The sequence below is a fragment of the Pithys albifrons genome, chromosome 1, assembly GCF_047495875.1.
Source record: "Pithys albifrons albifrons isolate INPA30051 chromosome 1, PitAlb_v1, whole genome shotgun sequence".
Classification (NCBI taxonomy): domain Eukaryota; kingdom Metazoa; phylum Chordata; class Aves; order Passeriformes; family Thamnophilidae; genus Pithys; species Pithys albifrons.
Window position 1 is genome coordinate 97,691,298 of NC_092458.1, and position 72,089 is coordinate 97,763,386.

The window sequence follows — 72,089 nt, forward strand, 5'->3', positions numbered from 1 at the left end:
TGTATGGTTAATGAAGTTTTCTTTCCTAATGGAGTTTTCAAAACTTCAATAAAACCCTTTAATTCTGCAATTCTGATAATTCTTTTTTTGTTGGTGTTGTTGCTGACCTTTCTAAGCAATACCTCTGTTATGCAGAAAGGCCACCCAACTGCATGGATTGTGTAGAGATCTGGCAGTCATGCCCACAATTCACCTCACGTAACAGAATACAGAAAACACAGAAAACACAGCAACTATTCTATTTTTTATTCCTCTGGTCTTCCCAGAGACCAGATAATGTCTACAAATCTTCCCTGTGGTTGAGTAATAAAAACTTTATTTCAGTAACAGGTTAAAATAGGTATAATTCATCTGATGATGTGTAATTGCAACAGAATTTACAAGGCTGTACTTAGACATGAGCTGACCAGTTTCAGTAAGGCACATCTACTACACAACTGAAAACCAAAGAATCCCAGGAATTTTAAAAGCTAGCCACTGCAAATTAGATACAAATAAAGGCAATAATGCTACAGAAGATTTTTCTTTCCCTCTGGTAATTCTACCAAAATACAAATATTAACAAAATAGTTTTATCAACTGCTAAAAGACATGTCATTCATGTCACATGTAAATTAAGGTCAGGAAAGTGTTCTGCCACTCAAAAACATGCATCAAATCCTAGTTCTAGTCTTTCATATGAAAGTACATTTTTAAAAAGAAAACAAAATTATTTGAATAGTTACACTATGAACAACATGTGAAACCCAGTTGATGGTCAGCAGAAAATGACAATGCTGATAATAGCTAGCACATACCAGAGAGGATTGCCAAAAAAGTTAAGGACTTTTTAAAAAACCAAGTGTTGTAGGGTTGGGAAAGTATTATTACCTTGTATTTAAGAAATATTTGTACATTCATGCAATGCATTTTCTCATGCTTTCCTAAATTGGTACTGCTTGGTAAAAGATCATTCCCATGTGGTGTACTACTTGCTCAAATTCATATCTGCTCATTATTAGAAAAGCCTCCACATTTTTGCTACTTGAGGCACCTGGACCAATAGGCTGATAAATAGAGCTTTCAATGTAACATGTTCTAATTGATAGAATTCATTTTATTTTTATGTTTGTACCTTTGACATCAAAAAGCAACACTGCACAGTTAATAATAGTATCCAGGAGAGTCGCAATTAACAAGATTACATTATAGAAGTGCTTAACTTATGAAGCATGCTGCTTGCCAGACAGCCAAAAGAATATATAGACAAAAAAAAGTTGTCAGTGACTTCTATGTGCTTTATGTGTCCCTATATATTTATATTTATTCACTGGCAGATGTTGCATTTAGCTCCCAAAACAGATGCTAATAGTTCAACCAAGACCTATAGCTCCTTTTTTAAGACCAAAGTTTCCACAGTTGCTACAATTTATTCTTAATTGATAGGTTACTTTAACTTTAGATAGTTTAAAAATCAGATCTAAAAATCTTTACATATATTCATACATATTTATAAAACACTAAAATTCTAAAAAAACAGCCCTACAAACTGAGGTTCACTGCTTCGGCACTTAACTTGCCACCACTTAGACTGTGAATCATTGCAATCATATTGGAGTGTTTGTTCAATTCTTCCTTCTGTAGTTTCACAAGTGCTTCTTTTTCTTCCAAGCGTCCTTCCAACTGGGATTTTTGAACTTCCAGAGAAGATGCCTGCAGAAACAAACAAAATGTTATCATTTCGTCCAATATCAACTGAAAAACACACATAATACAGAGAAAGCTGAGTGGCCTGGTGGTGAATTTAAGTAAGAAATTAAAAAGCAGTTTTAAAATTACAAGCTTATCTCAGAAATCTCTCTCAGCTGTACATTTGGTGCACAGCTACTGCCACACTGCAAAATGTTAGATACTATGGGAAAGCACCAAATCCCATGTTATCATTGTCCCATCTAAGCGGCAGAAGTGCTCACAGTTAAGTCATCTACCTTTCATTTCAACACCCAAACCAGTAAATATTTACTGAGAACAAGGGAAATATTTGCTATATACTGGATAATATTGCCTGGAGAGATTAGGCTTTTGCTTCCAGGAAATGGAAAAACAACAAATGTGTTTACCAGACTGCCCACTTTGCATTTGCTGCTCAGTTTGCATGTAAACCAAATCTTTGCCTTGTGAGCTTACATGGAGCCTTACCTATGACAAGGACATACAGGCTGCACTGAAGTTTGGGAGATTTGGTTGTTTGTTTCTTTTTTTTCAAACATTAGCTGGCAAACTTGGTATAGCCAAACTGGTTTGTTTTGTAAAAAAGACTTTTTCTTAGAGACAAAAACACTTTTTGTCAGAATTTCAAAGATTAAGAAAAAAAATCAGCTGCATTTTGGTGCATGGATCTGTACCTTAATTCAGTATGTGAGAAAGCGGGGGGGAAAGGAAGCTGATCCACATTTTACATTAGTCAAAACTACTGAAGAGGAATGTGTTACACTCTCTTATTTAACATTATGCCACAGGTTTGGTCAATTTTTTTTCCCCTTCCAAACATTATGTACTCACACATCATGTCTTATATAGCCTCTCTAGAACTTGATACTGACTTAAAACTCAATAGCCATACCATTAAAATCGAGAGAATGTCCTCTTGTCCACTACTGCACAGACTACTCTAGTGTATTTAGCTCTTCTACCACCAAAACATCCATTTACCAACTCCATCAGTTAAATAGATACCTAAAAATCCAGCCTCTAGAATGCAAGTGCAAATAATTTCTTACCTTGATACTCAGTTCTTTTCTTGCTTGCTCTGTTTTACTTAATTCCTTTCTAAGAATATCAATAGTTTGTTCCATATCTGTTTTTTCTTTCTGTTGAGTTTTCACTTTATCTTCTAGAACTTTTGTATTTTGTTGCAAGGCTTAAGAAAATGAACACATAAAAAGATTGGTTGCTCAGCTTAGAAAACAGATACTACAATGGCCTAGGAAACAAGGTGTTCTTTTAATTAATTTTTTTTTAGACTCCACAGGGCTGCTAATTGAATTACTGAGTAGTGCCATCTACTGCTGTATTTTAGTGGTTGCTTCCAGTCATTTGCAGAAGAGTTAAATTAAGCTTTTCTAGTTTGCTTTTCCTACAGACAATAATTCTAACGGACATGCTGTAAGAAGATACTGAAAGGAACATATGATGCTGTGCAGAGATTCAGTGAAGTCTGGGAAATCAATTTCATGCATCCTTTTGAAACAATGAAAATCTGTATCTGTTTAATTCAACTATTAAATGATGTATCCGCGGCCATCTAAGATTTACGAGTTGCTTAACAAGATACAGCTGCATATCTAGAGCCCATAATAACAACATCTAGTTAATGTGGTTAACTCTCTAGCTTCAGTGACCTTCAGGTAAGTGACTTACTTGCTATTTTGCCATCTCTCTCCTGTAGCTGTTGCTGTAATTCTTTTCTGTGATCTTCACTTTCGACCAACTGTGCAGCAGTCCTAAAAGTGAAGAGAAATAAATTTTAATGATCAAAGTGAGATATGCCACCATTTCCAGGTCCTAAGAAGCTAGAATGATTTTTGTATGACTTCCAATTGCTATCAAGAGTTTCAAATAATCAAAGCCATGAATGTGCAGGATATGAGTATGGATAGATCTTATTTCCTTCCCCTCACCCTCCTTGAAACAGTCACTGACCTTCTCTGATCATGGTAGAAACAACTGAAAAGGTTCATATCTGGAGCTCAAAATGGTTGCCTTTGGTTATAGCCTGAAAACACTGACAGAAGTGAAAATTTCATTCAACAAGAGTCAAAATTCACTGCCATTAGTGCTTAAGGATGCTGGGGTATTAGCTCTTAATATGCTCCTCAATAGCTAATACCATTAGCAAAACTTGTTTCAGGTATTGTCTATGCAAGGACATCTATGCATAAAAAACTACATCTCAATTGTCACACAACACTCAAGCCTGACCATTCCGTAAGATACTGCCATAGCCTGTACATAGATTTGCCTCAGACTTCCCCAGTTAGAGCAATATTTAGTTTCCACACCCATTTAATATATATGTACTGTCACCTACCAGCAGCATGGCTGTGATCTGAGTGCTTTATATACTTTTTCCATGACCAGCTAGCCTAATTTCTAAGGCATATTCTACTTGTCTCTTGCCTTGCCTAGATGATCTTTGCTGTCACTCTTGTTTACTTGTTATTCACTTTTTGTCTACCAGTTTCTACCCTGCAGCCTCCAGCAAGAAGGAGGGAAATATATTTCTGTGGTTTCCATTTTATTTGTAGCAGTTCAAGAATCCCTCTATACTAACTGCTCCTCTGACTTGCCTTTAACAAGGGTCAGCTTTAGTCAGAACTGTTCCCCAATTACAGTGAGTTGCATATTGCACCATTGAATGTGAGTGGCCACATTTATTCAGTAGTAAACTAACACATCAGTATGAAATTTTTTCATTTGAATCAGAACTCAAGGCAGTGATTTGGACTGCTCTGATTACTGACAAGGCAAGAGCCTGGAAGGATGAAGTGAACTTTGCAAGGAAAACCAAGGACAGCATTTATTTCTAAACTGAATACAAGGCTTGTCTATAAGCATGCTTTAAAGATACTTTCTGAAAATAAATTAATGTATTAAATAAAATCTATCGAAGAGAAGCCCTATATTCTTAGTTACATTGGTGAAAGATATATCAGACCTCTATTTTAAGCCATCAAAAAGGAAAAATTATAATTAGTTCTCAAGAAGATGTAAGTAATACTAGTTTTATGGTTAGAGAATGATGGTTTATTCCACAGACAGAATACCAACCATCAGAATCATCAGCTGTTCAGATGTTCAAATATGTTAGTTTAGAAGGGTGGGGGTTTTTTTTCAGATCTGACAACATTAAGAGAAAACTTGCAGGCTAAAAGGGAATACATGAAAATCTTTGTGTGATAAAAGCAGTTAAAAATTCAACAGCAACCAAAACAACACCTCCCCACCCCTCCAAATGCACCCAAGAATTAGGTCATCTTCTTTCTCTTCCTACTGTTGCTGAAGTCTGTGGGTATTCCCTCACCACCTTCAACTAAAAAATGAGCAAACAAAAAAACCCCACCTAAGTCACTCACTACTACAGACTCTCATCTAACATAAACATAAAAAACAATCCTGACTGAACTTACCTGTCATTCTGCTGCTTGAGTGATTCATTTAGTTTCTTCATTGCTTCCATTTGTTTATTTAGTGAACTGTATGTAATCTGTAGATCTTTATACTGGCTTTCAGTTGTTTCATACCTACAAATGAAGTATAATTGCTTCTGAAGAGGTTTTACTTTAATAGTTTGCAAAAAAACCCCAACTTGACATCATCTGTGCAATCATCCCACTCAAGCTAGAAACAAGGTGTTATGGGAAGGGAGGGTATTCAGCTCATGACATTTTTGGTGGCAGTTAGCTGTTTGTGTGTTAGAGTTTTTGGTTTTTGCTTTTATTTTTAATCGTACCTAGAATCATACAATCATTGAGGTTGGAAAAGACCCTTAAGTTCATTGAATCAAACCATTAACCCAGCATTGGCAAGACCATCACTAAACCCAGTCCCTAAATACCATACCTACATGTCTTTTAGATATCTCCAGGGATGGTGACTCAACCACTTCCCTGGGCAGCCTGTTCCAGTGCTTGACTTGGAAGGAGAAAACAAAGAAACAAGCAAGGCAAGCTTCAGGGGATTCCTTAGATATCCTTCATTATTAATGATTAGGAAGCAACCTTCTTCCAGTAGAAAATTTAGGCACTGATGACACATACAAACACCTTTAGAAATTTACAAAGAGCTACTCTATGACAGTTTGTGCATGTCAGTCACCTTTTAAAGGACCCTGAGAGTCAGTTTATGACTTCTAGTTATCTAGTGATCCTAAAAACTGGATGTACTGAAAGCAATGCAGTGTGCATTTAGCAGGCTTATGAGGCAGAGCTCATACTCTAAGCAAACATTTTCCTACTTTCTTACCAAAAAAGCAAATTCCCTCCCCTGATGTCAGTTATCTGATTGTGTTTAAGGAACAGTGTATTTGAAGTATACAGATTGTTTAGAAAGCAAGTTTTTGTTTTGTAAATACATTGTGAGGATAAAAAAGCTTTTATTCCTACTTGGGAGAATTTAAAGCCTCAGATTGAGGCTGATTTATTTCACATGACTTAGTCAAATATATATTCACAAAGTGTATGGCTGCATACAATTCAAGGAAAAATGGAGGCACTTCCACAATGACCAGACTAGACACTTATTAAAGAAGAGTTTTACACATTTTCCTCCCTCAATGACTCCTTTTTGGCAAGAATATGCCTTCGAAGTTGCCTAATATAATGTCTGCTACTGTTTGTTAAGGAAGAAACTTGCTCTCAGTTTCATCAGCTTCTTTACCTTGCTGACACCTAGTGATGAGACCAGCTCATGTGAGCTGAAGAGTCAAAGCTCTTTTATGCCTTTATTCTTCCAAAGTACATTCTATTTTCACAAATAGTTTCTATCTTTATGTGAACTGTGTCTCACATGTCCTTTTTTAGCTTAAGATCCTAAAGAAATAATAGTTATAAATAATTCAGGACACCCAAGGTGCCTCCTTCCTCCCTACATCACTTATACATAATTTCAGTCAAATTAGCTACAGAACTGATCAAAGACCCAAAGTCCTTATGCAGACATACTGCTATTGGCTACTTCTCCAGAATATTTGCAGCATATAATCCAGACAGCATATAAAATCAAAGACAGAAACCAAGAGCATACTATAATGCTAACAGAAACTAAGGCATTGTTCATTCCATTTCTTAAAGAACAGTGCTGTCCTGTCTTTTATATAAATTTCATGCTATTTCCTTGACTTGGACCCTCAACATCTACAACTTCAGTTCTCATTCCATTGAGAGCTGAATGTTAAACTATGTTAAATTTAATATAATAATGACTTAAGTTCACCTCATTGACAAGCATATAGGAGAAAAAAAAAGAACTTTTCACTAAAAAACATGACTTACCATGTAATGTTGCTCTTCTAATGTGCTTAACTCAATAAAGAACGTCTTTATGTCACTCTTTAAACACAAAGTATTTGTTTAGAGATCTTACGTGCCTTACCTCTGAAGAAGATCAACAGAGGACTTTTTCAGTATTTCATGCTCTTCAGCAACTGTCTGCAGCTTCCTGTTGTGTTGAAAGAGCTGCTCAATATCAGTCTGTGCTCTTTCAGATTCTTCCTGCTGAGCTTTCAGCAAATCATTAAGTTCCTCATTTTTTCGTTCTGCATCCTTTAACATTGCAGCCAGAGTTCTTGCCTTTGAGTGGAAAGACATGCCCGCCCCAAATGAAAAAAAAGGAAACAAAACCCCACATACACCATTACCAATTCTTTTTCAGCAGTCACTTTGTAATAGACATGTTTGAGGCCATAGATGTAACACTAAAATGTCATAATCTACTTTAAGAGAACAAATTCTCTGACCTAATCTTAGCTACAAATCAATTTGTTCACTAAATTCCTTCAGCTCCTTTAGCAGTTATAGGCCATTGGAAGGGCAAAGTAAAAGATGACAGATTTTAGCTATGAATTTAGTCATGTGAGGCCCAATCTTTACTATAACCTTTAAAGAGTAGAAATTATTCTGTTTTCAATGCACAGCTCAAATACATACTGTACAGAAGTAAGCTTTATTTGAAAGTTCATCTCTGACCAGTGATTAAAAGGCATAATCAGGAAACAGTTCTTCATATACCAGCAAATTCTACAGAGAATTCTAGTACGTGGCTTTATTAATAGGCAAGATTATTACCACTAAATTAACACTAATGGGTAACAAACGATAATCAGTAAAGGGGTCAGATTTGTTGACTTCCTATAAGGAAAAGGATATTGAAGAAAACTGGGCCAAAGAATAATTCAGAGGAAAACAGGATGTTTATGATGAAAATTCAGACTGCCCTAACTTGCAAGCCAAGCTTACAGATAAGCAGCATAGTTTTCACATGCAATCACAGTTAAAGTTACCCAGACAGTTACTAGTCAAACCTCAGAGTCCCAGAAGGAAGCTCCTGATGCTTACCTCAGACTCAGCCTGGGCTCTCTGACATCGGTACTGAGCCATCAGCCTATCAGCCTGAGCCAGAGCTACTGCCTTGGCATCCAAAAGGTCTTGCAGCCTGGTTTCTTTAGACTGTAAGTAGGAAGAGCATTTTTCATTAGTGTTTTCTGAATGTACAAACGGCACAGTATCCACACTTATTAGGGTGTACTCACTGCTAATGCCGACAGCTTCTGCTCGTAGACGTCCATTATGTCAGATATTCTCATATCAGGAAACGGCTCCTTCATCTGTGGAAATGTTTTCCAATTACTGCTACTGGAAATTTGTATGTAGGTATTTTTGTGGCTTGGTGTTTTTTTTGTTGGTTTTACTTTATTTTTACCTTTCCTCACAGCTCAAGGCAGTCATGCCTCCCAAAAAAATGAAAGCTGTTGCTCCTGTTACCAATAGAGGGGTGTTAATACAGACAGAACCCTCTAAAAAGGATGCAGCCACTCAGGCCTCTGGCTGCATAGACTGTTTGAGCCTGGAACTGCTACCAGAGGACAGTGTGAGAAGCACCTGCATACTATGTGAGCAGGTGAATGATTTGCTGTGTCTGGTGGCAGTGCTAAAGGAAGAGGTAGAAAGGCTCAGAAACATAAGGGAGAGTGAAAGGGAAATTGACTGGTGGAGTCACACCCTTTTGACCCCTAAGGAAGCCCAGCAGGAGGTGGTGAAGCCCAGCCCCTCCTGCCATCAGGCAGATAGAGTGGATCATATGGATGGGGACGAATGGAAACAGATGCCTGGTCGTAGAGGCAAAAACACCCCCTCTCGACCCCTTTCACCTGCCAGGGTGCCCCTAAAAAACAGGTATATGGCCCTGGACTCACAAAGTCTGATGGAGGACAGTCAGGAAGAAGACCTGTCTACAAGGTCTTCTGGTTACCCCCAGTCTACCAGACGGGTTACAACTACAAGTAAGAGGAAAAAGAGAAGGGTTGTTGTAATCGGTGACTCCCTTTTGAGGGGAACTGAGGACCCTCTATGTCAGCCAGACCCATCCCACAGGGAAGTTTGCTGCCTTCCCGGGGCCAGGGTGAGGGATATTACGAAAAGACTTGCTAAGCTTATTCAACCCTCAGGCTATAACCCGCTATTGGTTGTACAGGTTGGAAGTGATGACATTAATAAAAGGAGTACCAGGGTAATTAAAAAAGGTTTTAAGGCTCTGACCTGATCACTTCATGGGACAGGAGCACAGGTAGTAATTGCCTCAGGTCCTGTGCCAGCTGGGATGAATGAGGAGATAAATGAGGAGAGGTTTAGGAAAGCCCAGCTTACCAATAGGTGGCATAGGGGATGGTGCTATCCTCAAAATTTTGGGGTTTTTGATCATGGGGCAAACTCCGTGTTGCCCAGTCTCATCAAACCAGATGGGCTTCATTTATCTAGGAAGGGCAAAAGAGCTGTAGCCCATAAGTTGGCAGGGTTGGTTAGGAGGGCTTTAAACTAGGTTTGAAGGGGGAAGGGGACAGCAACTGGGCTCTCCAGAGATAGGCCTAAGGGCATAGAGCCCGAGTTGAGAATGAAATCAATGGCCCAGCTGAAGTGCATGTACACCAATGCACACAGTATGGGAAACAAACAAGAGGAGCTGGAAGCCATAGTGCAGCAGGAAAACTATGACATAGTTGCTGTCACAGAAATGTGGTGGGATGACTCACATAACTGGAGTGCTGCTATGGGGGGCTACAAGCTCTTCAGAAAGGACAGGCAGGGAAGGAGAGGTGGAGGGGTGGCTTTATATGTTAGAGAGTCTCTTGACTCTGTTGAAGTTGAGGTCAGCAGTGACAAGGTTGAGTGCCTGTGGGCCAGAATCAGGGGCAAGGCCAACAAGGCTGACACCCTTGTGGGCATCTGTTACAGACTGCCCAACCAGGATGATGAAGGAGATGAATTATTCTACAAGCAGCTGGCAGATGTCTCAAAATCTCCAGCCCTTGTTCTTGTGGGTGACTTTAACCTGCCAGATATCTGCTGGGAGCTTCATACTGCAGAGAAGAGGCAGTCAAGGAGGTTCCTGGAGTGTATAGAGGACAATTTCCTTCATCAACTGGTAAATGAGCCTACCAGGGGTAAGGCCCCGCTAGACCTACTGTTTACAAACAGAGAGGGGCTGGTGGATGATGTAGTGGTTGGAGGCCACCTGGAGCATAGTGACCATGAAATAACAGAATTTTCAATCCTCAGGGATGTAAGGAGAGCCACCATTAAAACCTCTACACTGGACTCCCAATCCACAAAAAGGGCTGCAAGCAGGGCTCTGGCAACTACAGGCCTGTCAGCCTGACCTCCATGCCTGGCAGGGTTATGGAGCAGATCATCCTGAGTGCAATCACACAGCACCTTCAGGGTGGACAAGGGATTAGACCCAGCCAGCATGGGTTTAGGAGGGGCACGTCCTGTCTGACCAACCTGATCTCTTTTTACAATGAGGTGACTCACCTGGTGGATGAGGGAAAGGCTGTGGATGTGGTCTATCTGGACTTCAGCAAGGCCTTTGACACTGTTGCCCATAATATACTCCTGGAAAAGCTGGTAGCCCATGGCTTGGGCAAGTGTACCCTCTCCTGGATTAGGAGCTGGCTGGAGGGTCGGGCCCAGAGAGTGCTGGTGAATGGAGCTGCATCCAGCTGGTGGCTGGTCAGCAGTGGTGTTCCCCACGGGTCTGTGTTGGGCCCAGTCCTGTTTAACATCTTTATTGATGATTTAGATGAGGGGATTGAGTCCATCATCAGCAAATTTGCTGATGACACCAAGTTGGGAGGGAGTGTCGACCTGCTGGAGGGCAGGAGGACTTTGCAGAGGGATCTGGATAGACTTGAGAGATGGTCTGATTGCAATGGGATGAAGATCAACAAGGCCAAGTGCCGGGTCCTGCACTTTGGCCACAACAACCCCCTGCAGCGCTACAGGCTGGGCACAGAGTGGCTGGAGAGCAGCCAGGCGGAAAGGGACCTTGGGGTACTAATTGACAGGAAGCTCAACATGAGCCAACAGTGTGGCCAGGTGGCCAAGAAAGCCAATGGGATCCTGTCCTGTATCAAAAATAGTGCGGCCAGCAGGACCAGGGAAGTGATCCTTCCCCTGTACTCTGGGTTGGTGAGGCCACACCTTGAGTACTGTGTTCAGTTCTGGGCCCCTCAGTTCAGAAAGGATATTGAGGTGCTGGAGTGGGTCCAGAGAAGAGCAACAAGGCTGGTGAAGGGACTGGAGCATAAGTCCTATGGGGAGAGGCTGAGGGAGCTGGGGGTTATTTAGCCTGGAGAAGAAGAGGCTCAGAGGTGACCTCATCACTGTCTATAACTACCTGAAGGGAAGTTCTAGCCAGGTGGGGGTTGGTCTCTTCTCCCAGGCAGTCAGTAATAGGACAAGGGGGCACGGGCTTAAGCTCTGCAAGGGGAAATTTAAGTTGGATATCAGAAAAAAATTCTTTCCGGAGCGAGTAATCAGGCATTGGAATGGGCTGCCCAGAGAGGTGGTGGATTCACCATCCCTGGAGAGTTTTAAACGCAGATTGGACTTGGCACTGAGTGCCATGATCTAGTAAATGAACTAGAGTTGGACCAAGGTTTGGACTCGATGATCTTGGAGGTCTTTTCCAACCCAATCGATTCTATGATTCTATGATTCTACTTAGGTAATGCATGCTGAAAGAGCTCAATAGCTTTGTGAACTCCATCTGTCTGCTCCAATACATAAACCTGACTCTTGTGGAAAGTTTGAGAGTAATTGAACTAGTTAGACTTAATAGGAGTCATCTGCAGTAGACTATCAGTCCAGCACTATAAAAAGGTAAAATCATCACTAAAATTGCTCCCTTTGGTTTAATCTTTGCTGGAGAATTAGCAGTCCCCTCAGAGGATGCCTAAAGTAATGTGCCCTAATATTCACAGCACAAATGCATATGGCTAAAACTCCTTGATCATACTCCATGTCTTTCTCATAACACAGATTGACAGAAAAGGCCCAGGAAAGTTGTTCTGACAGGATAACAGACATGGTACAACAAGTCCCAAGTGTTCATTAAAATATATGCCCGAGTCAAGTGAGAATGCTACTTCATGATTTTGGGATATTTTACCTTAGGCAGTACTACAATAACACCACTTTTGAGCAGCTGTTCATATATGCTGATGTATGACCAAGTGCAAACTATGTCACCTGTTCATACACTGAACTCTACTGAAAAGCTGCCACCTCTGCACCATTCTGAACCATTACATAACAATTTTTTACATATTAAAAGGAACCACCAGGTAGCTCTGGTTCTCAGATCTGTCCCTAAAGTATGAAACATGTAGTTTGTTTTCCTATTTGCAAACTTGAAATACCTAAAAGGGACATAGGGATGACTACTATAAGAAAAGTTTCTCTAAGTTCCCTTCATTCTCTCTATACAGCAATACAATGAAAAGTGTTTCCTCAGTTATGTTTTTACACTCATTTCAGCTTCACACAACACACAGAACACACAGAAATTAAGTACTGAATATTTAAAGTGAATGTGTATATTGATTTTTAAAGCAAAGTTTACTAATTAGAAGGTCTAAGAAAAGAGTCACTCAACAATTCATCAACAACTTACCCGCCTCTGTCAAAAAAAAATAATTGAAGCAACTTTACAGTCTGTCACGATACTGGAAGCTGCTGCACTAGTGCTGTTGAGGCACCTATGGCTGCTTTGATTTACATTGATATAAACACAGAGCTGCACCTATAGACTGTCACGTGCAGTCCTGAAAAGGCCAATCATTGGGAACATCCAGTGGAAGAGAAGACTCACTTGACCTTTTTCATTATTATTCTGGAAGCTGGCTGGAACTGGTAGCTCACTGAGTTCCACTTTGATCAGTTACAACAAAAGAGATGAGAGTTGCAAAGCTAAGGCTGGAGGCAATCCCACTAATACAGATACCAAGCTGTTATCAAGAAACTTTCTACTCATTTTCGTAATTTGCATCTTGTTCTTTCAAGCCACAGGAAAATAGAATCAACAATCCATCACTCAGTCTGAAGCAGCTACAAAGAAGCGAACTTGTTTTGAACTGAAAAGAGGAGATATATTCAGTATCTGACATTATGGCCCACAGAGCAGCACGGGGTATGTGGTGCTTGTTTGAGTGTCCCACTCACAATGCATGCTGCTGCAGAGGGAAGCAAAATCTGTCTTCTGAAATAATAACAGTGCCTTTCTAAGAAGAGCACAAAAATTGAACTGCGAATGCTACAGTCAGCTACAGCCATCAACAGGAAAATACTGGTAGATGTGCTTAAGCTTACAAGAGCTGCACCACATTTTTGTAAAACAGCATAGTATCTCTATTTTATTACAGGCTATTTCACAGGAAGCAGGAGGAGGGAGGGAGTCCTTGTATGTGTCCCAGCAAGTCAGGCAGTTGAATGATACCTCACTCCTGCCTCCATATCTGACAGCTAAGAAGAGTGTGGGCAACCCCACGGGAGAAAGGGACCTCAGTAAGGAGCCCTCGCTTCTGATGTAGCTCAAAGTAACATCACTGAATTCTGCTCAGAAGCTCAGTAAAAGGAGCACATTCTAAGCACGTAACAATCTAAACCAAATTCAACTGATACACGCATGGTAAAGAGACATTTTGATTTTAATTTCCATTCCTTTCAGTAAAATAGTGCCAAATATTTAACAAGGGTATATAAATTCTACAAACCTCTAGTCCAGAATGAAGTTTTTGTATTAATTCCTGAATATTTGAAGCTATGGATTCATTACTTGAAGGATGGGATGAAGAACACCTCACTGAAGTAATGTTGGTCAAAGGTGTCTGCATTTGGATTCTTTTTGCTGCATGCTCTGTTTCTTGTTGTCTGTAGGCATTATTTGCTGCAATGCTTTCACCAAGCCTGTAAAACATAAAGGTTATTAATGACACAATCTGCTTCAAGTATCACTGCAAGGACTGAAGAGGAGAACAATTTCATAACAAAATTAACTTTTTTGTGGAAAACAGATTAGAGTCACATTTGCATTATCACAGAACGTTAAGATGTGTATCAGACATGTGCCCAAACTGTCCAAAGATAAGAGAGAGTGGGGGGGGGGGAAAGTATCATGGCTGACTTTTAGAAACAGATACAGAATTTCATGGTGCTCAGCTCTTTATGAGCAGAGCAGATCATGCCTCTAATGAGCCTGTGAAATAGGTTATTTCACCTGTTATTATTCAACTTAATTAGCCACTGTTTGTCTTAATGAAGATTGAGAAGTTATTTAGTAAGAATTTTTATTGGCCATAACAATAATAATACTGAATCATGGAGAAGCAGAACGTTGCCAATAAACCTTGGTTTTCCCTTGTCTGTTATTCTGTTATTCTGTTTTACAATACTATATTGCATACAGCATATTTAATTTTCCAAGTTTTGAGCAGAATTTAAGTATGTAGATAAAAGTGCAGTCTGTTAAAATTTGTATAGGGAAGAGATCTCAAAAGCTGAGATCAAAGTAATTACAGTACCTGCATTTCAGTGTCTGTATGCAATTTGTGGGTGGTATTTTCAAGGCAGCTACTAATGACATGTTTCAAATAAGAAACAATGACAAATCAAAAGAGCTGATTTTAGAGGCACCAGATAAATTTTTTCCTCTTGATAAATTTCTTAGTTACTAAGCTATCCAAACCACTTCAGTGAAGTGGTGTCTCAATTGCTTCCTAAGTGAACAAAGCCTATTTTTAACTTGCATTTATAGACATATTATTTGGCTATTCCATTGTACAACTCCAGACATATTTGATTGTAGAGATCCTTCATTCTTCCAGCCAGACTCTTTGTTACTGGCCATTACAAAAATGTCCACAAAATCGTGTAATTATAGAATAATTAAGATTGAAAGGGACCCATCTATGGGCCTAGTTTCAACTCTCCTGCTCTAAGCAGATTGCACAGGACTATGGTAATCATAAAAACAGCATTAATGTTTTCAGGGTGAACACAATTTTAGACCCTTCTTACTGTGTTCTTATCACTGGTCTATTTCTGGGTTGTGATGGAAACAGTAGGATTTCCTGGGGTGTGTGTGTTATTTTTGTTTGTTTTCTAAAGTTCCTGTACATGACACTATCTTCACAAACTTTCTCAAAACCAACCAAAAAACCACAGCAAGGCAAATTGCCATGATTTGGTCGGGTCACCTTCCTTTCCTTTCCCCCCCATATAAATAGTAATTCAATCACTATTCCAAGATAAGATGCTTATGTTACAAATCTTTCACTTGAGAAAAGCAGTTCCAACGCCAAAAAGGCACCTGATCTGGAATTTCTTTCAATCAATTTCTCTTTTTGTTTTTAAAAAGCTCTACTAAAAGAGAAAGGAAGTTTCAGATTGGTTTTCCAGGTTGCAAAGACTGTGACAGACTACAAAGACTACAGAAGTAAGGACTCCATCAGAGTTTCTTAATATTTTTCCCTTATTTAGGCCACTTCAAATACTTAAATACCTGAACTACCATCTGCCTGCCTCTTATCCTAATCTGCTCTTTTTTGGAAGCTGCTGCAAAAGGGTAAGCAAAGCTTTAGGAACTGAAGAATGACATGTTTGACAAAGTTCAGTAGAGAGAGAAATGTGACAGTCAGAATATTAGATACATCCTAAGTATTTACATTCAGACAAATAAATGCAGAGGGACAGGACTGAGCCACTGTGATGCTCTCTAGGATCTGACATAAAATGAATGCCATCAGCATTTGGACTGCTTCCTCTGGCCTCCAAGATCACTACTGTGTCATAACTGCACATAAAAAAGAAACAAGACAATTTTTCTGAAGTTTCTGTCTCTGATAAACTCAAAACAGTACTTCAAAAAACATGAATATCACTAAGCCCATAAAAATGTCAAATCTAACCAGCCTCTCACAAAAATAGACTTACACTATGGCAGGAAAATCTGGTAAAGGTGCAGCCTCAAACAGTATTCTAAGTCCCACTTGGACTTGCTCTCTATGGTTTGATGTTAAAGCAAATGTCAAAGGCGTAATCAAGCGTTGATCCTAAAAAAGTCATTAATCTGGTCAAAACAAGATATAGCAGTCAACAACAACAAAAATTGCCCCACCAAACACAGACTACTAAAACATCACAATCATAAGCACAGAAACGTTTCATTCAATACTTAAGCTACGTTCTTAAAGTTTGCCCTTCTAACTTTCTGAGCCTGAAGTCAATGGAAGACGCGTGATTTTTAAAATAGTTTACACTTCTGAGTACTTAAAAACATGTTTTCCCATTAAAGCCAATACAACAGTTAAAGAGACTACTTAATTCCCTAAAGTCTTCAAGTGCTTGATTTTCAACATAAAGGGTCACAAGCTAAAGTTTTATAAATATTTATTGAGGATGGTGAAACTCATTGTTCCCCATTAAATTATACAATTCTCACTCTTGAAAGAAAAGTCTCCAAAACAGCAACAAGTGTTTAACTCTCTGGATTGCTTTTCCATCTACAAAGTAAATTATTAAGGTATCATGTGATCAACAGGTACCAGAAACTGTTTTGATCATGCAAAGTTTCAAATTAATGTATATATTTAATAATAGCCAAACCCACAAATGATTATATTGTGGTAAGTTTTTTCTCCTTTGCTATCTTTAAACTGCACTCCTAATGCAGTCTTAAAAGGATAATTCCTATCAGGCAGCTGAAGTATAATTTCACATGCTGAAATAAATGAAGTAGGAGCCAACTGCTCTGATTTTATAAGAATTAACAGTGAAACAACCTCTGTGAACAGGAGTTCACAAGATTTTCCTAGAAATTTCACCACTTCAGAGATAAGCATGCAAAACATTCAGAACTAAAACTTACTGTAGTGCAGTGACACATTTCTTCACAGATACATTTCACAGGACATTTTAAAATCATACCTGTAAAATTTTGTAGAAGCTGACTTCCATACCAGGTACATCCTGCTTCAATCTGCTCATGAGGTCAAGTGTTTTCAAAATAATATCTGCAGCAAGTTTGCTTTTAAAACATCCAAGTAGCAAAGCAAATTTGGTGGGATAAAAAAAAGGAGTGAGATTTGTCAGATCAGCACTGACAAATAAATTCAGTCGGTTTAAAAAAAATTAATAAACACCTTCACAAAGACATTAAATATGTTTAGCAATGCAACAACACCAAAACCAAAGAGATCACGTTCAGTTGCTTGGATGTGCTACTAAACTTCTCCAGCATAACAAGGATGGCAACAGTGAAGACAAAAAAAATATCACAAGTTCAAAGTGAAGAGAGTTTAACTGTAGGTCCAATTATATTTCACTGGGCTTTGGCTGTGTATGTATGTATGGCCAGGCTTTGCAAAGGAAGATTTTGGAAGGGCTCTACCCATGTGGGCGTGTCCTTCGAGCCTGCCCAGTGGATATTTTAGGTGAAGCACAGCAGAACTGGCCCCACCCTTTAACTCCTGAGGTTCAGCTGCCACATCCAAGCAAGCTTGGACAGTGACAGCGAAGTCCTCAGGACTAGAACCGACAGCCCCTGCTATTCCCATGAGGTCTCCCATCCAAGTTCTAACCAGGCCTGACCCTGCTGAGCTTTTGGGATCTGACAGGATCGGGTGTCAGGGTGGCATTTTGGCTGTGTACTTCTTAGTTATATTGACATTCAGGTTAATGACACTAAGCTGAGGGAAAGTGTATTTCATTTTCAGCACAATAATTCCCTCCAATAGTGACGTGAGATATTTTTGAACTCTGCATAATGAGAAACTGGGTGATATGAGCTAGTTCTGGTAAGCTTCAACTTGGATAAGCTTGAACTAGTGCATGAAGTTTAAGGTCACTGTTCCACATAAGTGGATCTCTAGCTCATGCCAAAACCACTGAATGTTTAAGCCAGGTTTTACTCACTGAACTGACCAGCAACATTATCTTCCCACAAAAATACTAAGTTTGGTTTAATTCCAGTATTGATTTATATTCATTTTAAATGATACTTTCAAATACCATACACTTTCCACTGATATCACAAATCTCATACAAGTCATGCTATATTAGACTTTAGAAAAATATGTGTGCTCACCACATTTTAGAGTCCACGACTTTTGTCCCAAAGCCAGTATCAATCCCACTGTAAGTAAATTGGTGTTCTATTAGACACATGCATTGGCTGCCAGTCAGTACCTTCGAGACATGCATTTTCAGTGTGTCATCTCTACAGAGCAGTAGACCAAGTTAAGAATAAATTCAATATACCTATGCTTAGGTATTAGCACCAAAAGGCACTATTTTCTAATAATAAAGGATACAAAAGCTAATGCATCAAAGCACAAGAGCCTCTAAAAATTCTTTTAAAACCCAACTATACAAGTCACTTGAATCACGCTTAACTCACAACGCAAGTAAGCTATGTTTTTAATTATACACAGAAACAGACAGCTAAGGGAAACCACAATAAAATGGATGGCATAAAGAAATACAGAAGACAAAACACTGACCAGGCAGTTCCTAAAAGTGAGCAGGTATAGATTTCTTCACAGAACTCAGCTTAGATGCAAGACTACATCCAGCAGTCATATCCTCCTTCCTAAACTTACTGTGAACACTAAGGACTCAAAGAGGAGCGTGAAACTATCATTCCACATTATTTTTCCTTGTTTCATTATCTAAATTTACAGCATATTTGGCTGGGAGCTACACTTGACTTAGCCAGGCAACAGTGCTATAATGATCAAGATAGCCACCCAAATTCCCCTTGTAATTCCAACAGAACACACTCATATTTAGTTAAGCTCTGTAAAGTGCTCTGTACTGTAGAATAACTACAACATTTTATCCTGCACCACTGTACTACAAAATAATTTCCCAGCAATTAGAAATCTATTCAAGATCTACCAAAATGACAGTCCAAAGTAAAATTAAGGCAGTTATTGTCATTAGAAGCTATTAAAGTGACCCAAGGAGGACATGTCTTCTAACACCTTAGAGCACACCATGGTGGAGGGATAATAAATTAGCTGCTCATAGACACATAAAAAGGATATTTGTCAGGACATTAATAGCCTTGACCATTCTTTCACATTTCTTCTTCACTAATAGCTCATCCACAATCTGTTCTGGCATCTGAAGATGATCAAGAAGAACAGGCAGCAAAAGATCCACAAAGTGTTCAGCTGAGATGCTGTTCCCAGTGTTAATAACATCCTGTAACAGAAACAATTTATTTTGTGTCAATATTTAAAAGTACAGCACAAGAAAGCAAAGCTACCCTACCCCTTCCTCCACCAGCCTATGTTCCAGCTTTCCCAGCCTCTTGCTATTTCAGGTTTAAGATGGCTGATAAATATCATATTGGAGGAGGAAATTTAAAAAAGAGCACAGAAACAGCAGACACTTCCTAGAAAGCAATTCTGATAACTTGCCATCTACCTCACTACTTCATGAACTGCCACATCTTGCACTTGCAACCTAGACATATTGCTAAAATACATCATGGCTTTGAAAGAACAGTGGTTTTTCAAAGTATGTTCATTCCAACACAACCTCTTTACAAAGAAGTTTATTTCAGGTGTTTTTTACATGCTATTTTCCAAGTTAAATTGCAATAGTTGCTTAAAGTAATTTAAAAATAGAACTTCTGAGAAACTCTTTAAACTCAATGATCAGTCTTGGTACCTCAAAAATCTCTTTGAATAGTTGCAATGCTAGAGGTGAACATTCTTCAGAGCCTTCCAATGGCTGGTTTGACAAGTGCACCAATGCAACAGATGGTTCAAAAGTCTTGGAGCGAGTCACAAATCTGGTGTTTCCAGAGACTGGCAAGCCAGATGGTTCCAGTATTGCCTGCTGCAGGGTATGACGCAGTTCTGCCACAGAGCAGAAGGCAAGCAGCAGCTCCAAGATCTGTGTGAAGTGAGTAAGAGTTCAAATGCTTTTAAGTCAAGAACTTACACAGAAATTGTGACTCCCATAGCACAAGTCTAAAGAGATATGTAAGTTCTGTGCAACTCCTTTTAGCACTTTACAGTTGTCTCAGGAATAGTTTTCCTTCCTTGAAGCCAAGTCAGCAGCAGAAACACAGTTTATTGTATTGGGGAAGGCTTGCACAGTATTCAGTGTATTGCTTTACCTTCCTTTATAAAGGGCATGACTAATTGCTAGTGATTTGGTAAGCAGTAGAAATGTGTCTGCTCTCAGAATGAAGCAAGCTAGGGAAGTGAAAGCATTCTGACACATGAACAGATACATATGTCACTGAGCATGCACAAAGAACCTTGGAAAGCTTCTTCTCTAAATAAACCAAATAAACACAGAGAGGGATATTAGCATTTATTATTAACTACAATCTGTAAAACATTCATAAATAAAAGCTTAAGATATGTTTCACAGATGTTTTTAGCCCAAAAATTTTCACATTTTAGTCTTTAGCAACAGAGCCAATGGTTCATTTATGTAAGGTGACAAAGTTGAATGTAACAGTTCACTGCTTAAACAGATGTGGAATCAATTTGTTCAACTAAGGTGAGAATGTTTATTCTTAAATCCTCAAAATTAGCATCAGGGTTCCTTGATCATCAGTTGAAGTCTAAATAGTTGTCCTAGTTCAGCAGGTGGGACCAGTTGTCACTGTGTGGGGGTGATCAAAGCTGTGTATTCTACCCCCTCTATTCCTTTCCCAAGGACAATGGACCATTAGCAGCAGCTGCCCAGGGAGTCATTAGCACCTTCACACCCAGCCTGGGGGGACATGGCTGCTAATGGGCCATCAGCAGCTCAGGGATACCCCATGACTCCCAGAGTTAATCACTCATTGTGTGAGTCCCCCGCCCTGGGGGAGGGACTGGGTGCTCCCTGAGGGTACATAAGTGGTGGGTAAGAAGACCTCGGGAACAACTCGTCCAGAGGATTCAGAGGAGCAGCAGGACCTCAACAGGAGGAGACCACCACTCTCAACCAGACTACAGTGATCACCTGCACCAACAGTTCTCTCACTTCCTTTTGGCTTTGGACTTGGGGGAACCACGTGGGTCTCAGCACAAGTGCTAACAAATCCCTTTGGGTTTATGCCCCAGGACACTGGGTTATACTGCTGGGTTTTGTGAGTTGAAAGCAATTTCTCTTTGTGTCAGTGTATTTATTGTAAAATCTTTCATTAAATTGTAACTCTGACTTATAATCTCTCTTGTGGTGAGTCCATTTTTCCTGCCAGTTTACCTTTAGACCAGCACAGTAGTATAGTTGAAGTTTTAGACAGCAAACTGGGTACACACTGCATTTCTAGTAGATCCTTAAATTTCTCATTAGCTGAAGCACAAAAGTTGTTTATATTGGCTTTTTGCCTTTAAGTCTGTTGCCTGAAGGCAGACACGTGTAATCTGGCAAAAAAACAACCATTACAAATTCAATCTGACAGCCTTCTGGATAACTGAAATTGGTGGGTACTCTAGGTTACTTAAGAGTTCTGAAGTCAATGTATTTCATTATCAACTCTTGTACACAAGCAACATACTTATGACAACAAAAGAGGAACTAGATTAGGAATTGTACCCTCTTAGCCTTTAACTGAAAACCATAAATACCTTAGATGATGAATCAGGATCCTTTCCATGAAGAAGATCTAATACTTGACCAAGGCAAGAGGTAAAGTGCTCATATCTACACCATACATAGAGGAGAAAAAATATAAAAACAATACTGAAATTTTACCACGCAGATATTTATACTGAGTGATGAATGAGAGTGCCCTGTTCTTTTTCTTACCCCCAAACACTTCAAGTACAGTGACAGTTTTGATAATGTAATTTCTATTTGAAATAGAATAAGCTTTAAAAATATTCTAAGAATGAAAGCAAATTCCTTAAACTAAGTCAGGATTTTCCAGCTATTTTTGCTGCTTGATTTAGATTGAAAATCAGCAACTAAATTCTGCTAGCTGAATCTCAGTACCACTAACCAAGCCCTCCACAGAACTGCTCTGTAATGCTCCCCCAGGAAAATTATTACTTCTTACAACTGCTACCATACTATTCCACTTCAAGATGATATAGCATTGTAAAAGACAAGATACCCACTCATCAAGTTGTCTCTCTACCAATAGTTGATAGACAAAGAATTAGGGAACACGCTATTCAATATTCCTTCAGTGACAATAAAAAAATATATTTTGATTCACACTTCTGTGTGAAATGAGTAACCCAGCAACCCTGTAGGTTGAGATACAGCAGTTATAATCAACTAGCAACATTGAAAAAGCACCTAGGAATTTTTTTTTGCCCAATGTTTGGTTCAGAATTCAAATAGCTTACAGCAAAGAAACTGAACTGAACTTAGGAAAAATACCTTATACTTTTAGGAAATGAAGACATACCTGGTAAGATAATCTGCAACTTTGGGATTCTTTATAAGATCCATAAGCAGATCAACTGAGTATTTTCTTGTCAGAGTACCATCTCCATTTACAACAATATTGAAGATTAACTGAAATGTCTGATGGATATTTCGAGCATGAAAGAGCTGAAAGGAAGAAGACGGCACATACTTTTCAGAGTCTCTTGCTTATTAAAACTAGCTGGAATTAGAATTTTATTTGGCCAGTTTGACAATTAGTTTTAATTACAATTTAAGGATAGAACAGACTTCAAAGTATCACTTACTTTTTCTCCCACTTCTTCATTTAGGGTAAGGCTTGATAATACTGAAAGTGCAAACACAACCATAGTCAAACTGCTATGGGCCAGGAAACTTATTAGGGTACGATAGAAACTCTTCACGTTATTCTAAAGCAAAAAGGAGAAACATAGGTATTATAAACCCTCCAAATTTACAGATTTTACATATTTATAAATAAGTCATACAAATCATGAATAGCACAGCAAGTAGATTAGCATGATAACAGCTCCCTAGAAAATTTTTTTTATTGTTTACTGCACAATACTGCCATTGAGGTGAATGACAAAATCTCTGTTGAACTTCTTTAAGAAAAGATGGAAAAAAAACCAACAAAGAACCAATCAAGGAAGAAATTCCATCACTACTTTAAAGACAGATGAGAAAGTAATTTTGCTAAAGTCTGTAATAAAAAATAATCGAGAAAATCGACTCCCATCTCTTCTCTGTTCAGTGATCAGATCTGACAACTGTTTCTCCTTTGGTTTTGCCCCCTGCCTCTCTTTCAAGGTAAACAGTACATTTCTTGCCATGTAGATGAATTTCTATTTCTGAATTGATATAATAAATTACGTCTGGACAGATTTATGAAGACACAAGAACGAAGTAGTTCACATATGTATGTGTATTTGAGGATTCAAGGGCCTAGACATCAAGATCAGTGGTATTTGATTTATATTTAAAAGACAAAACTCTTTCTTGGCCAAAGTTAATGCAACTTACCAAAATCCAACTACAGTCTTTATGTTTTAACATCATTTAATTTTTCTAAGGAAGAACGCTCAAATTTTAAATTTGCCTTTCAGCTGCAGAGAACAGTTGCAAAAAACCAAATGCATAACACAAGCCAGGGTAACAACACAGCAACGAAGCAAAGGAAAGAGAATACCCAGCTTCCTGTTCTACTGGTTATTTTGTCCAACATGGGAGAAACAACCAACAACTCTGCAGAATAAGAAGAAGAGAAGTGCTTAAGGTAATTCTCTAGAGTCAAGTGACTCTTGCCCTTAAGCCAGAGAATTTTGACACAAAAGTAAAACTCTTACCAACGATTTTATCTGACTTTGAATAGTCAAGTTGTGACGACAGAGATTTGCCAGGAGTCCTAAGCATGGTATCGTTAACTCATCCTCAGTGGATTGACTTAAAAGAAAAGTCCAAAAGATGTTTTCATTAAACCAACTAGAATTTATTTACAAGAAATTGTAGAGTGGGAGATAAGGGGGCTGGGTGCTTGGGGGACTTTTAATTTCGTTTTTTGGTTTTGGTGGAAGCTTGTTTTTTAATTAGACACCATTCCACCAAGCAAAGCAAAATTCAGATTGTAATCCCTTCAGTGTGGGCAGCTTTTAACAGGGTACATCTGAAAACGCCAAAGTATCAAAGGATCACTGCTATCAAAGGTCATTTATTGCATATACTTCTAATACTCATGAGACTTCTTACAAGGACATTTGAATAAAGTTTTTATTAAGCTAACAAGTCTGCTCCTAGTGGCAAGCATGAGTTTTCTTTCAGCTCTTCTCTTTGTTAGCTCCCTGCTCCCAGAGGTGTGGGGGTGGGCTAAGAGACCAATTAATCACCCAGTCCCACAATGACTGCATTTAAAAATCGGTAACAACACAGTTTTCAGAGAAAAGTCTCTGTTAACTTCAGAGAAAGAAATGCCACATCTCACTCTGGAGACCAGGTTAGTACAATATGCTACATGTCTTCAAAAAGTTTAGGAACTTAGCATGCTATTTCCCATAAGAAAACACAACCGAGTACACACTTACACATGATGTATTAGAAATGAAATTAATTCATCGATGTTGGTGCCAGCACAAAAGACTGGAACGTTGTAGGTAAGCCTCTGCAGCAACTGAATACCCTGAGGAAATAAAAAGCTATTAACATGTCTTTCCTAAAGCATCTCACTGAGGAATGTTACGAGGTACAAAAGCTAAAACTGAAAGAGCAAATAACAAGACACCGAAACTGAATTAATTTTCAGACTATGATGTTATAATAACAATTAGACAAGCTGCTGCAAGCACATTGAGTAATGTCCTCCTACACTGATGTACTTATTAAAAACCCAAAGAAATTAGTAAGGGTTTATTTTGATAGAGGAGTTACCTTTTAGACCATCCAATTTGCCCCTTTGCTTCACCAGCAAGTTCTCCATTCTGTCAGTGAGAAAGGGGTTTTGTTCTATTGAAAGGTCTAGAAGTCTTATCCAAATCCCAAAAGCACTTTGTAACCTCTTGCAGAAAAGATGCTTATGGGATGCTGGAAAGACTGCCAACAGATCTAATGGTAGCAAAGTCCTTCATATAGCACTCTTTGGGCACATAAGTGAATTAATGGAAGTTACCATATTCAGATATGAAAAAAATTGCAGAACAGGTTAGCAGCTGAAATAAAATCTCACCATGTAAAGATCTAAGTGTTTCAAAGTCTTATGGGACCTATTTGGTGACTGCAGTATCTCTCCTACTGATGGGCCAATGACTTGGATCCCCAAGTCTTGTGATATTCCTAGTCATTTGAGAAATATGGAATATGTCCTTTGCTGGATGCAAATGCATTTTCCACAGAACATACGTGACAGAACTACCAGAAAATTAATATTTTGCTTTTCCTCTCCACAGGCAAACAGCTAGTACTTACTGAAAGCTCAGAACCACACATGAGAAAATCTGTGCATATTAAAAAAAAACTTTAAGAAGAGGTTAAAATAGGTGAGGTCAAACTGGGAGATGTCAGATGTTCACTGCAAGCTTCTGTAAGTACAGGCCCTGGCATTCCCTGCCAGATGGCACTGACCAGAAGGAAGGAGGGCAGACACGACCTGCAAAACTTCCATGAAAACAGCCAGCCACAGCTTTTCTTTTTACTCCCTCACAGTTACCTGTCAAAGTATTAGACAAAACAATCTCCAGGCTTTTTTAATGAACATTAGGAGAAATCATATACCTCAACTGGAAAAAGACCTTCTCAGCTCTCAAGAAGTAACTTCTTGAAATTGTTAAAAAAAATTCAACAAAACAAAGTGGTTTTTGTTTGGTTGCTTTTGATTTGTGTTTTTTGTGGAGTTTTTTTGTTCTTTTAAGATCAACTTTCTCTCAACATGTTATTTCAGGTAGAGATTTTGAAGGGTTACTGTATGCATACAACTTAATATATATTATGCAACAGTAGCCAAACATTACTAAGCATTAGTTCCTGTTACCTGTAACAAGACTGGGTCGCTGAGGTTGGTAGAACTTCGATGAACCACTCTAGCCAGCACACTGGTCAGATTGTAGGTGTCCTGAAGAGCTTCTCTAGTCTCATTGTCTGAAGCTAGAATTTGAGAATTATTAGCAAAACCCCCTATCTAATAGCAAAAGCAACTGCTGCATTAGCTACTAATCTAAGTAGAAGCCAAAGTCTCTGACAAGATTTTCATGCATATTTTAAAAAACTACAAGATAAATCACAGCTCCCATGCATTTGCCTTTCTACCTTATTTCTGAACATACAGTTAATTAAAACACTTATCACACTTTCTTTAAGATGTTTGGGCTCTGAAGGAATGGCCTATCTCCTACCCACGAAGTTTTAGTTCTGTTTGAGATCTTGAAATCTGCACTTCAAAGACTTTAAATTTTAATACTTTCATCTTCTTGCTTCATGCAATGGTGGGCAAGTAGACTGAAATGGATAATTGATAGGGTTATCTAGCAACAGTTAAAACAAAATAAAAAAGGCAGTTGTACTTGGGAACTGGAAAATATGTAGCAAACAAGGATGACATGTCAAACTATAGATCAGTTTGGAGGTGAACTAATTCTTAAAATTTTCCAGACCCAACTTAAACAAATACAATTTTACAGTAACTGTTTCAAAAACATAAAAGAAAGCTCAGACAGGATAAAACTCCATGAATCAGAGACGATAAACAAGTCATTATCCTAAAGGACTCAAGTCTTAAGTAACTATTCATACCTGATGAGAAACTAAGCAGCAAAGAGATAATCTTTCCCCATATATGTTCAGTGTGCTTTAAGCACAGAGCTCCTAGGACAGGGAAGTCCTCCTTCTGTGAAATGGAGGGGGAAAAGCAAACAAAAAAAAGGCATCTCTAAAGACAAGAGACAGTAGAACCTATTTTGCAATTGGGAAATTTGATGCACACAGGCCTAAGCTATAGGAGAACCCAAACTGCCACCCTACAAACACTCCAGTGGGAGAAGTAAACTGAGGTGACAACAGTTGTTGATGTAACACAGCTTATCACTAGCTTTGCACCCAGGCAGGTTTCTCACTTCTTTAAAATGTTAAGTCTTTTCAGACCCCAAAAAGAAAAGACAAGAGAATAATTTATCATCCCTGACCTGTGGTGAAACAAATTCTGGCAAGCACAATCATTGTAATTTCACAGTGATGACTTCAAATCTGCTTCTCATAGAGATTTAACATCTTAACAGGTGACTCAGTCAAGCACTCGACCACAATGAAAAATACTTCATCTTTCATACCTAATGCTTCTTCCAAGAAATTCATCATCCACACCACAGAATCAGCACCTCTATTATCTTCCCTTGGCCAGACAAAAGAAAAAAAGTTCAGATGCAAACCTTACCCAGTTGTGATAGCAAAGTAATCACAGACAAGGTCAGAGATGGGTTTATATTAGTGTCCTCAAGGAGCTCCACAAGGCAACTGAGACATTCACTTGGTAGAATCTGGTTAGAAGCAAATAACCGTGTAAGCTTCAGTCCAGAGATAACCTGGAGATGAAAGGAGAAAAAAACCTTAATCACACAACTGCACCAAAATAATTCACACAGAAGTCAAGGCAAAAAGTTGTGTTACATAGGTTTTGTCCTATGTGACAAACTGAGAATATAACTGCCACTGTAACGGAGCATCTGTATTTACATCTGCTGAAAAAACAATGTCTTGAAAATATGTGTTTTCCGTTCCTGTCAATGTGTTCCCTTTACTCTTCAAAAGGTTTATTTACTTTGAAAGAATAACTCAAAAGATTGCTCAACACAGACATTTAACAATCAGCCTTCAGCTGAGCCCAACATCCTGCTTTCTGGAGATGTGGACAGGATCCCAGAGGTATTGCTACACAGGAAGATAAGCAGCAGCAGTCAGTGCTGTTTTGGGAACACTCTGCCTAAAATGAAAAAATGGAACCTGAGTGCAGGGAACCCCATATAAGATAAGAAGATGCTGAAAAAGATACACCTGCACAACAAGACATGCAGGCTTGATTAATGTTTTGCATAATAGAGACACATAATGTTGGGTTTGCGTATTCCCTGTACATCTTTTAACAAGGGATACAAACAAGAAAGCAGAGCAAAATATGAACTCTCACATGTTTCAGTGATTAAAAAAATAATTCTGTATTTAAACGAGGTACCTTGGAGATTAAGTAACTCAGTCAATGGCGAGCACAGGGATGTACACACAGATTGTACACACAGGGCTGTACACACAGGCTGTACACACAGATTGTACACACAGGGCTGTACACACAGGCTGTACACACAGACTGTACACACAGGGCTGTACACACAGGCTGTACACGCAGGCTGTACACACGGGCTGTACACACGGGCTGTACACACAGGGCTGTACACGCAGACTGTACACGCAGGGCTGCACACAAAAAGACAGTACACACAGACTGTACACACAGGGCTGTACACACAGACTGTACACGCAGGGCTGTACACAAAAAGACAGTACACACAGACTGTACACACAGGGCTGTACACACAGACTGTACACGCAGGGCTGTACACACAGGGCTGTACACACACAGACTCTACACACAGGCTGTACACGCAGGACTGTACACACAGACTGTACATGACGGACTGTACACAGACTGTACACGACGGACTGTACACACAGACTGTACACACAGGGCTGTACACACAGACTGTACACGCAGGGCTGTACACACAGACTGTACACACACAGACTCTACACACAGGCTATACATGCAGGACTGTACACACAGGGCTGTACACGCAGGGCTGTACACACGCAGACTGTACACACAGACTGTACACACAGGGCTGTACACACAGGGCTGTACACAAAGGCTGCACACACAGGGCTGTACACAAAAGGGCTGTACACACAGGCTGTACACAAGGGTTACAGAGGAGGGGCTGTACCTGGTGGTCAGGGAAACTCATTGGCCTACGCCCTTAGCAAAAAACACACTGGAATGCGAGTTGCGTGGAACTGGCAAAACCCAGATACAAAACCAGTTTATCATTCAAACCCTGTTTATTAAGACGTGAAAATAAATGACCCTTGTGGGTGAGATTTCTGGGCAGAGGAAAAAAAAATCCCTCGTAACAGACGCTCTATGCTTGCCCTGAGTGCTTATAAGCATACCGCACACATTTGTAAACACATAAACACACCGCAGCACACTGTAACACAGGACACCACTGTCACCCCACGCCCCGCTCCCTCCGCGCCGCGGAACGAGCGCCGCTCCCACCTGCAGGCTGCGCTGCAGGAGTTGTGCGTTGTGCGGGGTGCTGGCGGCGCGGAACTGCGAGGCCGCGACCAGCAGCGTCTTCATGCAGCCCGCGGCCTCCATGGCGCCGCTCGCCTTTCCCGCCGCCGCCGCCATCTTGGCGCAGCCGCCAATGAGCGACAGCGGCACCGGCGCCGCGCGGCACCACGGGAGACACTGCCGCCGCCATCTTGCTTAAGGGAGATAGAGGCGGGCAGGAGGCGGTGGGGACTATCCAGGGAATGTAGCTGCTTGTGGTGATGGCAACCGTTTCAGGGCTTATATGCAGCTAAGGCGATGCAGAGAGAGACTGTTCCTTAGCGGAGCTTTATGTGGTTGGGGTGAGTTGTCTTCCAGCCCTCCAGGCTCTGGAGGGCAGGTTCGGGATCGCACCTGCCGCCGGTTCCCCCTGCTACCCCAGCACTGCTGCGCCCTGCCTGCCTTCATTGTCGCATCGGCTTGTCCTCTCCCACTGCGGGGCTTGAGTCCTGCCAGCGCCCAGGAGCCCCTCCTGCCTGCAGCTCCCTGGCCTCTCCCGCGGGAAGGGGAGCCCGCGGTGGGTGCGGGCGGGGGGGATCGAACCCGGGCCCGCCTCCCGCGCGGGCAAAGTCCTGAGCCCGCCCCGCGCCTGGCGCCGCATCCGCGACGGGACCTGAATCCTTCCGGCTGTCCAGATACTGCAGGGCCTTCCCCCTCAGTGCTCAGCCTGCCCCGGACAGGGACGGACACGCAGACACACAGACAGATACACAGACACACACGGACACACACAGAGGCACACACACACACACCATAGACACACAGACACACATGGACACACAGACACATAGGCAGACACACACAACATAGACACACAGACACAGACACACAGACACATAGGCAGACACACTGACATGCAGACAGGCGCACACACACATAGACACACACACAGACAGACAGGCACACACACAGACAGACAGGCACACACACAGATAGATGCACACAGACACACAGAAACACACACAGACACTGACAACACACTCCCCTTAGGGATGCTGGAAAGTAGAAGCTGCTGTGTGAAGCTTTTGAACATGTTTTCTCTACTCATGCGCAGGTTGTTTTCTAGTATATTAAGCCTGACAATGTGTGTCAAAATGTGTATATTGTCCTCATTTTTTTCTACTGTTAAAATTATAAACATAGTGCCATACATCAATAAAGTGGTGGTGAGTAATATAAATGTAAGGTCAATCATAATGTAAATTTCTTTTCATTCTGTGTCTCTTTTTCCTCCTTTAAGTCCTTTCTCCTTATGCTCTGTGCTTCACCTGGACTGCCTTGGAGGTAATGCCTGAGAGGGGACCAGAACGTGGGTTTGGAGCCAACCTCAGTTCTAGATGCAGCACCCGGAACAGCAGCCATCACTGGTTGTAAATCCAAGTCCAAAACACGGCTGCCAACAACTGCCTAAGAGGCACCACATCCCAGCCCCTTGTCCTCTCTTCAGCCAGCAGGAATCACACAGTGCCATGAGGCACAGGCTCGGAATCCTCGTCACTTGGCCTTTTCCCAATACTGAACATCAGTGAGAATGACTGAGCATGTGGGGAACTGCCAAGAAAAACTACAGCATTGTGTTCTGCTAAAGGCCAGGCTGCTGGAGGTGGTGTGTCTCAGCACAGCAGTTGCTCAGTCTGATACCTGTGATAACCAGCTATCAGGCAGGCTGCTCAGTTCTGAAAATAAAGAGACACATCCGTGTCTCTTCTACAGAGCAAGGATTGTTGGGGTTTTTTTCTGTCCAATAGTACAATTTTTCATGGATAACTAAATTGTTTTCCATTCATAATGTTTTGGACATGTATTGCAGTATTTTTGGCAATGCCAGGGTTAATTAATATCGTTATTTTTTTTGTTTCCTTCATGCTGTAAGTACCAGTTGAGCCCGGAACCAAAGACTGAGCATTGTTAAATTCATAATGCATTCCCAAGCACTGAAAGATTTAAAAGTCCTTTGACAAATAATGGTATGAAAGAAGCATAATAGAAAAAAATGTATCTGTTATTACCCCTTAAAATACATAAATAATTTGTGAAACATCTTAAACACACAACCAATATAAATGTCTTCCTCACTGTCTCAAATGATGAAGGAGTGTGTACAAGCAACTGAGAGAGTCAGGATATGTGTTCCAGTTCTGGCTTTGGCTGCTACTTGCAGACCACCTTCAAAGCAAAAGTATTTATTAAATATTTAAAATTAAGATAATATTAAAGCAAATTTTTAGATTCAAGAAACCAAACAAAATACATACACATCATAATACAGAACCAATGAATGAGCAACTGAAATTCAGTAAGCACTCTCATGTGTACAGTACCTATTAAAAAAAGATGAGTTCATACTGAATTGCATGTAGAACTTGCACTCATAATCTGCCAGAACCATTCCTCAATATTAAAAGTATTTCAGACCATTTTCATCTTGTTGATTAATTCTTTATGGAATGGATTTAACATAGCATTATTGTTTTAATTTGGATTATTCCAAGTTACAGGCTAATACTAGTATTCTTTGACATTGATGAAACATTTATCCAACAATGAGATAACATGAATCATGTGCAATATAACAGAGTTGAGAGGTTTTAAGGCATTTTATGATGCCAATAGAAGTTTTGGCATATATGTTTTTTATCAATACATATAAATTCTGTCATAAAGTACTGTTTTATGCACATTCGTTTATTTTATTTGTATTGCTGCTTTCTAACAGAATGTTCACTCAAGCAGTTGACATCTTGAACATTTTGCTGACTAAAAAAACCCCAAAAGACACATACATGGACACACATACCTTCCCTCCCATCTGTACCTATATGTATGTACATGTCTGTTATGAAAAATAATTCTTTTATTGCTGAGCAAAAATACATAGTAGCTTGTACTGGATCTAATGGGAGAAAATACAGGTGCTCTGACAGTCTGCAAAAGGAAGAGAGTAATTCCAGAGGTATAGATCCACAGAAGACACCCAACTGGCAGCTCTCTCCAGCCAATCCCCTGCACTGTGGCACAGCCCGAAATGGCCTTCCAAATCATCAGATGCAGATCCTTCAGGGTAAGACAGTGACATAATCGCCATCATTGATTTCTGTAAAGCAATTGATAAAAACAAAAAAGGATGTTTTCATTGCAAGTGGCCCTACTGAAAGGCCCCAGCAAGCAGGATGGCCTGTGTCACGGCAGGTATCAATAACTCAATTTTCTAAACCAGCAAGCTGTTATAAACATTTGTATCCATGTGAGACTCCCTTCTCCCTGAAGAACAGTCAAATGTTGAAAATCTTCCATACTTGGTAAATCAGGTCAGTAGATGAGATAATCTGTGACTATCGCATAACATACCCTTTCTCCTCTAAATAAAAACCCAAGAGAAAAGCTCTCATCCCAACTAAGGGAGGAAACCCTGAGGAAACCGCTTCTCTCTTACATTTTGTTAGATTTACTGTTTTTTTTGAGAAGCCAGATAAAAGGCAAAAATTGAATGCTTGGGACTCAAAGCTGCACTATGGAAACCTGCTCCTCTTCCAGAACTGCTCTCAGACAAGCTGTTCCTAGGCTAGAAAACAAAGTTCAAAAATCTCCAGCCACCATGATTGTGATCCCAGTCCCTTAAGGTGTTCCACTGGCCACACTGGAGCGCTCAGTCCCACATGTGTAGCAAAGCCAGCTGCTGGTGCAAAACGAAGACTGGGACAGCAAAATACCGTGCTTGCTTTAGGGAGCACTGCAGTGTTTTGTGTGGTGCCTGCGTTATCCATCATGACATTAACCTGAGCTTCCCTTGTGAGCATGTAATAATGCAGTCTGTGGAGGAAGTTTGGAATGGTGGACAAGTGAAATTTAAATCGAAATTTAATAACAACAATTCCAACGTAGTTTCATTATTTCTGATAGCTTCCATTTTAATGGACAACCACAAATATTTTGACAGTGAAATTAAAGGGTTTGTTTTCCTCCCCGTCAGTCCAGAACAGGACACTGTAAATCTTCTAGAAAAATTGTAGAACATTATGATAAAACATGCATTACATCTGATTTTTCCCCAAAATATATGCAAGCTGCTGCAGTATTTTCTGTCTCCCCAGAGCAGTAATAATAAGATACCATAAAAATATTTTTAGAGCAAATGTGGCGTATCTGCCTTGTGATACAGGGGACAAGGTAATGTTGAAGATGTGAGAAATATCTCTCTGTTACTGTTTCCCTCAGTCTCCCCGGCTCAGGGAGTGCCAAAGCTGTGGCGGTGCTGTTGGGTGTGAAAACTTGGCGACTGAAGCACAGAGAGGCTGCCCCACACCACTGTGTTGAGCTACTGTGAGGCATGAGATGTAAATCATGCAGCAGATTGGAGACTCCAAGGTGTTGTATCCTTTACCATAATGGTACTTAATGAAAGGATTTCCCTTGCTCACCTGTTCCCTCACTGTGGCTCCAGTCAGAGGACACTGAGACTTTCAGGCTTATTTTTCAGCCTGTGGCCCAATGGATGCTGCATCTGAGCATTGTACAGCAGTTAACACAAAGAATGGCTTTCAGCCATCTGTGAGGGATGCTGGCAAGTTACCAATAGTATGTCCAGTCATCCCTCCCCAAAGAAGGACGTTAGGATGACACGGGGAGCTCACACAAAACAGTCTAAAGCTTTATGAAAGTCTGCATCTTTATTGTATGCATTTGCATAATTCTGTCAGGTAGAAACATTGTATCCTTGTCTTACACCTGCGACTCATGAGCATAAATTAGCAGAAGATAAACAATAGTCTGAACTCTCTGGCTCCAAATCTGTGATCCTGAGTACAAGGCTAAATGCTTATTAATTAGTCATGTGTTAATACAAATCACATCAAATCACAAGCTGACTGGCTTTTTCTTTCCTTCTTTTTTTTTTCCTTGCACCTCTCCCCCCAGTTCAGAAATAATTGAGTTAGGTTTTGATATAAAAATAGCTCAGAACCTGGACAATGAAGGTTAAAGGACAGCTTCAACTCCCAGTGAGGTGCAAGGGCCTGGTACCTTGGCAGAACCCCATTGGGTAAAACTGGTTCTCAGCCTCTCCAGCCTAGAAACATCAACACCATGATTTGGTATCTCTCACAACTTTAATTTGTTAATTTGCAGTGGATGAGGGTAAGTAGCCTGTGAGCTAAGAATAACCTTTTTCATGAAAAAAGAAGAGAGAAGGGAGGATGTTGAACTTCTGAACATGTGAGAGGCCTTTTAGCAACTATTCACCACAAACCTGTCAATGCTGTCATCTTAAACAAACCCACAAAGGCAGAGCTCAGTTTCTCACCACTATAAACGTCGTCCATTCCTGAGTTGAACCTTTGGCTTTTTTGCGAGGCTTTCGTTTTTTTCACTGGGTAGCAGAGGTTTGTTATTAGTCCTTGGTCTGGCTTTTCAAAAGTGTATATTAGGTCCTTTAATGTTCTGAAGATCCTTTCTGGAACACCTTCGGAAGTCTGCAAGGAAAAGACAATGATGTTTGTTTGCAACTGCCCTTCACATGGAGTCCCCTAAATTAAAGGAATGATACGTTGTTTCTTATTTACCAAGGAGCTGTTTTGTAAACTGATTTGGGGACAGATATTGTACTATCCTTAAAACATGAGGGACATCTGTTTGATGGCACAGCTATGGCAGTAAGAGTAACCTCCCTCACCACCTTTTTTTTCCCAAAAAGAACACAAGTTTACAATATTGGTGTAGATGTGTGCTGCAGCAATCCACTACAGCAGTGTCAAAGCATTATACACTTCCCTCTGGTCTTAGAGTGTAAGTTTAGGAATAATATTTAGTTCTCACTTAAAATATTGTATTAACATTGTGACAAACAGAAGCCAAACTTTTACAAAATGTCAACACTGTCAAGCAAAGAACTTGTGCAGTGGTGGCGGATGTGTCTGAGGATCCATACAAAAGTCCCAAGCTTTCACTATCAGGCAGGATTTTATTTCCTGTCCAGCTATGTGATTTGCATTGGAGACTCCTCAGGCTAAACATGGAGGATGGCATTCCTTAGCAGGGCAGCACTGTTCTCACAAACTGCTTTTGAAGTGTGGGTTCATGCAACAGGACTGAACTGCTTCCATGGCACAGCCTCACAGGGATCCATACACGGACTTTACAGCACTGGTGACTTCAGGGAAGAGTCAGACAGTGAGCACATCAATCAGCTCTGATCATGTCCTCATTGGTTTGGTTTCACTTAATTTGCTATCTAACAAAGAAATATGTCTTTAATTTCTTCGGTTTGCTGCATCCTTTATCTTCCATTCAGCTCGATATGGACTTGGTGCCACTGCCTCTGTGTACTAAGTCTGGCTGGGATGGAGTTAATTTTCTTGGTAGAAGCCTGCATAGTGCTGTGTTCTGCATTTGTGACTAAAACAGTGTTGATAACACACTCGTGTTTTGGCTGTTGCTGAACAGTGCTCATGTAGCCTTTAGATTGTTCTTTCAGTTACACTTTGCTTCCCAGTGAGTAAATTCAGTGTGTGCAACATGCTGGGAGGGGACACGGAAGGACAGCAGATTTGAATGTGCCATCCCATCCCATCCAATCTGACACTGCAATCAGCAATAAAAGCTCAGGGAAGTGAAGACATTTGTGGTTATAGTGTTTGTCTTCTCATGCTTTCCAGGAGGTGACTAAACATTACCTCCAGATGGGAAGGAGTGACTAAACTCCTCCTTTGCTTAGCTTGCATGCACAGCTTTGCTTTACCTATTAAACTGGTCCAGGAGTTTTCACTTATCGTCTTCATGTTCTCTTTCCCCCACCTGTCCTGTTAAGTGGGGCAAGGAGTGCGCATCTGTGGGTGAGCATCTGTGAGGTGCTCAGCTGCTGGTGGGGACAAACTACTGCACTCCAGAAAGCTCGTGGCTGAATCTGGCCTTTAAAAACCCCAAGCTCTCCACCACCACAAGTATATTATTTCAGTCTATTATTTTAGGAAACCAAAACAATCTGACTGAAAAATTTGAAGAACAAAACTCTTCTTTCACATTCTTGGCAAAATTTCGTAAAGAAAAGTAGGTTTAAAAAAACTAAAAGTGTTTGAATACCTGCTGATAGAAATGACAGCAAACCCCATTACAGTTGCTATAGTCCAAAACCAAACCTTCTTCATGAGAAATTGCATCTTTTGTACTCAGGGAAATCCCCGAACAAGCAATAAATTACCAGGCTATGAGATCTTGGTTTGTCCTTTATGAAGTGATTTCCTCATTCCACTTAAATGCCACTTAATTGTTGGCAGTCCTTTGCCTGTCTTAGTACATGCAGAGGAGCGTGCCAGCTTTATAAGTGTCCTCTCACATTGCCTGGGGATTTGATTGATTCAGAAGTCTGCTTTTACCCTTATTTTTTCTTGAATAAGCACCATTATCTGACATCATCACTTCAAGTGCCTCACAATGACACAGAATTACAGATTTTTTAAATGGAAAAGATAATTGCAATGTTTTGATCCCTACAAGATGCTGTGTGCAATGGCAGAGCTTTTAAGTAGAAATAGCTAATTAAAAACAGGAGCAAGTAACAAAAGTGATAGATTTTTCTTCAATGCTATCAAAAACAAATTATCAAATTAGAAAGCAGCTGGTTAATAAATAACAGATCCACTTACATTTTAAGGAAATCCTACAAAAAACAGTAGCTAGTTTTGAGCTCATAGGTAATAAATATAACATCAAAAAGTCAAGAATTGAGTAGAGAAGAAAGCAAACTTATGAATATTTTCTATGATATTGTGTTTACATTTTTAAAAATCTATGATCTGTGATATATCAAATAATCATAGATTAAAATGATCAATGATCATCTATGATTTTTTAAATCTGTAATATTTAGTGCAATCTTTAGAGATATAATGAGAGTTACTAACCTGTATTCTAAAATATCCTTGATGTTCCCTGAAGATACGGTAAGTGTAGATGATGTTTTCAAAGCTGTGAAAAACATGGTTGTATATATAATACACCACATTTTTAAGTGCAAAACTAGACATATCTTCAAACAGTGGATGGTATTAAAGACATGAGAAGTTGTGCAGTAAAATTCAATGAGACAGAGGCAGAAAAGCAAAACAGAGAGAGATTAGAGACTGCAAAATGAGTGAAGGCTTAATATCTTGAAATATAGGATTACTCTAACTAGGAGTCTCCAAGAACTTATGAACTAAACCAAACACAGAGACCTTTTATGAACGTTATTTAATTCCAAAACCACCATCCTCTCATCTATCTCCTTATCCTCATCATGTGTGATACCTCCTAAACTTCATTTTGAAATTCTGTTACAAGAAGGCTGTTGAATTTTTGGAGAGATGTTAGCAGAAAATCGCGCCCAGAAAATGACTGCATGGCTCCTGCTTCTAGGAAAATTGTTCTTCCTTTGTATTTCCCAGGGTTTTAGTTATTGTTACTTTTAATAATATGCAGGCATTTGAACACTGAGGCTACTGATGTCTTTGCTTGTATTTTGCCAGCAGAAATAAAAGCTTTATCAAATACCTAGGTGGCAGCAACTCAAGAGGTGAACTGGAGATTATAACTGTGATAAAAAAATAAAATTATAAATCACAAACAAGTGAGAGGGCTGTGGAGCGGGGAACAGTATCTGAAAACAAGTTCTTTTAATTGATGTGCATGTTCATCAGAAGGACTTCAGCTGTAGCTATGTGGCTAAGTGATCAAGCTGTGATGAGACAGAGAATCTTAGGATGTAAACCTGGCTCGGGATTGCATATAAATAAAGTTCCTCTGAAAATAAACTGCTTTGTTTTGCAAAATTGTTACTATGGTCTGAGATCAGGATAAGGCTTCCAGTTATAATAAATTTATTTCAAAGAGTGATATCACAGGGATGCATCTTTTCTTCTTGAGATACCTGTGGAAATCCACACATTCTTTGCTTAAGAGTACTTTATGAATGTAGGTGCTTGTTCTTTGAGCAGAGACAGAGTAGTGAGAAAAAAAATACTAGAAGCCGATAATTTTTGAAACTCATTCTTTACCGAATCATGTAAATTTTGAAAGGTTACTGCCTGGTTATTACTTAGCTACTGTAATTTTTATTAAATAAACATGAAATTATCTTTAGAATGGAAACTTCTGTTTCCACATTAACTACAAAATGCTTACCAGGAGCTGGTAATAGGGTACAAGTTAATGAAGTGCCTGAGCCAAGCACAGGGAAGATCCAGTCGCAGAAAAGCAAGGTGAGAGGAGCTTCTTTTGAAAGAAAGACATGTTGACCCATAAAGAAAACAGTAGCAAGTGCAGTAGGTCTTGACTGAGGCACTGTCAGAGACTTGGGACCATTTTGGATGAAAATGACAGTGTGCTGTGGAGGAAGATGTATCAACAGAGCTGTGCACTGTGATCTACTAGAGAAAAGATGCTTTTGAATTGGTTCCCCCCATTCTGACAGATTCTCCATGGGAGTGCACTCCCTTCAATATCTCAATAATAGAGGACAAAACAAGGTTGTTTAATGTTATCAAGTGGATCAGTATCTTTGCCCAAGGGTCAGCTAATTTGAGAAGTGTGCATCAGTTTGCACATCAACCATGTCAGGTGCTAAGCAAAGTTTTAAGATGCAATTTTGATCCCAAAGTTGTATTAAAACATCACTGAGAGTTTCAGTGTTAATTGTCACCAGTTTTAGGACAGTTTTTCTCTAACTAGTGAACCACTGCCAGGAAGTCCTGTCTCTGAGGCAATTCTCAGTCAATACACTATTACACTATCTGAAGACAAGCCTTACTTTACTCTGTGCAAGCCAGCATATGCTACTCCATTGCTGCCACTCTTTCTGTTTAACTGTTGCATTTGTTAATGTATGAATTACAGTCAAACACACTGAACACTGAAGTTTTATTAGTTTTTAACAGAAAAAACCCTCAGAGGCAAGCTGGAAATCACACGGGTTTTTATACGCCTGCTCAGATATCACACTATGACAGACCAAAGCTTGTCTGCAAGAAATTACAAGTTAAATCTGCTTTGGCCTTAACAAAGGAAAAAGGAAAAAGAAGCAAAAAACCCCAAAAAACAAACCCAAAGCAACCCAAACAAACAAACAAAAAAGACAAGAAAGGAAAAGCAACCATGGTGTGGCATTCTTCTTCCTCTGGGTCAGGTTCCACATTTGTCCGTTCTGACAGGGATATGTGGGCCCATTCCCTCCCACAATCCTTGCCCTCCCCTCACCCGCTACATTGTCTCATTCCACACCATAGTGAAAACAGCTTCCTGTAGCTCCCTCCCTGAGGGCTCTGTTTGTCCCCCTTCCTGAGGAATTTGTTTCCCCACCACTTGCTATATCACTTCTCCTTGTTCTGTCATTTTGCAGACCTCCTCTCTTCTAACCTACCAACCTACATTTCTCCCTCCCTTTTTCTCCCTTCTCTTTTGATTGTTTCACAAGGAATGTGTTTTTAATTATTGATAAAAAATTTTCTTGTATTTTTGAATTAATTAGATGTGTTGTTAAAAATTCTTCATGTCATGTGCAAACGCATCCTCAAGGAAACTATAAACCCTTACATGTTCAAAGAAACACCTATAAAATGCATTTAATGCATTAGGAACAGATCCATTTTATATGAGAAGTGTAAAACAACCTTCTTGAAAGGGAAGTAAAAGTGCTATTCCCTACAGGAGAAGAAAATAATAAAATTTTAATTGTAATAATTAAAGTTAAGGACTAGAAATAGCAATTTTGTATGCCCATCTTGTCTGTGGGTTTGTCATATGATATGAATTGAAACAGAACTTTGTAACTTTCTGTTTCAGCTTATAATCTTATATCAGGTAAAATTCCTTTGAAACACAAGGCTAAGCTTTCATCAGAGAGAAATTGTACAAAGAAGGAAGTGTTTTGTAACACTCCATGAGACTTTTCAGTGTCTCAACAGAGCTAAAATGCTGTTTACTCATCATTCCAAAGGCAGTTACTAAGAGTAAGATTCTTAACATGTTTTAGCAGGCTGAGATATTTTTTCTGGGCTCCCCTTATGGTCTGCAGAGAGACACCAGCATCAACAGATTACAGTTAATTTATCAACTGTTACATGAAATGTTTTTTGCAAATGCCATCTTCTCACCACTCACTATAAAGGAAGCCTAAGACAACCAGCACTGCTTCAATACACAGATACACTCCCCTGGAGTCTGTTAACATCAGGAAAGAACCATTAATGTTAGAGAAGATGAATGTTGTCTTTGGATCCATCTGAAAACTCATAAAAAATCAGTATTAGAGTACTTACAAAACACAGAGACACAATGCTCCTTCCACGCTCTCGCTCTCTCTTATTAAATAGCTGCCATTCTTTCTCTTCTTGGTCAGCAGTTCTTCGCAAGTTCTTTTTGTTATCTTTCCATGAAGAAATGGGAGCTCCATGGACAAAAGAAAACAAGATGCCCTGCCTTTCAAAGCAATTCTAGAGGAAGTCAAAAGCCTGGTATTAAAAGTCAACTTATTCCAAATGCATCTACCAGCGGACAACTGAAACTGGAGGTGCTAAGTACATGCACAAGTTCATCTGTGTTTTCACTGACCTGTCCCAAGTGAGGCTGGTTAGTTGCTTACAGTTCATGAAGGCAGTGAAAGCAGGAAAGGGTTGATCTGCATTGGTCACAGTCCACATCAAAAGCGAAGAGACTTTTGAGTTATGTGCCGTACCTCTAAGCTATGGAATAGCTAAGTTGACACCAAAATGTAGTTATCTTTTTAAGTTAACTTTTGTGTTTGAAGTGGCTCAAAGCCCTGCAAATAGGGTCCTGTGCCACAGGAATAAGGCAGGACTTTATAGGGAAGGAGAAAATTATCTAAAGAAACTCTTGACGTTTTTATTCAAAATTAATAGATGAATTTGAGAAAATGAGTGATGTTCTAACCAGCCTCAGTCATAAGAAAAGACTTGGCAATTCTCTGTTTATGCAGAGGTTTAAACAAACTTCATCAAAATAAGCTGTAGAACTACACAAGGTGTTATAGTGAAATAGTTTGAGGTGGAGAGATCACTGGCTTCTTGAGCCCAGAGGAGAAAAATAACCTGTGAAAAAAACAAGGTAAATACTGACCGAACACTCTTAGCAAGAGCAGCCATGTTGCACATGCAACTGTTATTTTCATGTTTCTTACTCTGAAAACTTTATACACACAAAAGTCTGATATTAACATTAGTGTATTTAACTGCTAGTTAATCATGCATTTCCAGATGGCATCTTAGTTAGTTCAGGAACAAATTTGTTTTGTCTCAAAGAAATTTAGAGAGCTGTGAAAAAAAGATACCTTTCACAGAGAACCCTAGAAATGGCAAGTCCAATGTGACGCTAAAGCTGAGGTCTGTACTGCAGTCACCAGACTGTCAACAAAACAAGTGTCCATTCCCAAGGGGGTGAATGTGTATGTAACTTAGAACCTCCAATTTCAGTTACTGTCTGCAGACAGCTGCATTTGGAGCAAGTTATCTGTAATCTCCCAAGGGGATGGGGATAGAGGTATTGTGGGGGAAATACCTTTGCCTTCCAAGTGGCCATAGGAACACATGACAAAGATTCTCCCAGCTTGCATATTCACTTGTATTTTCCTATGGGTTAAAACTGTTTGGGGCTTTTGTTTACTCATCTTATAAATAAAGGTTTTCCATGAGGTATTTATTGTGAAATGAATGGCTTTTCCAGAAGACCAGCTCTGCAAAGGAAGGGCTCGGGGCTGGCCTGCTTCAAGCAGATGCTCTCTTCTCAGCATTGAAAGGAAGGTAGATAGGAAACAACTGCAAATTCCTCCTTCAGGAAGGTAATGACTAGATCTTCACAGTTTTCCCTAAAGACCTCATTGTCTAGATGCAGTATCTATGACAGTAGATCTTGCAGATCTGAATCCAGAAGTTACTTAAATGGAAACAGCAACCACATGCTGCCCACTAATGCCTTAGTAGAGTGCTTCTCTCATGACAAAAACCCTGGAGAAGAAGAAAGTGCTTGAGGAGAAATAGGGACTGAGGTCTCCTTCTAGCAGCAGCCACCATCCACTATTCTGATCACTTCCTCCTCATTTGTTTCCATGCTCCCTGAGGGCACCCATGAATTAAGGTAGTCCTTTTTCCTTGCCTTACCTATCTGTAGTCTTCAAATGGACCTAAGAATAGGAGCTTGCTTTAAAAGCAGAAATGATAGAAATATACCAGAGAAAGGGGATCTGGGAAGGAGAAAGAAGGGGGAAGCTGTAAATACAGTGTGGTCTGTCACTAAACCACAAACATAATTATGTGGCCAGATGCAGGAACTTCACACTGTGTCTTGTAAGCCTACATGTATGTATGAGTTTGTGTATGTGTGTTTCGCTCTGACATTGGAGGGCTATCCAGGGCAAAACACACAGCAAAACCAAAACAGGAGTCGCAGTTTACAGCTGGGGATACCTGTTGATGGAAGGTGAGGTGAGATTTCCTTGTCAATCACCACAGCATTCTGTCTTTACTATGTACGTTGGGATCACATAACAGTGTATTTCCATAGGCCAAATTTATCTGTAAACTCTGAGAAAACATTTCCTAACAAGTATTTCTGGCTTAACAAATTTAGCAAGTATTTTTGGCTTACACGAACATGCATACCCAGGCTGCCTTCTCAGCAGTCTGAGGAGTGGTCAGAAATATGAACTACTGGTATCAATTGTGATGAAATCTGTGATGAGAAGCCCTGGACAGAGACTGGCAGTGATGCCCCAAGGCAGTGTGGCTTCAGTGGTTGAGGCGATCGCACCAGGCTGAGCCTCTCAGCATTATCACTCAAATCTTAGCTACACGAAACCAAGTAAAGGCTGTTGTGAATCTGCTCTTAAAATCATTTTACTCCACTCCTAAACAGGGATTGGGCTGTTTTGAACTCCTCATACACTGAAGGAGATTTCACAGTTCCTAGGATAGCCTCCTTGCAGTCACTAACTAACCTTTCAGATGACAGTAAAAGGGCAAAAAGCAAAGTTCTTTTTCCTGAGAGAGTGCCTCTTGGCTTGCTTCTACCATAGCAAGGAAAAAAACAGAATATCACTTCCTAAAAATCTTTGTATGTCAAAACAATTACATCCTTTAGTCAGTTTTGTGTTTTCTGAACTTAATGCAATCACTTCCTTTAGTCTTTTTGCACAAGACACATTTTCTGGCAATTGTTCTCTTTACTTTTCTCTGACACCACTTTGGCTACAACTTCCATAAAATCTGATGCATGTATACATACAAATGAGCGAAATCTTTTGATTAGAAGAACAGGATAGTTAGCCACTCCTCCTTTCACAGGCAGCAAAATTTTGGCAGCAGTGCCAAGTCCTGTTTGACCATATCTAGTTGGTTTTCAGCCATTCTACTGCCTTTACTAATTTTGGTTTTTTTCCCTTCCTGTTATTGTAAAACTTAGTGAGGCCATTTCAGAGTGGATCCTCATGCTATCAAGCAGAATTTGAGCTCTGGCTCTACATCTCCTGGCTGCAGCTCTAACGCAGCAAAGCTGTTGATAGTGCCTTCTGTAAGGATTGGAAGTCTGAGGAAGAACTAGGCTGCTTGACAACACTCAGAGTTAAGCATTCAGTGAATAACCAGGAAGAGTGTGGAATATCAGGTAGATATCAGTTAGAGTGAAAGCTGTGGTCAAAAGCAGCTAAAAGCAAAACCAATGTGCTCAAGATGTTGTGAATAAAGCAGGAAGCTGACAGGTCATTTGTTATTTGACCAGAAACAAGAAACCACAAAACAAGAAAACAGAAAACAAGTTGAATCTCCTGAAAATCTGAGTTCCCGTTGAGCTATGTCACAAGGCTGTCACAGTCCTGTGGCTATGGTACAAACAGAACTGATAAGGTTTTTGCAATAAGTACCATTATGTCAATAAATTACATTTAATATTGCAAACCTCATGACTGTAGCATGATATTTACACTAGTCTGTACTTTTGCAATGTAATGTGCCTGAGTACAAAGGGGTTTTTTGGTGGTATTTGTTGATGGCAAGTTTTACTTTATGCCAAAAGGGAAATCCTTATGATGTAAATTGAAGAAGAAAATTGAACTAGTGTGTCTATTACTTACAGATTGCTGCTGGAGCTGTCTGTGGAGCCCCAAGGCATCAGAGGTCTGCCATTAGCTTTCTAATGAAATGTGAACCTAGGAGAAAAAGCCTGTTTTATAACCTTCTTGACATATCACCTGTTTTTAAAAATTAATTGAAAATGATAATTCAAAATGCAAACTTGTCTATGCTAAAAATGGAATTAAAAAGTCACAGAATCAAACAATAAAAAGATATCTCTAAGATATGTAAGTAAGTGTAAGTAGTGGGTTTTGGTCTTGAAATTATCTGGAATTTTACAGTGTTACAATCTCCCTCTGAGACAGGATAACAGGTTCTTGTTAATAGATCCCTTGAGGTGAATCGGAATGAAATGACACTGAATGACAGGTGTATCTATGAGACAGATTTATCTTAACACAATTTAATTGCAGCACAAAGAGGTAGGTAGCTGGTTGGTTATTTTCTCTAAAAATATAAAAATATCACACCCTGAAAATTCATCTCCTAAGATATCATTCATTGATCTCAAATATCACATAAATCAATTAAAATGCATTAAGAAGTCAGTTCACATTATAATGCCCCAAAGTACTGCCTTCCTGTTAAGAAATGTTCAAATAAATCTGTGGGAAATGATGAAATTCATTTACCCTTACTCACTTTTCTATACTCTGCTGCATACTCCATCAAATATAATTACACTATAAAACTTGTACATTTTGTCATCATATTGGACAAGACTCTGACTAGGGTGTTCATCTGTCCACATCTAGAATCATATTAACAGTGACATCTTTTTTACCTTCTGAATTTACGCTTGCGAATATATCTTTTCACTGTTACTAATATTTTCCTACTCCTTAAGTTGCCAGTGTCCTGTCCAGAATGCTGTGTACATGGAACCACAGCTTGTCACTTTGGAAGGGTGCTGCTGGTTTCTCATCTTTGCATAATATTAAACCAATACTTTTTTAAAATATTTTTTCTACAGTAATTAGGCACTGAATAATGTAATGAAAAACAAACCAGGATGATAACATATAAACTTCAGAGGGCTTTTGCATGATTTTCTAAACCACTTGGTTGCCAGCATTTAATTATTATCCTTGAACTATCAAGGTCTGGACAACACTACAGAGACTGATCAGACTAAAACAAGTACACAATGCAGTGCATGCACAGGACAAAATGATGGTCCAAACTCTCAAGAGTTTATAAGACAAGTTCATATAGATCCTGGGCTTGAATTCACATCTACAAGCAAGGCAAGACAGACATGAATCCCCATACAGAGGGATACAGCTTATACTTGACAGTATCAACTCAAATACAAGCAAATACCTAAATAAGAGTTTGTCATAGATGTAGGAATAATGAGGTCAAAAGAATAGGCTAGGAGAACTGTTTAAAGCAGAATTTGTGGAGTATATTGAAAGCAAAGAAAGCATTTAGACTGCCCATCTGGCCTGAAACAAAAACCATTTTTATACCCCATATCCAACAGTGATCAGATATGCAGAAAAAGGAAGTAGTTTTGGGGTTTTTTTGGATAGTAGTGAATACAGGGCTTGTACAAGGGAGGATAAATACTGTGGAAGGACTGCTTCGATAAGAAGCTTAACTGTGAAGATGAGTAGGAAAGGACATATCCTTGGGTGCGTGGACAGAATCTGCAAAGTTCAGATGAAGACTGAATATGGGAGCCTAGAGATGCTCTATTGAAGGTGACATTCCTCTTTGTGTCTCTTTTTTGTGCTCTGTGATGGAGAAAATAATGGAGTTATGCTTTAAGGAAGGCAAAAGGGGCACAGAATGAGCAGGATGCCATAGGAAGCATAAGTGAGATCCTGTGAAGAGTTCTTAAAATGAGAGACACTAAAACCACAGCAAGAGTGACAGATGTCTCAGAGACAGTTGCAGTCATGCAACAGGTCAGTGGTGGGTGAGGTAAACCACACACAAAGGGGGAGGCAAGACAACAAAGGAGGGAAAGGAAGGGAACTAGGAAACAAAAAAAGATGGGTGAATAAAACAAAACTTGATTTTCTGTAAAAACAATCAAAGGCTGATGAGAAAAAATGGGAAAGTGTCTAAAGATGATTTAACCTAATTTTGTTTAAGGACATATGAGCAAAAACTGATCACACAAGTGATTCATTAGAGCAGTACAAAGTGTTACTACTATGACTTTCATGTGAACATAAACCATGAACTGCACTGCAGCATGGTTTTTTCCCATGCTGTTTTAGCTTCTCTGATCAAATTCACATGGCTAGTTTTGATCTCTTCCAGCACAGCTGTATTTGAGCAGGGGAACTTATCTCTTTTTCAAGAACAGTTTCTAGAAGCAACCTGAGTGGAGGCCATGTGAGGATTCAGACCTGTTCTGTGGATTTCAGAGTCTAACAACTTCACCTTGGCACCTTACTATTTGCAAAGGTGCCTGCCTCCCTCAGAGGGAAACATTATCTCTAAACCTTATGTGGTCTTCTACTAGTTTTCAGTGTTTTGCAAATAACTGGATGAAGATTTAGGAAACTAGATTATAGTTTAGTACTTCAGCCAAAATCAGCTCTTAAAGACCCCCACACTAGTTAAAGAACCTTTGTTCTTCTTGACACAAATTAGTAGAGGCCAAAATTTATCCAGGGCTTTGTGTTTTTAAAGCATGCCTAGATTTGAAGTGCTGAGTCAGACAGGAACACTCTTTCTGTTACTAAGAGGGGAAAAGAAAGAACTCGAACTATAGCAGCACAGCTGTAGCAGACTAACTCTTGCTGGAGTTCTCTGTTCTGCTTAATTTTGACTCCCTTTGACAGATAAAGCTTCCCATTGCTACTGTTGCTACTATCAAATTCATATTCAAACCCAAATGCTCCATCTCACAGCATGAAAGCTGAGTGAAATGATTCTCTGGCTTGGTGCCTCAGAAAATAACTCCATTGCACTGGTTAAATTAATCATGAAGAAGGAAGCAGGAATGAAAATAAACAGCATGAACACTTCAATTTTTCTTTGGAAGTCTGGGAGTTTATCAACAGAGCTCACTTAACTCCTGTAGAACAGAGAAGGGTAAGAATTTGTGATCACATAAAGACTGTTATAATATAAATGTACAGATATGCTCCATTAAAAAGGAGCAAAATAAACCTTATTATGCAGCTGTTTCTGTCAGCTCTTAGCTCTGCAACATGACATCCTGGCAATATTCGTGTGGTAAGCCCTCACTGTTTTGTTGAGAGTCTGTGCTACTTGTAGCTCACTACCTCACCTCTGTGATCTAGTGAAGACATCTCTTTGGATATGAATTCTCAAGGACCTTATCTCTCACCTGTGAAGAAAAAACTTTTTCTAAGACACCACTTAATATATATGCAAAAAAATCCAAGTGCTCTGCAACTGTAGTTAGGACCAAGCAAAAGAAAATGCAGTTCAGAAGCCCTTCCCTTACAAACTACAAGGGCCCTGAGTATCCCCTCCCCGTGGGGTGACTGGCATGGCTGCAGGGGGCCTTGGGTGCTTCCAAGGGGGAGTGACCTGGACTTGGGAAGGGCTTTCAGTCAAGGTCCATCAGGAAACTCTCATCCCAGCAGGGCTTTCTGGTCACAGCCACAGGTGCCAGCCTATCCCCAGCCCCATGGAAAAAGCTCTGAACTTGACCATAAAACTGTACAAGTGGAACATCTCGATTCACAGCAAAACCAGGTTTTACCCACAGGCTTCCTAGCAAAACTGGAGATTATTAGTCTTATACTAAAAAGCAATTTTTAACAGAGCTATCAGCAGACTATCAAGTAGATCTGTTTTCTTGTCCACCCTCTGAGAGCCCAATTAGACCCCTCTGCTCTGCAAGCCGTTGCTCTTTACTACATGCTGGGCATTTTGTTTTAGAGAGGAGTTATTTCCTCACTAATGAAAAATATGGAAGGTTTGTCATGCTGATTGTCCCTTTATGAGTCATCAAACTGCCTTGTTGTCTTGGGTTGAGCTGGCAAAATGCCAACTGCCCAACATAGAGGGTTAGAGCCTCCCTCCCTCCTCAGAAAAGGGAGAAAGGGAAAAAAACCTCTTCAAACTACATTTGTGCTTAAACTAACTATGTATATTTATACAGAAAAGAGAAAATTAAAAGAAAAACTACAATATAGCATACACTTACACAAGTTAGATATAACAACAATTTCTACCTCCCACCAAAACCAGATTCTATCACTCTGGATCCATAAGGACTCCAAAAGACACCCAGCAAAGAACAGAAAGAGTAACAACAAAATGTTTTTACTTCCCTGAACTCAAACAAAATGCAAAGTAGCAGCAGCCACAGCAAGGCCCACTTCAGCAGGACAGCTGAAACGTGTCCTGCCTCTACTTCGGCCATGATGGAACTGACCGAACACCTACTCCTGTACTCATATCTTAGGTTTGCGTCATCTGGTATGAAATATCTCTCTGGTTACTTAGGCGATACCTGTTTCTTCCAATCCACGCAGATTCCTTGAGCTTGCTAATTTGAGGCCTAGCTAAAACTACTATACTTGTCAAACTGAAAGCTGCTCTGTAGGTTTCCTCAACAACTTCTATAAAATAACATCTCACTCGTTTCGTTACCGACAGATATGCAATGGTTACATCTAATACTGGGTTAACAGCATGTAAGGTAGACTTTTGTTTTAGAAAGGTACTCAACTGTTAAACTTTAGACCTCGAGAACAAGTGAGAAATTCCTTTGATAGTGGGAATGAAAACAGATTTCTGAATAAGATTAGAGAATTTGTTCAGTTGTTGGTTTTAAACTGCAGTTATGTATAGAAATTAAAAAGGAACCAATAAAGTAACTGATATAAAACAACAATACAAAGTTGTCTCCTGTCTGTATTAGTGTATTTTAATTAAGCAATACCCATCTATTTATCTAAAGAATGGCAAAGCGGGTTTTTCCTGCTATTCGTAGAGTAGTCCTATGAAGGAGTATGAAGGGATTGGATCCCTAATTGACACTAAACTCAAGAGATTTCCTTGGGGCTCCTTTGTATAAATATTTTTGTTTGGGACATGCTGTTATTTTCTTTCCCCTCTGTACATTTCACTCAACTGAGTTAAAAAAGAAAAAGGAAGGTTCAGTTTGACATCACAGGAAGGAGTCAGGCTTATGGGTACCCAAGTACACTGCATTCCTTTTGCTTTGACTTTTCTCACTGTGTCAAGGGTTACAGCAGAATGCTGAGGCCAGTCCCCAAATATTAATATGTTCCGTCTTAATGGATCAATTCCAGTCTTGTATAAGGTGGAAAAAAAATCTTAAGTGTTAAAGAACAGGTACAGAAGGAAGCAAGGCAGGAATTTACACACCCAGCTCTACATAGGGCTACCCTGTTTCTTCAGTGACAGCACTGTGATGATGCAGCAGTAGAGATGCCCTATGGGCTGCACAGCAATTGCAGGAGCAAAAAGCAGCGAGATAACCTTTACCAAGAAATTCCTTTGGCTCTATCATCCTAGATGTTCCCAAGACAGACACTCAATCAGCTGTCTCAGAAAGGCATAACTTACTCTGCGTAGTGATAGTTATCAAGCTCCTGGAACCATTCTGCCTTCATTTCTTGAACAGAAAAATCCCTTTCATGAGATGTGCTCATTCCGGAGCAAGAAAAAGCAGTGTCTCACTCTGCCAGAGGAAGAGCAATTTCTTCACGAAGATGTACTTTTGGGAGACATGAGTGTTCAACAAACTCAGTGCTGCCTGCCCATAATTTTTCCTTAGCCCACACAGTATTTTACTGTTATCATTCAGTGACCCAGTCTCCATTTTGCCTCTGTTTAAAAGAAAAAAATGAAAATTTTAGATTTGCATGGTATGCAAAGAAGACACACGTATTCAAGCATCTACAACAGGATGCTCTGCATAAGCTGGGGTACAGCAGCTCAAACTGTGTTATCAGAGGTGGATTGAGCAAGGAGGGCCTGCCTTTCAGTGATGGATTGAGCAAGGAGGGTTTTTAGTGGTGAAGAATGCTGACACTGTCTTGCCAAGGTATCTTGAATTACACTCATCATGGCAAAGTGCAAGATAGATGCTTCCTGCCCGAGTCTGGCATGAGCAAGGATGAGCAGGCCCTGAGAGTGAAAAGAGCACCAAAAATGTTGAGTAGAAGAAAACAGAGAGCTGATAACATCTCTTTCAGCAATAAAGCATATTTTGCTGAGCAGGCATAACAACACATAATCCAAAGTTGTATATGACTGACAGTCTGTCATTTTATACTATAAAAGACCAGTCCTGTTTTTTCACAGTGGGTGAAAATAGCATACCTCCATAAGATGTGTGAAGATCCTTCCCTTGGGTGGGAATGCCCCTCAAGGATACCTCTGGAGGTTGGGTGAGATTCCCCAGTGTCATTGGTATGCATGAGTGTGCTGATTTAAAGGTAAACCGGCAGGAGAAATGAACTCAACATGAGAGATTGTAAGTCAGAGCTACAATTTGATGATAACATTACAATAAATACCCTGACACAAAGGGAAATAGCTTCCAACCCATTGTCCTGGGGCACAAACCCAAAGGGGTTTGGTAGCCCTTGTGCTGAAACCCACATGGTTGCCCAAAGTCCAAAGCAAAAGGAAGTGAAAAACCTGTTGGTGCAGGTGATTGCTGTAGTCTGGTCGAGAGTGGTGGTCTCCTCTTGTTGAGGTCCTGCTGCTGCTGCTCCTCTGGATCCTCTGGATCCTCTGGACGAGTTGTTCCTGAGGTCTTCTTACCCACCACTTATGTACCCTCAGGGAGCACCCAGTCCCTCCCCCAGGGCAGGGACTCACACAATGAGTGATTAACTCTGGGAGTCATGGGGTATCCCTGAACTGTTGATGGCCCATTAGCAGCCATGCCCTCCCAGGCTGGGTGTGAAGGTGCTAATGACTCTCAGGGCAGCTGCTGCTAATGGTCCATTGTCCTTGGGAAATGAGTAGAGGGGGTAGAATACACAGCTTTGATCACCCCCACACAGTGATAACCGGTCCCACCTGCTGAACTAGGACAGTGAGTAACATCATCTCTATTTGATAAGCCAGCTCTTATATTATTGATTTAATAAAAAGTGTACTATATTTGTATATTTGCAGTTTTATTGTGCCATAAATAAACTGGATTAAAGCCTTTTGTCTTTTTGACCTTTTGTTCTTTTATCTTTTTGCATTTTTACCTTTTTTGCATTTTTACCTAATCATTAACAATTAAAAAAATCATTAATTTTATTAATATTTAATGTCTGGTTGGCCATCCTTAATCCTGCAGGACAAACTTGTATAAAGGTTCAATTGCACCTGTACAATTCTTTGGACATAAACTGTTGACCAAGTCTGGGGCTAGGATTGAATCCAGCCCCACCTAGAGTCCTCACTGAGAAGGAGCTTAGAAAGCATGGGATCTTTTTTGAACTTTGTAACTCCAGGGGAGGGTATCCCTGACAAACTTAGTCTGAATCTCCCAGTTGTTTCTGTGACAGCATCCAGTGTAAAGGTTGTTGGTAGCTGTTGTCTCAGCTTTGAAATAGCTTTACAAACACTGAGGAAGATTGAGTGTGGGATTGCCAGTACAGTGGAATTGCTGGGCTTTCAAAATAATTTATAAAAACCCCTCAGAGTCCAAACTTTCCTCTTGCTTCTCCTTCAAAGCACCAAGAATATGAAGTGTAAACACAAATGAAAGCACATCTGTGGGCCCTGAGTTCCCAATTTCCCAAAAGTGGGGATTAAATGCAATGTTTGCATCTTCTCCACAGAGACAAGAGATGTAACCCAACTGATTCTGGACACCTGATTGAATTGCACAAACCTATGGCCATAGAAAACCTACAGAATCATGCCAACCAGCTCCTGAAACTGGCTCTTTCCCATCTGAATCCCAAATTGTGCAACAGATATGCAGGGGCAGGTCTTAACTCATTCTTCAGGTTTCAGGAAAGTTCAGATTGGATCCTTGTCATTATAGGACAGTAACTAAATCACTGTAATTAGAAAAAAACCCCAGAATATGTTATTATGTTACGTCTCCCATTGCTTATCCCAGATTGTTTACTTTGGTCCTTCTGTAAGTGGCTTTTGCCAAGCGTTTGCTCCCTGCAGATTACAGAACAGATCAGAATGCTCTTGAGACACTTGCACCACTGTGCCTGCAGCTTTCCCTTCCTTCCTTCTTTCCTTCCCTCCTTCCTTCATTCCTTCCACTCTGAAGACACACAATGGAAACAGTGTATTAGCCAATGCTGAACACACAGGCTTCCCAACACAACGCTATTTGGAAAAGCTGGAAATGCATAGTACTTCCTATTGGAGCTTTACCTCCCAGCTTGATAAATCCAGCAAGGGAAAGCACAACTCCCCACGTTCTCCTGGGAGTTCTCGTGAGTGCTGAGTGCACCACAGCTGCGGTTCAGGTGCAGATACTTCAGGGGTTGGGTTTGACTGTCAGGGTAATTTTGTTTAAGCCTGCTTCCACCAGTCCCCAGTCTTCTTTGCATTTTCATATTTAAGATCAGATTAAAAAAAAAGAAAACAAAACACCAAGGCAAGAGGTAGGCCTGACCTCAAAATGGGATATTAATATCCACAAAGCAAGGTATTGTTTCAGTGAAAAGCAGTGTTCTTGAGGAGTACTGTATTAAACCTTATAACAAAGCCTTATAACAAAGCCTTCTCTGTTGCTCTAAAATCAGTTCTGAAGATTGCTGTTTGTATGCAGCCTCTAGATGGCACTGTGACTTCATAACAATCTATAATGACCAATCCTTTTAAAAAGTGTTTTGTCAATTAGGTAAGAACTCGCAGCTGCCAAGTTACTAGCTTTCAATCCTTTATATATCAAATATGTAATAATAGCTGCATTTATAGTGCTTATTTACTTCTTGGGTGACAACTCAAGTTTGTGCTTCATAAAATACATTCTTCAGTTCACAGTTAATACCACAAATACAGCCAGATGAGTGATGTTTCACTTACATATTCTTTCCCAAGTAAAGGAAATTAGCTAATTAGGGAGTCATGTCACATTCAATCACTATACTCCCAGGATATAGAAGTACCTGTGACCAGGTTGTTGTGTCTGATTAGAAACATGTAACTGAAGGGTTAATCAACTGTTCAAAATTGCAGGGTGTCAGTGTGATCAATTAATGCTAGGTGAATTCACTGTCAGCCATCATTCTATTAAAGGCATGGAGATATATATTGTCCAGAGCCTTAGATCAATAGAGATAATATTTTTTCCTGCTTCCATAGTGGGAATGAATGTAATTTAAAAGTTTTAAAATATAAATCAACTTTTCCAATCTACATTACTGTTTAGAATAGCTACTTGCAGAAATGCTAGTGGTGGGGGAAGCACAAAGCAAAAGCAGTTTCAAGATCACAGAGATCTTCTATATTATAGGAATCTGGTATTTAGTCACCCCCTGATTCATATTGATAAAAGCCTTTAACATCATTTCCTTAATGGAAAGCAGCATGATAACTGTCATGATGAAAGATCAGGCTTAACATTTTGGATAATTATTCTGTTTATTTGGGCTTCAGTTGGATATTGGCTGTAAGAATGCTACAGAATTAGGATGAGAGAAGAACAGAGTTTTTGCAAAGAAACTTAATCTGTTCCAACCTACTGAGAAGTCCAGCACATTATATAAACCTCTCTCATTCGTAATAAATACTTTTTAATACTGATGTGCATTATTATTATGTGAACATGCCATGTCTCAACAGGAGATATAGACAAATGTTATAATGAAAGCACAACAGCTGGAATTAAGTTATCAAGTAGAAATGACAAAATTCTTTGTGATCATATACCAAAGAGGCCTAAGCTGTTTTTCCTCTTACCTTTGGGCTACACAGGTGTATGTTTTTCCTAATTTCAAGTAAAATGTTTCTGATGTCTACGAAGATGACTTCACTGCTATAAACACAGGGAGAAGACTTAGTCAAGCCCACAGCACTAAGGCAGTCAGTTCAGTTTCTGGCATCCAAAGAGTGGATGCAGGCTGTGTTCAGACTAGCTGTTAGTAATTTCTTAGCACAACCATCAACCAAGATGGCAAGAGGACTGGGAGAAATAATGGTCACAACTGAATTCCATTTAGTCCTAGAAAAATCTCTCCATGTAGTAAATTTAATTTTAATACCCAAGAGGGATCAGAGACCATTATGATATAAGCATAATCCATACAAATATTGTAAATAAATACTACTGACTCATAATTTTGTGTCTCAAGATTTCAGTGGGAAAACGAAAAACATCAACTAAGATATAATTAGTACATTCTTGAACAGATGAAGAGAGGAAAATTAAAAAGCTTTAAACCACATAAGCAACAATATTTTTAAAAAGCAAGTACAAGCCTCTTGACCTTACCTGACTGTCAGATGATGTGGTGATATCAGCATATGTGCACATATCACACCTTGTAGAAGCAGAAGTGTATTGCCCAGTCAGGGTTTCCATTCTCTCTTCTTTTGTGCAGAAAGCTAAGTTTTACTGGCTTTGGGTTGCACATACACACACACAGTCCCAACAGTGATGGAATTTTCTCCAAGATTAATCTCCTGTTTTGGACTCCTGCAATGACAATTTTCATAGCAACAAGGAATTTTACCAGATGTCTGAGAAAACCCACACAGTGCCCTGTGTTCAGAGATGGGTCTGAATGTTCCCCAATGCAAACTTTTGTTACAGATACCTGGTGCCAGTGAAGGTGGGAGAGGAGCCATGCCATTTTCTGTCCCATGCTGCCAGATGAAAATGATCAGGCTCCAGTTGACACTGGTACAGTGTGCATTCCAGTTGGCTTGGACTGTGTCCCCGAGCAGTCTAGACAGGAATGTTCTAGATCAACAAGTGTATTTCGTTGTCGCACAAATCTGCTGCTATACAAGCAGCAGTATGGAAGAATTGCTAATTACAACTGATTGAGTTTTGAAGAACAAAAATCCTCTCCAACAACTAGGCATTATATGCAATTCAGCTGCCATATGATTTATGGAAACAGATGGACCAAAGCAAGCATAGAATTACAGCAATAAATCAGTTTATAGCTGCTTCTTGCTACAGAGTCGATGAGACTGTATTCTGACCTACACCTAGGCAGAAATTTGAATTAAATGAGAAGCTGATCTGAAATAATATAATTACTGTTTTGCAAAATGAATACCACCTTTTTACTGTCCATATCTGGAGAAGAGAAGTGAAAGCACTTTTTAATCGACAGCAGTTGCACCTTTTTGGTCCCATCCCCCATTCCCCATCTCTTAATTCAAAAGCAAGAATAAAGAAACTGATAGTGCACATCACAGTAAATAAGGCATTTCAATAATTCTGCATCTTATTTATCACCTTACACTGCACTCCTTGGAAATCGGAAGATTCATTGGTTTCAATCACACCGGAAAGCTATGACAAATGACTTCCCAGAAAGGTTCTAGTTCTGAAATGCCATTTACATACAGATTTAATGTCAGCCTCATGGCTGAAGTTTAACATTTCTGATTCCAGAACGCAAATTCACATTTTGCTTTTGGCTCCATTACAGAAAACAAACCCCAAACTTGTTCTGTGCCAAGGTGGGAAGTGTGTTTTGTCTAGGGAACAGAAGTAACATTCAAAGACAATTCAGAACCAGGCTTCCAACTCAGTAGAAAATATAAAGGGACATTATGAAAGATAAAATTTTTATTGAGAAAGATTTGGAGAGGGAAGCACTTATTTGGTATATATTTGTACCATGAAGTTGAGATTTTGATCAAAACTCCCCTATTTAAGGGGGTATGGATTTTGATTCAAACACACTTATTTAAAGGGTTCAGATTTTGTTTCACTTTGATAATTCTGACAGAAAAAAAAATCAACATAAACCCTTTTGTTTCAGTTCAAAGTTTTAAAAAGATTATTTTATTTCAAGATTTGTGATTTGAAAATTTCAGAACTTTGCTCTGAGAAACAATAATGATTTAACCATTGCCCTGCTTCACAGTAAAATATGTCAGTTTCCTACTGGAAATTCCAGTTTTCAAATGTCCAGATTTGCAATGTGATTTTCTTCCACTTGGTTAAACAAACTTGGCTTGAATTTGTTCTTAAGCAATTATTGAAAAACATTGTCCAGTTAAATAAAGGAAAACTTGTGTCAGTCTTCTTCAGTTAAGAAAAACTCCAGCATAAACAGAGACCTTAGTTATGGCTACACTGCAGCTTTTCTGGGGTAATTTTCTTAGGTTGCTGGTGTGTGTTTTTTGGCAGTTATCACAGGGTTGAGGTATCTTGGTGCTCTGCTCCCATAGTACCTGCCTCATCACACACCCCAAGCATGGAGACAAGGAAAGAGTGGAATATCTTCTTTGAGAAGCTTCTCTGGTACCTATTTGATGTTATAAATCATGCCTATTTGCACTTTGACTGTCCTGGAAAAGTTGTGTTAGCTTTTCTCAAGCACAATGAGACTGTGGGAGGTTACACAGAGAGTAGCCCTTGTGTACCAGTTGTGATAATTTAGAGTGTGGAACAATAATCCCTCCTAGCTGGCAACAGAGCATTGGGAATATTTGCTCTAGCCTGCTGATTAAGCACTCCTGTGCTTCTGAACATGGGACCTGAATATTTTCCTCCCTTTTCTGATAATTGAGTTTCAAGTTATTGAGATTTGTTACAACTGAATATTTGTTATAAATTCAACTAATTTTTTTTTCCTAAAGGAAAAACTTGCATTTCATTCTGTGTTGTCAGGACACTCTTCATAGGCTCAGGCTTTGACAGAGCTGTGTGAAACATCTAGAATTAAACGACTCATTACAAATTTTCAGCATTTTAACTTGAAACTTTCCCTGGGACTTCCCTCTGCATTTCCTTGAAACTCATTTTTCCCTTCTTGGCTCATGTTGTGATGGGGCTAGTTGAGTGCAAGGAGTTACCACCAGTGAACAGTTTCTCTTGGAGTCCAGCCTATTGACCATGCCCTGAGAGTTTCAGCTATTGTTCTTAGTTCTTTTTCTGCCTGTGTCTCCCTGTTGATCTGTAAAAGGTACTGTACTAGTACAAGTTTACAGATTATTTATTTTGATGTTATTGAATCACTAATGCCTTTTGCTGCACCTTCATCTTCCTTGATGTTATTCATGTGCTTCTGACGCATTTTGTGTTTTGTGCTTTGTTATACACAGCAATCTTTTTAAATCTCTTTTGCAGGTGTTCACAGAAAAAACAACACTCACCTTTGCTTGTTTACTTTCTTGATATAGATTTTAGATTTATTCATCTGAAAATAAAAAAAAAACCACAAAAACAAAACACCCAAGCCATTAGCTTAGTGATGTTTCTCACATCACAGAATAGAAGGAGATCAGAATGCACTGTGGGGCTTTGGGTTCTATGAGGGCTATACAAGTACACCTTTTTAAAACTGGAGCTCTGCTCTCTAGTACCACTTGAAATTGTTGTGATCACATCTTTTCTATTAGGTAGTTGCCATTAGCTGTCTTAGTGCTCTCTGGTCTTTTGTTCTTTAAATGTGCTATTTAATCTTGCTGTATAGCACACAAAGTTGCATTTGAAGTTAGCTCCTTTGCACTCTAGTGTTACAAACGTGAACCTCAGTCTGCTGATTATGTGTGGTTTACCCAAAACTTGCTGTGGCCCTTGCTGCCTTCGCTGAGTATGCATGTTCCCGACTGGCTACAAGAGTCCTGCCGGCTTCTTGGTGGAGACTAACACCAGCAGATGCAGTAATCACAGCCGAGGTGTAACCCCAGGTAGGATATGACTATATACCTATAAAGAATGTTTGTTGGTTCCTGGCCTTTACTTTAAGACATTTTTGATTTGCAGAAACACAAGGAATACTCTTTGATCAAGTATTATATCCTGCTCTTGCAGAGGAAACAGTTAGAAAAAGTTTCTTCTGACTGTGTGCTACTACGTGGAACAGAGCTGAGGTAGCAGCCAAATACTCCTTTGCTTTCTGGCCTGTTAATTCAAATCACTTAGAGAAAATGTCATCAGTTGTATCAGTAAAGAGAGGAAAGGTCTCATGATTGCCAAATTCAGCAATCTGTAATTTAGGCATTAGATCTCTGCCAAATACAGACATCCAGTCATAACGTTAGTCATTGCTCAGTGGAGAGGGGGATTCAATTTTCCTTTTGTTCCACTACAAGTCAGGAGGTGATCTGTGGTATTAAAATAATGGTGCAATACTGGAATAAATTAAGGCACTCAGGCTCTAAAACACTTGATCTCAGTAATTTTCTGCAATAACAAGGTAATTATTATTTTTCATTTAACATCTTTCGTACTTTTAAGCCTGATACAGAGAGCTACAATTGAGTGCCACCTCTATATTAGTCAATCCCATACATTTTCTGTTACTTAATTATACATCTTTATTTGTGAATAATATTTACTGTGGAGTCAAACTACAGAAACTGTAGAATAGTATTGTTTCTAATTGCAGTAAGGACAAAACCCAAAGGCTCTGTATAAATGAGCTGTTCAGTGCAGCATATCTGGGTGTGTTATACAGGGTATTAAGGGGAAAAAAACACAACTTTTTTTTCACAAAGAGAGATTTTGTCTGAAGTTACATCTGTTTCATGCAAAGGACCACTTTCAATCAATCACAGTATTTCCTTAGCAAAATGAAAACTTACATCACACCGAGAATGCTGTCTAAAAAGCTGAAAAGTTATTCTTCAATCATTTTGAGTAAAATATTTAGTACTCTTTTTGTAAGAACAGGATTTAACAACATGAGAATGAAAATAAGGAGCTGAAACTGGGGATCTTCCTGATCTCAAGCTAAATGTTATTGCCCATTTTAAAGTGACTTTGTGATATGGTCAGTGGGTCCTTTCAGAATGCCTTTGACCTCTGTATCCCTGTCCAACCTTTTTGGTATTTCTTTCTACTTAGATTTGGACTAGCACTTGTAACCCTGCTTATGTTACCAAGGTCAAAATAACTCGAGGTGTCAGTCTGGAATACTATAAATTATACCACCATCATGTGTTCTGAGACAAAACAAGAGCTTTCCTACAGCCTTGCTATTTAATAAATTCAGCCCTTACAGGTGTTACACAAGGGTCATCTTGCCATACACCATACAGGCAGAATAATGATTGGAAAAGCAGTCACAGCTACTTCATGGAAACTTCTCTGACATGCTTAGGGCACAAAGCAAGTCCTTTTCAAAAGATTTCTTCTTTTTATCAGTCTTTTAACATGACACTTTCCCCACAGTCCTGTTCTACTAACTTCAAAAATATATTCCCTGTTGGTGTCTTAACCTTTCCACAGTTGCCCAGAATGACTTCATAGACAAACTGTGATTATGTGCTCCAGATCAGAAAGAAAGAACTGGTTCTTTCTGGTCCAATGTGCACCATTTACTCTTCATCTGCCCATTGCAGATAAGCATTGACCCCAGAAAGAAACTGCAGTTCAGATAGAACAAATCAGAGCAATATGGCAGAAAACCATTTTTATAATCACAAAATAGTTAAGGGGTTACAAGATCTTTCCAGAACTTAGCCTTGATTTTTAATAAAAATGTTTTATTATAACCTGAAAAATAATGCAGATTGCTCTTGGGGCACATGCTAAAGAGGAGAAGGTACATATCCAAGCATGGCTTGGGATTGTCCCCTATTTTTGCTTTTGTAATGGAAGTCCTAAACCACTGTATTTCTGGGACCATTACGGATCAGACCTAAACTTTTGCCTATGCTTCATATATATGTATCAGTTTAAGGAAGAGCTTAATGACAGATGTACTGAGTAGCCCTTTACTTCAGAGAGAGTTCCCTAACAATTTTACACTTTGCTGTACTGTGACTTTCTCCTTAGGCACACAGATACTGCTGAAGCAATTTATATATGAGACTAATTGCTTGAGCTCAATTCAACACGGGCAAGCCCAACATCCAAATATCCTCAATAAAGCAGGACCATTTGGACTCTATTGCCTGCTTTGAGACTCACTGTGACAACCATTACAATCATTGCCAAAACTTAGAGGATTAAACTTTCAAAGAGTAAATGCTAACTCAGCTCAGAGCTGGGCTACAGAAGTAAAACATTCCTCAAGACTGTTTAAAATGAAAAACCTCATGCAAACAATCAGTCTTTGGTTACATACTAGACCATGAAATCTGATTTCATTGGGAAGGACAGAATTGCTAGGTGAATTGTGGTCAAGTCAGAGAGGTTCACAACTAAAAACATAACCAGTGTATTATCCGTATGTTTCCTTACCCCAAGAAGCATCAACCATAGCTCACTGAAGTTTATCACTCCAGTGCAAATATTTTAAAAATACAGATTTTGACCAGTAATTTTCATTGCCTGCAGCCCTTAAGAGAGATCAACATCAGAATAAATGGTAACCCTTGAGAGATGGATTTGCTGATGCAGCTGGCTCATTTGATGTCTAAATGAAACATGATCTCCCTAAGGCCAAAGATTGTTTTAAAATTATTTACCTAAAGATTGATGATATCCAGAGTTTTATTTCATTACTTCATTACTTATTTCATTATACTTCTCCCATCTCTGCCCTCCCTTACCAGCCTCTGCAATAATGGCTCAGCTTTACATTTCCTCTATGGTTAGCACATTATTTTTCACTGAGAAGCCCTGCATAAGAGAATGAAAAATGTGTACTTCCTGCAGAACCAACAGATTTGTAGAAAAAAAGTTTAGTTTCACTTTGTGTTTGTACGGCAATTGCCACTTTAATAGTCAGCCACAGTAAAACAGTGTATTCACACTCTATCTGCATTGTCGTACTTTTTTTGCAATTAAAACTCATTGGAAGAACTTACATGTCCAGTGTGAAGATTTGGCCCTGATAGATTTGTTACAAATATAGGGGGTTTTGCCTGTTGGCACTGTCTGAACTTTTACTTGATCATTATTATATTGATTCTAATCAAGGATTAAGTATTATTAGTGCTTTTCTTTTATATTAGTAATGGACAGGGCAAACAACTTGCATTTCCATCTTTGGAATATTTGGGTGTTTTCTTCAGTGAAAGGTGAGATTGTGAGGATGCTAATAGCACAAATTTATTTATTAGTGGGAGTCATTATGCTAGTTGCATGTTCCTGGTAAATGTGCTATATTTAAACTTTGAGAACAATAGACTGACTTGAAAGATTTGATTTTTCACAGGATCTATCATATAAAAATAATATCAAAGCTAAACAACATTTAAAAACCCCAAAACCTGATACAGTAATTGATTAATAGCTTGCCTAATAGTTTGTCTGAAAACTATTTCCACTCTCATTTTTTTGAGAAAGAGAACGATTCTAGAAGGAAGGAAATACTTGGCTGTGAATTGCATTCAAGTCAAGAGTAAAAGTTGTAGAAATAAACTTTACTGATTCACAAAGGACAAAATGAGTTCTTTAAGAGAAGCGCTGTGATTAGTAGTGATGTGCTAACAGAAACCATCAAGATTCAGATGGGGCAGGGTAGGGGCAGGGACATCTTCATTTAGCTAACAGTCATCCAGCTCTCAAGAAACTGGCCCAGATCTGCATTTATCTAGAATAATTCTCCCTGTCCACAACACTAGGTGGAATTCAGTCAGTATTAATTTCCTTTCAAGTTAATCTTTATCATAGCAACATTCAATACCGAAAATTTAAGTTGGTAGTTGCATTACACTGTTCTGTACATAGACACTCTCCTGTCTGTTAAATACATATTTATAGCCTGGGAGGAAGGCTTGTAATTAACTGTGGTTATATGTAAGTAGTTACTTTGGTGGTGTCTGAAGACTAAAGCAGAGATTTACAGTAAAACATTAGTGTTTCTCTCTTGGAAATTTTGCTACCTTATTTGCAGTAAACAGATTCTTGACAGCTGAGAATTGCTCTAAATCTACTCCAGCAGAGTGCTCAAATGCATCCTTGTCTTTAACTATGCAAATATCCCTGCTGAGTTCCATATATGCATATAAGACAAAATATATTCCACTAAGTGCTTTGCCAATTCATGACCAGAATGCACAAAACCTGCAGGATTATATCACATAGGGCTTATTTTTATTGTCCTTAATACCTGCACTAAATTTATGGGTTATCACTTATAAGGCTGCAAAGTATAACAACTTAGTGTAAGAAAGTAAGCAATTTAAAATGTATACTGCATGTTTGACACCAGGGATCATGCACAGAGAAAGGGGAATTTTACATTTTAGAACAAGAATCCTAGATAGAAAATTGCTTTCAAATGCAGGTGGGAACTCTTCTTTCCAAACTGAACTTTTGTTTTGTTTTTTTATTTGCTGAACTGTACAGAACTAACATAGAGAATTTCTTTTACTTGCCAAAACAAATATATTAATTTTTTAATAAGAGGATCTGTTGTAGTCTGATATGGTTATAGAACTATGAAAGAATTAATTTCACTATTGATTCAAAAATATATATACTGTTTCTTCTTCTAGTACTCACAACTTTAAAATCATGAAGAATGCCATAGTGCATAGAAACCTGGTAAAGTAAATGGTCAGTGACTAAAATTGAAAAGGATTTTAGGCTTTTGTCACTTGAAAAAAGTAAGGTTAAAAGCAAGCCCTTGATGTGGGCAGGTTCATACATGCTCTTCTCTGTAGCCAGAGCAAACACATTCCCCTCCACCAGTCTTTCTCTGGATCTGTGAAATTCAACAAATAGCAAATTGATCCCCATGGCTACAATCTAGGATGGTTCTAAACTGAAGTACGTTTTATGGCTCAACTTGGAAGGCAAAAAGCATAATGACCACTATCTCACTGGTGTGAAGTGTTTTCACATGTGCAGCTATTTGCAGAGCCATTTCTATTGGCACAAGCACTGCCTGTACTCTTCTGTGTCTCAGTGGAAGCCAGGATATACTTTTGGATTCAGCTGTGGGATAACAGCAGCCTTCAGAAATTCTGCCCTTAGTCTGGGAAGTCAGAGATTTGTTTAACCCAGGCTATCCCTCAATTTTCTGATATCTTTGTCATCCCTTACATGCTCTGAGGGCCTCTACTGCTTATACACTATCTTTTTCTTTCTTCTTCTGGGCTTCTTCCGGAGTGCAGAAGAGAAATTCATCTGTTGGGACATGTGGGAAGAGCCTGAGGAAGATTTTAGACTGGAAAGAGTAGAGGTGGAATTAGAGGAGCCATAAATGAGACTCTTCATCCCTACAGCTTTTACAGAGCTACTCCAAACCCCTTGCATAGCCCAGTCTACTCATATTTAAGAACTTTCAGCCCGAGGTAGCTTGACCAAATTGTGTTATTAAGGAGGATATCTGGTTTCACACAGTTTGGGCTGCCACAGAGACATGTTCCTGTGTCAAGTGAGATGGCCATCATAAGTCCTAAGTGGAAAAGCACAAAAAGTTGCAGAAAAGGCTCTCTAAAGGTCTTCCAGTCTCTCAGCAAGACCAGCTGGGAAAACAAGGTCTTAGCAAAGGGAACTTGTAACATTTACCCCTAGGAGAACCTTAGAACACCTTCTGTTCTTGCCTTTGCCTTTCTTCTCTCTGGGGACTTTGGCATAAGAGGACAAACAAATAAATCAGCTTAACTTACCATGGGAACACTCAAACCTTTCCTCTGCTCAGTTACTGAAACATGACTAGAGTTTCAGTGAATTAATTTATCTTTTTTTTACAATGACTTGTCACCTCATCTGCCTGTTTTCCTGTCCATATTTTCCTGGGCATGAGAAGAGTTTGTTAGTGAGAGGAAAAAATAAAAAAGCCAAACCTATTCAATGAGCAGTCTGAAGCACCTTGGGGTTGGTGGGGAGAGACAAGAACTAAGATGTAATGAAGCAGTGAGATGTTACATGGTGCACACTGCTTGGTTTCAGGCATGCTTTCCTTCAGCCAAGAAGTGCATGACCCAGGAAATGAACTTTTAAAAATCCTGCTGTTTCCAGGAGATAATCAACAGGATGATATCTTGAAGCACTCATACTAGTTAACTTCCTCACTATAAATAAAAAAACTTACTTTGAAGAAGAGGATTTCATACCTTCTAGTTTAGAGAGATTTTTCCTCTCCGAGGATGGAGACAAGTAAATGGGAAGATATTTACTTCCCTTCAGTACTCCATGTTGATGGAATGACTCAGAAAATTCTTAGCACATAAAAGGCCTTCAGTGCTGACCAATGAATTTTGTGTCTGGCAAATTGTTACCATGGTTGTTTAGGAGTTGCTCCAATGGAGTCAGAAGTGCTTCTTCCTATGGTAACACTTGTTAAGGTGAGTCGACTAACCAGAGGCCAGAGGAACCCCGTGTTCAGTCTCAGGAGCTGAAAGCAGCACTGATACAAGAGCCACTGGCCATTTGCTTTGCTGTGCAGGGATGAATGTCAGATTAAAAGTGAGAGATCAGATGACATCAAGCAAATAACTCACTGATAGGATCTAGACCCCATACAGCCAGCTCCTCTCTTCCTTACCCCATAACCCTAACAAGTCTTGAAAGAGGAAGGGAGGTAAGATAAAAAGTCAAGACATGCAAGGCATAATTTATCAAATGTGAGTACTCTCCCACTGGAAGAAACCTTTGTTCTTTAGGAAACCAGAGATAGCTGCCCCACATCTCTGCAGTCCACACTACAGCTTTACCTTAAAGTCCATTTTCAGGCCTTACAGAGGAGAGTACCACAGCCTGCAGGAGAGGTACTCACTTCCCAGTGGAGCAGGTCTTTGCAGTATTTATGTCACTTTGGCCTTCTCATTGAAGTTTCTTCACCTCTGGCTCAGCAGCAGGTCAAGTGTGACGTGGCAGGTGAGATGCAGCAGGCAAGGCAAAGTGGGCATCCCCCAGAGCACTGAGGCTGTAGTTCAGTGACCTGCAAAAGCATAAGGCACCTTCAGTCCCTCCAGCTGCAAACTTCCCACTTCTGTAAACGAGCTGCTATGCTGTCACACAGATGATGTTTACAAACATGTGTCATTTTTAATTAGCCAGGCTTTAGTTAAATTTTACAGAAGTTACCATGCTCCATGGGAACAACTGCTGTCAGGATACACCCATTATATCAAATCCTCAGATGTGTGGAGTAGAGGAACACAGTATTTATCAGGTATAGCTTTAAACATAGGAATTACATTAAATCAATACTTAATTCAAGATTGCAGATCTGAAAACATACTCTCATATTTCACTGATCCTATTAAGATCTGAAATTTCTGCCATATTTCCTGGAAAAAAAATTAAAATCATCCTCCCATCTTCTCACATGCTCATAGATTCTACTATTTGAAGTATGAGGTGTATGATGGTTGAACTTTGGCATTTGTTAGCACTAAATTGAGCAGAGAACTCTTCTGTATTTCAATTTCTGTCTTAAAAACAGAGATGCTGGCTCTTCTCTGTATCATAAGAACATCATATCCATATGCACTTTAACACCTGGATATTGCAGTGCAAACAGATCAAATGAAGAGCTGGGTACATGTAAAAGTGTACTACTTGGGAGGTACTCTTCTTCCTGCATGGACTGCAGTCTCTCCTTTTTACTCAATCTGAATAGCAGCTCCTGGCATATCTCTGAACCATCTCCATCACTTTCAGATTTCAGGAACAGGCTTCATTTCTAGTCATTAAGTCATACTTTCCTGGCGGTTTATATTAAATTACCATATGTGAAGCATGAAGCACACAAGGCTTCTCCTGAGCAGCTTGCCTGTCTGCTGTAGGCAGGCAATGCTCTAAGTCCATACCAGTTTCCTTCGTCATCTCCTTGATTTAGTGAAACGTGGGTTGTATTAATCTTCAGCTGACTCTATTTCACTTGCTCCTACCTTCTCTTCCTCCCAAATTGTCTTTCTACTTAATATGTATTCAAAATTACAGCGAACTGATCTCATCTGAATTTGAAATAATCTCTGCATTAGCCTTGATTTCTTAAAGCCCTTCATTTTCAACACCACCTTTTATGACCCAAATCTTAGTCTGAGACTTAAGTCTTCAGGGAATGTTCAAATCTTTCATGTTATACTGCTAGGAGTTTTTTTTTACCAGTTCAAGACCAGAGGTATTTTTTAAAAAAATTATGATAGAGACTGGTATTGCTTTGTAAAAAGAACTTCAATATTGATACATGTTATATTCTGAGGATGAGGTATGTTTGAACTTCCAGAATTCCCTAAAGGCACCTGCATTTGTCCCAGTTTTATGCAAAAAGCTCATGTTCTTGATCAGATATTCAGTTTTATAAGAGAAATCTGAAATTTGGCAACTCTTCCATGGTTTCACATGCCAAAACAAGACTTCTTGCTGCCTTCAGAGTCTATTTAACCAGCTTGGCTTTCGGGCTGTCTTCCTCTGATGTTGCATGTAAGGGTGCCTCCATCTGGTCACTGCTTGTGGTTCTGCTTAGTGAACTGAGGTATTTCCAAAAGCCTTAAGTTTTAAGAATTTTGATCATTTTCATACATATTTTGTAGACTGTTGAACTGCTACCCCTTGCCATCTGCTATTTACTCTTCTCAATTCAGAAAAGCATTATTATTCCATGTGGGACCAATGCAGTGTGACGGAGGAAGCCAATAATCAAGGTAAAGGGCTTACTTATTACCAGGGGCATGCAGATTCTTTCTCACCATCTAGGAAAAAAAGTGGTGGCTTTTTTGGTTTTTCTGGATGTTTGCAACATTAGAGAAAATTCACAGTTTTATGGGTCACAGGAAGTGTTAATCAGCCCCTGGAACATCAAATATCGTCTGTCTTCAGACACAGCACTTCAGTAATTAAAAACTACATTTATGAATTCAAAAGGCAATGTAGCATAAGAAGCAACTTCTACTGTATTACTGCATACTGTATCCTTGCTGTTATGCCAGGCCACACTTTTCCTGGGCAGTAATTTTAGAGTTGGAGCAAATGAAAGCATTTTAACTTCTATGAGTTTTTCATCTCAAGTATTTTAAAAATTCCACTTACACTTTGTTTTGTTGTTGTTTTTTTTCCCCTAATACTGAGAACAAAACACATTCTGATTTAACCATGGCAGTCCAGGAGCTAGGGAGGATTCTTGGGCTAGATCTGGAGCCCCAGTACATCAAGCAAGGCAACTTCTCTAAGCTTCAAGTACTCACCAAATGTATTGTTTCTAGGGCATCAATTCAGTTCTATCATCAAAGCTAAAATTATAGTTACAAACTATCATCCAAATTTCATGTATGTAAGTTTTTAATTTATGCTGAATGCTTGACTCCATTTTGCCAGCTTGTTTTTCAGAAAAGGAAATGAAAGCAGAACCTCCTGCAACACTCCTCCTCACTCATCCACAAAGTAATTTGCAGACATCCGTGAGCATGGAGGAGCATGGAAATTAAAGCCATGGACCATGGAAATTAAAACCAATTAATTGAAAAATAATTGAAAAGTCACTAAAGTGATCTGCAGAACCTTATAAATAAGAGATAATTAAAAAATAGAAGTATGACATTTGTAACTAAATATAATATAATAAAAATTTACATTTGTTATTCCATAAAGCTTTCAGCCTAATTACTATGCCCAATTTTTAGAGAAGTGTACTGATGAAAAAGAGAAGAGGAAATAAATATTGTTTACCTCTTGGAAAATATATACCTGTCCTGACGACAAAAGCAAGAGTTTACTTTAAAACCTCAGTTTTCATGAGTTAGCTGAAATGCTCCATCCTTTCTCCACCTGATTCCTCTTCAATATCTCTTGCACAGGAATGTGGTGATCATTCTGTCTATGAACATTAAAAGGGTAAATAGAACTTTATCTGTCTGCAGAAGTATTAATATATGCTCTTTTGTCTATTCCACGTACAGTCAGCTGCTTTCTATGGTCCCAACCTAAAAATCACCTTTTGCTCACTGCAGTGATTATTACAGATAAAATTGCATAAAGAATTATTTTCATCCCTTTCCTTAGTAGTGTGTTCTCAAAAAATCCATGAAGTCATCACCTCTCAGACACTTCTGTAGGCTCTTAGCTTTTGGTGAAAAATCTTTAGCTGTTTTTTGCTTAAATACATGCAGAAAAAGGTACAGGTTTCTTGAAACAAGAAACTAATATGTATAGATAGGACTAGTTCTGGCTATAACATTTGAGCAGCTAAATCCAAATTTAGTATTTTCAGAGCCTTAGGAGCACAAGTTGTGCTGATTTCGGGGGGTATTTTGCTGCTGTAAAATACTTCACAGTTCATGTAGGCAAGCAGTGTTTAGAAGTATACTTTGCAGCTCCACTTTAACCAAGCACACTCTTCATCTACTTTGAAATAATTCACTTTGAAATCTCAAAGCTCTTGAATAGCTTGGTAAAATACAGTTCTGCAACCCTCTGAAGAAATCAAGAACCACTCAAAGAACTTTTCCCACAAAGATTCTTGGAGCTAGTTTTCTTCTAGTGTTTTGACATTAATAAAAATTAAGCAGTGATTCACAGTTTCATTATTTCAGTGTAACATGCACACGCATAACAATATAATATAATAATATAAACATCCCTCTGAGATGAGAGCACAAAGCAGGTACTGGCTCCTTTCCCTACAATGATCAGTGGTAGTGGAAGTGCTCCAAATGACAATGAGTATTACTGCACTTGGCTCTATAAAAAGGGCAGATTACACAAACATTGTTCAGTTAATGAGGTATAGAAAAGGACTTTGGGTATTGTTCCTGGGAGGGTGTAGGAGGATTCTGGGCTGAAACCAGAATTCATTTAAAATTCAAGCAAACAACATTTATTGCAGAGAATTAGGACACAAAAGAGAAAAAAAACCTGAGAAAATGGAAAGAAACAAACAAGACAACTCCCACTCACTCATGTGTTACTCACAGTTGCTGTACATACTGACCCCAAAGTGCTGCTGCATCCCTGTGCTTCGGTAGGCTCAACAGGCTTAGCAGACAGCCCCGCGGGAGGCAACGTTGTCCTTAGTACCAGCACATAATACCTCCACCTTGGAGCAGGAACTATGAAATTTTTATACACTTGGTCGGTGATGTCTATCTGGGTGTGTGTGGCCAGCACATATGCCGAGATAGAGGTCTTCAGTCTCTCCCCTTGTTATGTAACTGGAAATCCTCGTGTATCTGCACAGTGCATATTGAGGGTCTCCCTTTTTGAGTCAGTGGTTGCTGGGGACTCTACACATACCAAGCAACATGTTAAATGCCACAACCGTACCTGGAAGCAAGCAGCAAAGGAACACGGTAGGATTTTGCTAACCTCCATTTATGAACCCTTCCTCCCATATATAGCCTAGACATGGGGTACTTACACAAGAGAAAATAATCCACAATTTTCTGGCATCCAATGAGTGAAAATTAAATTCACAATAATCTTAAATCCTCAAATGTGCAACAGTAGCTGTGGATAGTGAAATGCCATGCTTATCCACAGGCTGAGACCCAGTATGACCACAAATAATTCCCAAGTTTTCTTAGAGTTCTATACTTTGCTCGTGTTTTGGCACAAAGATGTCTTCTAGTCATGGGTTTAGAGCAGGTGAAAGTCCTGTGGCTGCTAGAAATCCTGGCAGTAGCAAAGTGGTGGACAAATGGCACATTTCACAATCAGTTCACAGAAAGTGATCTCTCATTTATCAAAGCAGAAAAAATTTACATCTTGGAAATTAAATCCTATATTCCCTACCACACTTAAGCTATGCAATCAGCAAACAACGATGGCATACTTATGGCTTTTGGCTTAAAGCTTGCAGTGGTGTCCTGATCTCCGTCAATTTCTTTCCTGGTTAGTAATATTCAACTTTAACAAGGTGCTCTGAAGTAAAAAAGTTTTCTAAAGAAAAAGTGTGCACATTACCTATATGAGACATGAGTTTTTAAAAACATTCCTATCACAGGTGTGCATTTTTCACCTTTTGTCTCTAGTTCCTGAATTTGGGCCCTGCTTTTAGCTACAGCATAATTTGACCAGATTTTATGCAAGTGTGCAAAAAGTTTCCGGCACTGGAACCCAGTTTTGAAGCTGTGCTACACACTGTTTAGGAGTAAAGGACACATCATAAGCCTCTTCTGAGGCACCAGTTGCTAAGTTTGTCATCTGCATTACATTTGTGGCACCTTGTGGATCTGTCACAGTCACAGCCATGGTAGTATCTCATGGGTAATTGTTTTGCTTTAAAGTCATGCATGTGGTAAGCAACAGAGTGATATTTTATTGACAAAAAGATTCTGTTTACATTGAATCTTCTCCTTATAAGGGGGGGAAGGAGAGTGGAAAAAATGAAACCACCTCATCTAATGTCTTAATTCACCTTAAAAAGGTGACCCTATTAAGAAATTTTTAAAGGAAGTGTTTCTATCCATATTGCCATAGTAGAATAATAAATTAGGAGATCTTCAGTTACATCTGACTTTTCAAAAGGGTCAGTTATACTACAAATTAACCTAATTTTGGAATATCTGGGTTAATATAGATGTGATTTACAAGTGTAAGTTCACTGGTCTGGGGTTAGATACTTAGAAGACCTTTTACAGTTTGCATCTGAAAGGAACATTGTATGGCCTCAACAGGCTTCCCTTTGTTAGGGAGTGACTAGCTGTACTCCACTGGAGAAGGGAAGACAGGAACAATTCACTAGACAGAGAAACAACAGGAACTAAAACGTAAACTCTATTTATGCATTAATGTTTTTATCTCCTTGAATGCAATTCATTCCTCTCTTCTCTGCCTTGGAATGCAAGGCAGAAATGACAGCTATGCAAATACATTTAACTTCATGAATGAACAGGCATCAGATAAAACAAAACCCCAGCAATTACCAAGACACTCACCAGAGCATTTTGCAGCGAAGAGCATTTGAAAGAACAGGGGCACCAAGTAACAGCAGCACCTCACCACTTCCTCATTCTTACCTAGTGAATTACAGGACACATTGGAAAACAGAGATAGGCACTCATATGATCATATTCCTTGAAAACATCTTTAAATTGCAGAGCATATACTTTTCTTCCTTTTAGGTGAGAAAGAAACATCATCATAATACTGAAAGAAAGCAGCAATTCATGAAAAATTTCATGCAAGATGATACCCAGATCAAAAAGTCTCCAGTGGATTTCAGACCTTCTCAAGGCTAAAGTGGACACATTTGAGTGACAGCATTTATGAATAAAGACTAGAGGCCAAATACTCTCAGATTCATGTCACGCTCCCAAGTGCTTTATATCCCTCTCAAGTTTCTTTTTTTCTTCATACTTTCAAGCAGTTCAAAAGCATTTATTTGGCATTTCTTATTGTGCCATCTGCTTGTTCCTGGTGGTATGTAATAGGATTAGGGGGATGCAGAAGGTGGCGATGCACTGGCCCTCTAATACCTTGGGAGATTAAATATTTTCTTTATAATATTTTGAAGTATTACTTCATTTTGCACTGATTTATGATAGAATAATTTCTCCCCTCCTTCCCCACCTCCTCTGATGTTTGAAGAGTGGTGTGTCACCTTGAAAAACAGCATGTGAGATCAAGATGAGAGGGAGGAGAGAAAAGCTTTCAGGAGCAGATCTATAGTCCTGTGGGAATCAAAACTGTAAATCTGAAAAGCACAGCATTAACTATAATCCAAGATTTCATTGTGAGAAGTAATGAAACTGCATGCTCTTCTACCTTCTTTTTAAAAGTATTTTTCTCCT

The 72,089-nt window shown here is 39.4% G+C and overlaps 2 protein-coding genes across 2 annotated transcripts; both read right to left on the bottom strand.

Moving 5' to 3' along the window:
• Positions 1-231: 231 nt before the first annotated feature.
• On the bottom strand, positions 232-29,385 carry CIP2A (cellular inhibitor of PP2A). The gene is made up of 21 exons (XM_071572539.1): positions 29,269-29,385; positions 27,373-27,520; positions 25,978-26,090; positions 24,539-24,633; positions 23,807-23,903; positions 22,748-22,870; positions 22,462-22,607; positions 21,674-21,749; positions 19,770-19,997; positions 19,139-19,298; positions 18,178-18,319; positions 17,019-17,118; positions 16,026-16,144; positions 13,808-14,000; positions 8,288-8,362; positions 8,094-8,204; positions 7,132-7,328; positions 5,169-5,282; positions 3,400-3,482; positions 2,760-2,899; positions 232-1,692 (listed from the first exon to the last, which is right to left on the bottom strand). Exons 1-21 carry the CDS (start codon positions 29,368-29,370, stop codon positions 1,522-1,524), a joined length of 2,733 nt encoding a protein of 910 aa, XP_071428640.1. The 5' UTR covers positions 29,371-29,385; the 3' UTR covers positions 232-1,521.
• Positions 29,386-32,042: 2,657 nt separating this feature from the next.
• Positions 32,043-40,759, bottom strand: SH2D1B (SH2 domain containing 1B). Its single transcript, XM_071572553.1, has 4 exons — positions 40,611-40,759; positions 37,221-37,284; positions 34,625-34,793; positions 32,043-32,419 (listed from the first exon to the last, which is right to left on the bottom strand). Exons 1-4 carry the CDS (start codon positions 40,742-40,744, stop codon positions 32,382-32,384), a joined length of 405 nt encoding a protein of 134 aa, XP_071428654.1. The 5' UTR covers positions 40,745-40,759; the 3' UTR covers positions 32,043-32,381.
• Positions 40,760-72,089: the final 31,330 nt, after the last annotated feature.

Excerpts from the sequence above, each read along its gene's own strand:
- CIP2A (XM_071572539.1), bottom strand. The coding sequence starts at position 29,370 with ATGGAGGCCGCGGGCTGCATGAAGACGCTGCTGGTCGCGGCCTCGCAG. Across the intron at positions 22,608-22,747 it reads ATGAAGAAGTGGGAGAAAAA|CTCTTTCATGCTCGAAATAT; the intron begins GTAAGTGATACT and ends TCTTCCTTTCAG. Across the intron at positions 19,299-19,769 it reads TATTCAAAGAGATTTTTGAG|GATGTTATTAACACTGGGAA; the intron begins GTACCAAGACTG and ends TTTCTGTTACAG.
- SH2D1B (XM_071572553.1), bottom strand. The coding sequence starts at position 40,744 with ATGGAGCTCCCATTTCTTCATGGAAAGATAACAAAAAGAACTTGCGAA. Across the intron at positions 34,794-37,220 it reads AAGGATATTTTAGAATACAG|ACTTCCGAAGGTGTTCCAGA; the intron begins GTTAGTAACTCT and ends TTTTCCTTGCAG. Across the intron at positions 32,420-34,624 it reads AATGGACGACGTTTATAGTG|AAATCAATGATGGCGATTAT; the intron begins GTGAGAAACTGA and ends ATTGCTTTACAG.